The sequence below is a fragment of the Nicotiana tabacum genome, chromosome 2 (assembly GCF_000715075.1).
Source record: "Nicotiana tabacum cultivar K326 chromosome 2, ASM71507v2, whole genome shotgun sequence".
Classification (NCBI taxonomy): domain Eukaryota; kingdom Viridiplantae; phylum Streptophyta; class Magnoliopsida; order Solanales; family Solanaceae; genus Nicotiana; species Nicotiana tabacum.
The window spans coordinates 125,971,530-126,043,618 of record NC_134081.1 but is presented as its reverse complement, the minus strand read 5'-3'; the positions used below and the strand labels follow the sequence as shown (position 1 = coordinate 126,043,618).

The 72,089-nt window shown below is 37.8% G+C and overlaps 1 protein-coding gene across 1 annotated transcript; it reads right to left on the bottom strand.

Moving 5' to 3' along the window:
• Positions 1 to 46,222: 46,222 nt before the first annotated feature.
• LOC107789228 (glycerophosphocholine acyltransferase 1-like) lies at positions 46,223 to 50,864 on the bottom strand. The gene is made up of 8 exons (XM_016611001.2): positions 50,510 to 50,864; positions 50,279 to 50,368; positions 49,485 to 49,542; positions 49,266 to 49,366; positions 48,646 to 48,741; positions 48,465 to 48,558; positions 46,963 to 47,200; positions 46,223 to 46,775 (listed from the first exon to the last, which is right to left on the bottom strand). Exons 1-8 carry the CDS (start codon positions 50,591 to 50,593, stop codon positions 46,409 to 46,411), a joined length of 1,128 nt encoding a protein of 375 aa, XP_016466487.2. The 5' UTR covers positions 50,594 to 50,864; the 3' UTR covers positions 46,223 to 46,408.
• Between the last annotated feature and the right edge of the window lie 21,225 nt (positions 50,865 to 72,089).

The following is a 72,089-nucleotide window of genomic DNA, read 5'->3' as shown; positions in this document are numbered from 1 at the left end:
ATCACTAGTTGGTTGTTGTTGCTATCACTGCCACTTGTTTTCTATTATTTTTGTATGCTATATTGCACAGGTTATTTGACTAGTGAGTGTCTTGACTGTACCTCGTCACTACTCCACCGAGGTTAGTCTTGATACTTACTGGGTACCGACTATGGTGTACTCATACTACACTTCTGCATATTTTTGTGCGGAGCCAAGTATTGGAGATATTGGATTCGGGCAGAGATTAGAGTGTGATAGCAAGGATTCAAGGTAGAGCTGCTTGGTCGTCGCAGTCCTTTGGAATTTTTCCATTTTATTGTACTGTCAACTCTTATTCAAATAGTATTTTATATTCGATCTTGGAGATCATTGCATATATTCAGTTAGAGTTCGTGACTCAGTATTACCAGTCTTAGGAGGTTGTTATTATTATTTCCGCTGTTGGTTTCGACACTTGTATTAAATTATATGTTTTAAAATAAGGCTCAAAATATAATTGTAATTGGATTACCTAGTCTTAGAGACTAGGTGTCACGACCCAAAATCTAACCATGGTCGTGATGGCGCCTATCATATTACAAGGTAATCATATTCCCCAAAATATTACTACTAAATTGATTATAAGAATTTAATAAAGCATTTCGACATTTGAATTTCTCATAAATTAAATCAGCTTTAAATATAATTTTAGAAATACGGAAACGAGCCCCAAACATCGGGGTGTCACTAAGTCATGAGCATCTAAATTTATGAGCTAAGAAATGCAACTGTCTAACTGTCAATACAATCCAAAAGAAGAAATGATAAAAGGAGTAACAAGGTCCTGCGGACGCTAGCAGCTACCTTGCAATCTCCACAGATAGCCGACCTGAACTCAACGATCGTTGCACTCTAACTCACCTGAATCTGCACATAAAGTGCAGTGTGTAGCATGAGTACAACCACCTCAGCAAGTAACAGAAATAACTAAGAACTGAGCAATAGTGACGAGCTAAGTAAAACAGTCCAATTATTTATTTTCACAATTTAAAAATAAACAAAAATAAATAGGTAAATTCCATAGCTCAGTAAATGCCAAAGAATTTTAACTGATGAATGCAACAACAACACAAATAAATACCACCTCACAGCAATGTCACTCCATCACTCATCACTCGCACTCAATATTCAAAACACTCAACACTCTGCGCTCACTGGGGGTGTGTACAGACTCCGGAGGGGCTCCCAAAGCCCAAGCGCTAAACACGGACAACTCACGTGCCATCATATCAATACCTGGATCTGCACGATCAACTCACATGCTACGTGGACAACTCATGCGCTATGGTATCAATACCTAGACCCGCACGGTCAACTCACATGCTACGCGGACAACTCATGCGCTATGGTATTAATATCCTCACAACCAGGCCCTCGAACTCACTCAATCATGTACCTCACTAGCCTCACCATCATCAACAATAAGGGAACACATCCCACATCAAGTATCACCGCATATTAGCAATTAATAGAGACTGAGGTAAACACGTACAATAATTTCTATGACTGAGTACAAATAATGTGAGCATGAATAAAGCATAAGCATGATCTCTAACATGAAGGCAAACAAGTTCAACAACAAATAAACACATAACCACAGATAATAGCCATTAGGCCTCACAACCTCACGGGACGGACCAAGTCTCAATCCCTCGCGGTGCACACCCACACGCTCGTCACCTAGCGTGAGTATCACTTCCAAACAATCGCGTGATGTCAAATCTACGGGTTTATACCCTCAAAGCCAGAGTTAAAACTGTTACTTACCTTAATAGCATAGAAATCCTACTCCGGGATGCCCTCGTCTATGGACTCGGTCTCCAAATGCTCTGAATCTACTCACAATCATTACAATACCATCAATATACGCTAATGAAATGAATTCTATAAGAAACATTATCAAATTAGACCAAAACCCGAAATTGGCTCAAACCCAGCCCCCGGGCCCACGTCTCGAAATCTGACAAAATTTACAAAATTAGAAAGCTCATTCACTCACGAGTCTAACCATACCAAATTCATCAAATTCCGACATCGTTTGGTCTCTCAAATCTTTATTTTAAACCAAGAGGGTTTTCAAATTTTCCCAACTCAATTCACCAATTAATAATAAAAAAACCATGGATTCTGGTAATTTAACCAATACTGAGTTAAGAACACCTACCCCGTTGTTTCCTCTGAAAATCACCCAAAATCGCCTCAAATCCGAGTTCCAAATCGTCAAAAACTGAAAATGGGACGAAGTCCCATTTTCAGAACTTAAACTCACTGCCCAGGCTTTTCTTCTTCACGAACGCGGTCAGTTCCTCGCGTTCGCGTAGCACAAAATGCCTCTGCCTCAATGCCTTCTACGCGAACGCGTTCAACCCATCGCGAACGTGATACTTTTTTCCACCTCACTATGCGAACGTGACACCCCCTACGTGAACGCGTAGACCAATTGCCTGGGGTCCTCAGCTGCTTCCTCTCTTCTTCGCGAACGCGTAACACCTCTCGCGTTCGCGATGCACACCCAGTCCACCCTTCACGAATGCGTGCTTCTCTTCACGAACGCAAAGGGAAAATATTGCCAGCCTCTCAGTTCCTCTTCGCGAACACGAGGCTCCACTCGCGAACGCGATGAAAGAAACCAGATGGTGCATCAGAAAAATTCCAGCAGAGTTCCAAGTCCAAAATCTAACCCGTTAACCATCCGAAACTCACCCGAGCCCCTCGGGACCTCGACCAAATATACCAACAAGTCCTAAAACATCATACAGACTTAGTCGAATCCTCATATCACCTCAAACAACGCTAAAACCATGAATTACACCCCAATTCAAGAATGAACTTTGGAATTTCTAATTTCTACAAACGACTCCGGAACCTATCAAATCACGTCCGATTGACCTCAAATTTTGCACACAAGTCATAAATGACATAACAGAGGTATTTCAATTTTCAGAATCAGATTCCAACCCCGATATCAAAAATTCAACCCCCCGGTCAAACTTCTCAAAAATTAAACTTTTGGCATTTCAAGCCTAATTCCTCTACGGACTTCCAAATAATATTTCGGACATTCTCCTAAGTCCAAAATTACCATACAAAGCTATTGGAATCATCAAAATTCAAATCCGAGGTCGTCTACACATAGATCCATATCCTGTCCACTTTCTAACGTAAGTTTTTAAATTATGATACTAAGTCTCTCATTTCACTCTGAGTTCCTTCCGGACCCAAACCAACTAACTCGATAAGTCATAAATCAATTGCAAGATATAAATTGTGTAGTAAATGGGAGAACGGGGTTATAATATTCAAAACGACTGGCCGGGTCATTATATTCTCCCCCTCTTAAACAAACGTTCGTCCTCGAACGAGTCTAACAGAAGAACATACCTGAAATCACAGCATCTGAAGCAATAGCATCTGGCCTGGCTGGGAGGGTATAGAAATGGGTTTGACCACCCCCTGATCTGCCTCCCCCTCTCGGGCGACCCATAGCTGACTGGGCTCCACCCCTAGCTGGCTGAACTCCACCCCTAGCTGGCTGGGCGGGTGGTGAGGTAACTTGTGCTGTAGTTGGAGGCTGAGTACTCTGATGCAGAGTCCCACCAAATAGCCTAGGGCAATCTCTCATAATGTGACCAAAATCTCCGCACTCGAAACAACCCCTCCTCTGACGAAACTGCTGCTCCTGATACCCAAAAGAACTACCAGAGGATACCTGAGTGGGCGGGGCATGATGAGAACTCTGCATTAGTAGTGCACTGAATGATGACTGCCCCTGCTGATGACTGTGAGAACCATGGCCAGATGATGCACCACGGTGAAATGGTTGAGTTGTCTCCTGACCTCGAACTATCTCAATCTGTCGAGCAATGTCGACAACCTCATCAAAGGTAACCCCAGATACTCTTTCCCTGGTAATAAGCAATCGAAGCTGAAAATCGAGGCCATCTATAAACCTCCCGATCCTCTCTCGGTCTGTGGGAACCAACCAGACCGCATGACGAGCTAACTCGGAGAACCGCATCTCATACTGTGTAACAGACATCTCAACCCTGGCGAAGCTACTCAAACTGTCTGCGCAGCTCCTCTCAGCGGGACTCAGGTACAAACTTCTCCAGAAAGTGAATAGAGAATGTTGCCAAGTAAGGGGTGCTGCGCCAACAGGCCTACGCCTCTCGTAAGTCTCCCACCATCTGAGTGCAGCCCCAGAAAACAGAAAGGTAGTGAATGAGACCCCACAAGTCTCCAGAATACCAACAGTACGGAGTATCCTCTGACACCTGTCCAAGAAGTCCTGAGCGTCCTCTCTCTCTATGCCACTGAAAGGTGGCGGCTGGAGTCTCCCAAACCTCTCCAACCTATGCTGATCATCCTCAGGCATAGCAGGAACCACATAATCCAGTACAGCTACAGCCGGCTGGGCTAGTAGTGCCTCCGATGTCTGAAGTCCCTGAATAACCTGCTCGAGTGTGCGAGTGACGGGAGTCTGAGTGCCTCCCCCAGCCTGAGAAGTGGTTGCGGCTGTTGAAATAGAGACCGCCTGAGCAAGGCCGGTACACGCTGTCAAAGTCTGAGCTAGGGCCTCCTGAAGGCCTGGAATCACAATAGGCACAGGTGGTGCCTGAGCTGGTGCATCAACAACTGGAATCTGGTCCTCTTTTAGGACAACCGGTGGATCTGCAGGTACTGCCCCAGCTGCTGTACGGGCTGAATCTCTTCCCCTACCACGGCCTATACCGCGGCCTCGGCCTCTTGCGGCCCAAACTGGTGGCTGACCCTTTTGACCAGTAGCACGAGTCATCACCATCTGTGAGAGAATGAAATACAGTTGTTTAGTTACTAGAATACACAGAACGCATGATAGGAGTCCAAGAATGTGAAATTTTCCTAAAGGTTCTGCAGCCTCTCGAAGATAAGTACAGACGTCTCCGTACCGATCCGCAAGACTCTACTAAACCCGCTCATGACTCGTGAGACCTATGTAACCTAGGCTCTGATACCAACTTGTCACGACCCAAAATCTAACCATGGTCGTGATGACGCCTATCGTATTACAAGGCAAGCCTATTTCCCAAAATATTACTACTAAATCGATTATAAGAATTTAATAAAGCATTTCGACATTTGAATTTCTCATAAACAAAATCAGCTTTAAATATAATTTTAGAAATACGGAAACGAGCCCCAAACATCGGGGTGTCACTAAGTCATGAGCGTCTAAATCTATGAGCTAAGAAATGTAACTGTCTAACTGTCAATACAATCCAAAAGAAGAAATGATAAAAGGAGTAACAAGGTCTTGCGGACGCTAGCAGCTACCTTGCAATCTCCACAGATAGCCGGCCTGAACTCAACGATCGCCGCGCTCCAACTCACCTGAATCTGCACATAAAGTGCAGGGTGTAGCATGAGTACAACCACCTCAACAAGTAACAGAAATAACTAAGGAACTGAGCAATAGTGACGAGCTAAGTAAAACAGTCCAATTATTTATTTTCACAATTTAAAAATAAACAGGTAAATTCCATAACTCAGTAAATGCCACAAAGAAGTTTAACTGATGAATGCAACAACAACACAAATAAATACAACCTCACAGCAGTGTCACTCCATCACTCATCACTCGCACTCAGCACTCAATACTCAAAACACTCAACACTCTGCGCTCACTGGGGTGTGTACAGACTCCGGAGGGGCTTCCAAAGCCCAAGCGCTAAACACGGACAACTCACGTGCCATCATATCAATACTTGGATCCGCACGGTCAACTCACGTGCTACGCGGACAACTCACGCGCTATGGTATTAATATCTGGACCCGCACGGTCAACTCACGTGCTATGCGGACAACTCACGCGCTATGGTATTAATATCCTCACAACCAGGCCCTCGGCCTCACTCAATCATGTACCTCACTAGCCTCACCATCATCAACAATAAGGGAACACAGCCCACATCAAGTATCACCGCATATTAGCAATTAATAGAGACTGAGGTAAACACGTACAATAATTTCTATGACTGAGTACAAATAATGTGAGCATGAATAAAGCCTAAGCATGTTCTCTAACATGAAGGCAAACAAGTTCACAACAAATAAACACATAATCACAGATAATAGCCATTAGGCCTCACGGGACGGATCAAGTCTCAATCCCTCGTAGTGTACACCCACACGCTTGTCACCTAGCATGGGTATCACTTCCAAACAATCACGTGATGTCAAATCTCCGGGTTTATACCCACAAAGCCAGAGTTAAAACTGTTACTTACCTTAACAGCGTAGAAATCCTACTCCGGGATGCCCTCGTCTCTGGACTCGGTCTCCAAATGCTCCGAATCTACTCACAATCAGTACAATACCATCAATATATGCTAATGAAATTAATTCCACAAGAAAAACTATCAAGTTAGACCAAAACCCGAAATTGGCTCAAACCCGGGCCCACGTCTCGAAATACGAAACAATTTACATAACTAGAAAGCTCATTCACTCACGAGTCTAATCATACCAAATTCATCAAAATCCGACATCGTTTGGTCTCTCAAATCGTCAATTTAAACCAAGAGGGTTTTCAATTTTTCCCTATTCAATTCACCGATTAAATGATAAAAACAACCATTGATTCGGGTAATTTAACCAATATTGAGTTAAGAACACTTGCCCCATTGTTTCCTCTGAAAATCACCCAAAATCGCCTCAAATCCGAGCTCCAAATCATCAAAAACTGAAAATGGGACGAAGTCCCATTTTCAGAACTTAAACTCACTGCCCTGGCTTTTCTTCTTCGCGAACGCGGTCAGTGCCTCGCGTTCGCGAAGCACAAAATATCTCCCGTCCAAATTCCTCCTCCGCGAACGCGACATCGCCCTCGCGTTCGTGAAGCACAAAATGCCTCTACCTCGATGCCTTCTACGCGAACGCGTTCAACCCATCGCGAACGCGATGCTTTGTTCCCCCTCACTACGTGAACACGACACCCCCCCCCCTACGCGAATGCGTAGACCAATTGCCTGGGGTCCTCAGTTGCTTCCTTTATTCTTCGCGAACGCGTAACATCTCTCATGTTCGCGATGCACACCCAGTCCACCCTTCGTGAACGCGTGCTTCACTTCGCGAACGCGAAGAGCAAATATTGCCAGCCTCTCAGTACCTCTTCGCGAACACGATGAAGGAAACCAGATGGTGCATAGGAAAAATTCCAGCAGAGTTCCAAGTCCAAAATCCAACCCGTTAACCATCCGAAACTCACCCGAGCCCCTCGGGACCTCGACCAAATATACCAACAAGTCCTAAAACATCATACGTACTTAGTCGAATCCTCAAATCACCTCAAACAACGCTAAAACCATGAATTACACCCCAATTCAAGCCTAATGAACTTTGAAATTTCTACAAACGACTCCAGAACCTATCAAATCACGTCCGATTGACCTCAAAATTTGCACACAAGTCATAAATGACATAACAGAGGTATTCCAATTTTCAGAATCGGATTCTGACTCCGATATCAAAAAGTCAACCCCCCGGTCAAACTTCTCAAAAATTAAACTTTTGGCATTTCAAGCCTAATTCCTCTACGGACTTCCAAATAATATTCCGGACAAGCTCCTAAGCCCAAAAGCACCATACGAAGCTATTAGAATCATCAAAATTCAAATCCGAGGTCGTTTACACATAGATCCATATCCTGTCCACTTTCTAACGCAAAATTTTAAATTATGAGACTAAGTGTCTCATTTCACTCCGAGTTCCTTCCGGACCCGAACCAACCAGCCCGATAAGTCATAAATCAATTGCAAGACATAAATTGTGCAGTAAATGGGGGAACGGGGTTATAATATTCAAAACGACTGGCCGGGTCGTTACACTAGGTGCCATCACGACGCTTGTGGTAGGATTTTTGGGTGGTGACAAACAACCTCAATAAACCACAATTTCCTTTAAATATGAAAAATATAATAATTTGAATTTAATAAAAAATCTCAAAATTTCTGATACAAATATACTCCCAAAACCCGGTGTCACTGAGTACATGATCATCTGTACATTACAAGTCTGGAAAACACGGTATATAATAATCTGAGACCAAATACAATAAACAAAAGGATAGTGAAGGAGAGACAAGGTCTGTGAAACATGACAGCTACCTCTGAATCTAGGAAAAATCGACTGTGTGAAAGAATCAACACTCTCTGTGTGCGGGATCACCTGGATCTGCACACGAAGAGCAGGGTGTAGTATGAGTACAACCAACTCAGTAAGTAATAATAATAAATAAAGAACTGAAAGTCACGACGAGCTTCTCAGCTAAGTCCAAATACAGTACCTTCCAACATAAAAAGGTAGACATGTTTTCAAGTTTAACATTTAAAACTCCACAGTAATTTTATAATAACTTCGAATGAAACAGAAGAGGATGTCTTTTAGAAATTTTCCAAAACAGTGATATATGACAGTTGAAATGCAGCAATAATGAAATCAATGCATCCTCTCGGAGTAACAGTCACTCAGTCCTCCCATTCACTCCAACCTTACAGTCACTCTTTCCTCACATTCACTCATTCCTCACAGTCACTCATTCCTCCCAATCACTCAACACTCGGCTCTCGGCACTCGTACTCGCACTCAGTAGGTACCCGCACTCACTGGGGGTGTGTACAGACTCCGAAGGGGCTCCTTCAGCCCAAGCTCTATAACAAGCCAATCATGGCATAAATCAATGAAACATGTTATGGCGTGCAGACCGATCCCATAATTATCCTCACAATTAGGCCCTCGGCCTCACTCAGTCATCAACCTCTCCAGTCTCTCGGGCTCTCAGAAATCATGATAAGCAGCCCAACAACAATGATATGATGCATCAATAATGAATAAGAGAGACTGAGGTAAACATATGCAAATAGAACTGTGTCTGAGTGTAAAACATCAATTTAGCAAATAATTCAACATGTACACGACCTCTATGGGTCCCAACGATGTCAACACATAGTTTAAACATGATTTATAGATCAATTTCTCTAAATACGTGGAAAACTGTATGGATATCAATAGATTATTCAACTACACAGTTCCATGGAATTGACCAAGTCATAATTCCTACGGTGCATGCCGACACGCCCGTCACCTAGCATGTGCATCACCTCAAAACCAATCACATATCACATAATCCGGGGTTTCATACCCTCAGTTCCAAGATTAAAAGAGTTACCTCAAGTCCAAGCTTCAAATAATAGTACGACGCTCCAATTCATTTAGAACTCACAAACGTCGCTAACATGCCAATATCTACATTGGACATCCCAAGACATCAAAACTTTTTCAAATATATACGCCGATACCCATTTAAGGTTAACAAGTTGACTGTAAGTCTTCAACAAGCCCAATTCACCTATACATATCCCTTTTATCCTTAATAGATTTCATCCTTTGCCTTTAAGCCCAATCTAGGTTATATGATTTAATATTTAATCATTATTAAGCTATTGAAGCACTAGACTCACCAACCATCCTAACAAGATTCAAAAATTCACTATTCATCTTCTTCTCCATTCAAGAACCATAACTCACAATACCCATTTCAAGGACTAGAATAATTCTTCAACCAATTGGTACTTTCTACTTCACAATACATTCCAAATACTTAATCCATAGTTGTATTTAAGTGTATGGTGGAGAATTTACCTCTTGTAGCTCAAACCATAACTTGAACCCTTTTGAATGATTCTTGAAGATTAGAGAAATCTCTATGAATTTCAATCCATGTAGATGTTAATACTACCATTAACTAGTGTTAATCCATTATAAAAAATATCATAAAACTCACCTTTGATGTGTATTTGGGTTGAGGATGCTCCACCTTCTCTCTAGAACCCAAAACTTAGCCAAAAATGTTTTTTTTTTCTCTCTCCTCTAACCTCCCCTATTTTATAGAAAATGAGTTGCGTAGGCTGGCTGCGTAGTATTGGCTACGCAGCTTAAACCCTCCCCTTCACTTCCATGCTGATTTTCTCCACGCAGCCTGCGTAGGCTACACAAGAAGGCTACGCAGGCTTGTTGGGTTTCCTTCTTCCCTCTTTTCTCCACCATTCCAAGCCATGCCTTTATTCATGCAACTTAGTGACCTTCAACCCTCATAATATTCATGTCCAAGTATTTTAATGATCTCGATACCCTCGTGTAGGTTCGCAAGCACTTCAAGGTTGTCTCAACCCAAAATCCATTAAAGGTCTTGATGGCGCCGGACCCAGATGTCAGGCAAGCCAAAAATAAATACTTAATTTGTTTCTCATTTTAATATTTTTGAAATCATATTTCCTTCAATTAAATAGTAAAAGATGGAATTTACAGTGTAAATAATAATATCTTTAACAATTTCAATACACGACAACCCTAAATCACCCCAAAACCTGGTGTCACAAGTGCATGAGCATCAACTAGGAATGTAAAATAAAATGCAGCATCTGTCCGAAATACAAATTGGACAGAAAAATATAAATACTCTGAAGGAGACTCAGCTGGCCGCGGATCGTAGTATAGAGTGCAGCTCACCTAAGTCTCCACTATAACCGCGTCTCTGTGCCCACAAGGCCACTAGACATATATGTACCTACACAAAAATGTGCAGCAAGTATAGTATGAGTACGTAAATCAATGCGTACCTAATAGGTAGCCCGCCTAACCTCGAAGAAGTAGTGACGAGGGGTCGGCTCTGACACTTACTATGGACTATAAATAAAATACTAATGATATAATTTAGCATGAATTACGTAGAACGGCTGTAGCTCAATATCATGAAATAAGAAAACAATTATTTTGTTAATAAGAAATTTCTAAATTTAATTTTCATCGTTTATAATTTAGTATCTCAGGCCAATGAAGCAATATCAATTTTCATATATTCCAAAGCAAACAATTCAATCATGCGCAAATCATGCCGAGGTCGTACGACCCGATCCAACATAAATATTTAAATTTTGTACTGCCGAGGGTCGAATGACACGAACCATAGATGCATCTATCTGCTACCGAGGCATTCGGCCCGCTCCACAAAAGAGAAAAAAATACATTAAACAACCAATTCAAGATTTATTAAGGGGCAAATATTCCAAGAATTAGAAATTCCCATTTAACGGTCAAGTAAATGAGGTTTAACCTTTTTACAATTCCTTTATCGAGTTTCTAAATGTTTTAAACAATTAAATTAACAAGTAGGGCGCATCATCGCAAGTACAATATGATATGGGTCCTAGACTACCCGGACATAAGCATAATAGTAGCTACGCACGGACTCTCGTCACCTCGTGCGTACGTAGCCCCCACAAATAGAAGCACATAATAATTTGATTCACCTATGGGGTAAATTCCCTCTTACAATGTTAGAAAGAAGACTTGCCTCGCTCCGAAATTCTATAATCGGCTCCAAAGCCTTTCCAACAACTCAAACTGATGCCCGTCGCTCCAAAACTAGTCAATAAATATGCAAATCCATAAATATATACTCTAACACTCGGGTCCACGTCCCCGGATTCCGAACATTTTCGAAGATAACCATTACCAATAACCTCATGAACCCAAATATATGATTTATTTCCAATTCCATGCCCAAATTCGTGGTCAAAATCCAAAATTACCAATTCTAGGTTTTCTATCAAAAATCCCACAATTTCTACCAATTTCCATGCTTGAATACATATAAAACCACATATTTAACTCATAATTAGAAGAAATCACTTACCACTTGATGATGATGGAACCCCCTCTCAAAATGCTCTCAAAAATCGCCCAAGTCCAAGTGGGAAATGAGCTAAGTCTCGAAATAAAAAGCCCTTGGCTCCAGTCGCAGATGTCGCATTTTTGACAGGGGGTTCGCAAATGCGACCTTCGCAAATGCGAAGAAAGCATCGCAAATGCGACCCCTGACAAAGCCGGCCTACATCGCAAATACGATACAGAGTTCGCAAATGCGAACTCTTCAGGCTTCGCAAAAGCGACAATATTGTCGCAAATACGATCCATTCCCTCAGCAGCCCAGGTTCGCAAATGTGAACACTGCCTTGCATATGCGATGGTCGCATTTGCGACCAAAACATCGCAATTGCGATCATACCAGAACCAGCAATCCAACTTCTTAACAAAACACTCCGAAGCCACTCCGAAACTCACCCGAGCCCCCGGGGCTCCAAAACCAAACACCCACACAAGTCTAAAAACATAACACGAACTTTTTCGAGGCCTCCAATCACATCAAACAATGTCGAATTCATGAATCACACCCCATTCCAAGCTTAATGAACCTTAGAACTTCAAACTTCTACATTCGATGCCGAAACCTATCAAATCACGTCCGATTGACCTCAAATTTTGCACAAAAGTCACATTCGAAATTACGGACCTATTCCAACTTCTAGAATCGGAATCCGACCCTGATATCAAAAAGTCCACATCGGTCAAACATCTCAAAAACCTTCAAATTTCTAATTTTTGCCAAATGACAACAAAATGACCTACGGACCTCCAAATCCACTTCCGAACGCGCTCCCAATACCAGAATCACGATACGGAGCTATTCCTAGACTCGGAATCCCAAACGGACATCGAAAACATTAAAATGCACTTCAACCCAAATTTATGAAATTCTTCCAAAATACCAACTTTCCATATTTAGCACCGAAATACTCCCGGGTCATCCAAAATCCGATCCGGACATACGTCCAAGTCCGAAATCATCATACCAACCTATTGGAACTTTCAAATCCCGATTCTGAAGTCATTTACTCAAAAGTCAAACCTTGGTCAATTCTTCCAACTTAAAGCTTTCGAAATTGGAATGTTTCTTTCCAAACCAACTCTGAACTTCTCGAAATTTGATTCCGACCACGCGTACAAGTCATAATACCTGAAGTGAAGCTGCTCATGGCCTCAAACCACCGAACGACACGCTAGAGCTCAAAATGACTGGTCGGGTCGTTACATTCTCTCCCACTTAAACATACGTTCGTCCTCGAACGTGCTAAGAACTGCTCTGGAGTTGTCCGAAATCATTGTTTAACACCTCGTGCACCTACCCGTGCTACCACAACTCAGTTGAGCACATTAGCTAGAGCAAATCTGAAGATTCTCCCTTTTATTTAGTCAAATTAGCCTTAGAGCCAAATTCCAACATCTAAAATTCTCTACGAGGTTTGTTCCCAACATACGAACACCGTATCAATCACTACACGATGTACTAATACATGATTGTATACTCTTACTGAATTCTTACCATGCACCGCATAACTCATTTGCCCAAGGCAATCTTTCCAAAGCACAACAGCTAAAATTTCCACTGACCCGAAGCCCGTAGTGTACCTCATGACCAATTAAACCTTGCTTTAACTCTCGCAATACTGCCATGACAGAGAAGATGTGCAGAACTCATACCCACTTACCGGATCACAATTTATAGAGTCTCTCCTCCCGACAAGAACCATTACCTCATTCTAGACCGAATAACAATATTTACTCTTCAATACGCTTCATATAAATCTGATCGCACTGATCCCAAGTCCAATAATCTAGTCTCACCTAGTACAAGCTGCTTAGGAAATAAGCCACCTCAGACACTGCCAAAAGTCTCATATGATGCCACAATGTGCCCATAAGCTACAAACTCGAATGTGATACAAAAGGAAATGAACTCTGGAAAGAACTACTTAGCCCACGTAACTAATTTAAACAATCAAAAAGATGTTATGAACCTTCCTCGGGAAATGAGAAACAAAACACACAATAATAGATATGAGAAATTGTACTCAATATCACACTGTTGCGGCGTGCAACCCGATCCACACATGATATCGTTGCGGCGTGCAACCCGATCCAACCATGATACCCGTGGCGGCCTGCCACCCGATCCAAACAACATATCCATGGCGGCGTGCCACCCAATCCAACAATATACCCGTGGCGGCTTGCACCCAATCCACACATAAAATCTAAAGAAAACACACATCGAGTCGTAACGCTCATACTCACGAAATGCCCGAATATCAACCATAGGCGCGCCAAGTGCCTGAATATCAACAATAAGCACGCCAAGTGCATAATAGAAATCCTGGGGAGACGGGTGCCATACATGATCTGCATCTCGAGAGCCATCTTGCTCAGATAACACCACAAACTATACGGGATCTTAATTGCGAATAATCAAACCGCCTCATAACCCACATGGCACAATAGAGACTACACGGAAGGGGCGACAACAGAAATATCATCCAAGGCCCGAAGACCCCTCCAAAAACAACGCTATGCTGAAATGAGCACATCCAGATTGATATAGAGCCCATATTCACATGTAGATCTATCCACGAACCTCAAGTCGATTATGATGGTACCGCACTGGGCTAAATAGCCCCTCAAGGACCCACAATGACCTATTCACAACAAATAAGAATAGCTTTCAAATCCAAACGAACTCACACGGCCCACAACCCAAGGAATAGAATGCCCCTCAGGCACAAACTCCCGCACTTGCGATATTACTATGACCTCAATATTCGGTCTTAATATTTAACAATCAAGTGACTGACATGTCACACTTATACAAATCTCCTCGTGGGGCATGCTCCCACGACCATTCGGCACTAGGTAACAAGTCTGCACATCCATACCACCGGTCATACTAAGGATGTAAAGCAAATTGGAAATCCGCAAATCAAAACACAAAGCCCCTTACACAGGACACCGATCTCAGGTGACGCTAAAGACAATACCAGCTGACTCTAAACATCTGAATTCTTCCCTGCTCTTCCGAGCTCTTGACATCCTTGTCGACATCAACAACAACCTTGGTCCTCAACCTCCAATTCCCATGACGCTCACTGCACCTAACATACCAATACGCGAGAGTATAAGAATTTCATAATAACTCCCGAACCACCAATAGGGTACATACTTCACCATATAGAAACCTTTCACTTAACTCATTTCAGGACAACCATTGCAACACGAGAATGAATTCCCATAACCACAGAAAATACAATCCTCAAGTAGTGGTCTAAACCACCATAACTCTTCCGGGATCCATCTACACCTAACATGCCATCATAATCGAATACCTCCAAATAAATTCAATTACGGCGGCCGTCAAGCCTCGCACGTACCGCCACAAATCACATGTATAACTCAACACACTGAAGGAACTGATCATTTCCACAATCATGCCAGTTCAACCATTGCTAACCGAATCAACTTCTTCTAATTTACCTTGGACATGCCTTAGGAATAATAATGGTTCCATTCAAAACATAACGAACCCAAATTTGCACTCATCCTGAGTGACCTTATTTCATGAGACCACATTGCCTCAAAACCCACGAACCATCTCATACCCTCCTTATGCGTATATTCACATCTTCAACTGGTACACCCATTCTGATAATTCCTCTATGAATCCGAAGTTACTTTCCCCCATTCCTCAAATGCTTCACCGCAGACCGAAGATAATATAGAACACTCCCGGCCCCTTTCATAATCCATTGCAAAAGCCTGATACTTAGCCCTACTACGCACTCGAAATCCCGAGGCATCGCACTTTACTTTTGAATCCACTAGGACCGTCGTTGAGAGTCACCCACTCTAGCTTGGTCCCAAATATAACCAACTCCAAGGCTCTGCTAGTACGTGTATACCCTCTCAAGAAGCAACCGACTGAAATCATTTCCTTGTACATCACATCCACACGAAGCATAGACTTTGAGTCTTCTCAAAACCTGAACATGAATCGATAAGGCCAAAGATAACACACATTCCTCAATAACCCACCAATACACTGATAACCAGAAACCGCACAAGTTAATAACTACGCAATCCAATCATAGATGGTAGGGCTCTCCCACTTAGCTTGAAGCTACAATTACATAACCTTGGAACCCACCAAGATTCCTTATCCCCTATTGACATGATCATGCACAATCAACCCTCCAAAATTCCTCGAAATCTTTATGTTAAACATTTCATGAACATTATGAATCACTAGCCACATTCACATATTCGACCTCTTACTGGATAGATAGTAAAATTCTTCGTAGAAACTTCATCAACACGACATAACCGCTAACCTGCTCATAGGAGATATCCCACCTGTGGAAATTCCATGCCGACATCCTCCAACAACGCTGCCCCGAGTACAATTACAACGAAGCCAATAAACCATCCTGAGCCCGTGCTCATTCACCAGTTGTACAAGTCTGTTCACTCTTCATGGACATCAACTAAAGGTGCTACAATACATTTCAAATCCAAAGTCATGTTGTATCCTGCTTCATATTTAAGCAACTCCCTCCTGTCACACCCAATCTTCCTCATTATAGCAGCCAATATTCCAAATTAAGCTCGTAGACCTAGTCACTGTCCACCATGAATCCCAAATCACTCTAACTTCCCCCAAGGCGTGTGGCTCTCCTACCATAGAACATGTATGCTACTCTTCCACTCTCCCACTTTGGTCAAACCCTCTCTTTTAAGTAACTACTCGACTTATGTTTCCTTACACTTGGCCTTCTAGAAGTTTAACTACCGCACGACACCTCCCACATGTCCTTCCTCATCCTTCGCTGCCTAGTTGTTGCCTTAACTCAAAATCTGTCTTTGTAGCACCTGAACCAGTAGATCGCTACCAACTTTAAACCTTTCCAAAGATCATCCTTCTTGAGCCATCAATACTAGGAACACCGCTTTGATCCTGAACCACTGCACACCGCGATCTCTGACAGCCGCTTCCCCGGCATGATTTCACAATTCCCTGCCCCAAAGGCGAATTGAAGAAGACCATAACACCGGCGAACTCAACACATTCCATCAAGGATGGCGTCACCACATCACAGATGAAAATTCCATCGCACTCGAAAATACCAAGTCTCGTTACCCTATCGACCCAAACCTGAGCTTTCATAGTCCTATTGTCTTTCCTCCACCGGAAATAATATACTGAATCTCTGAATCATGCACTGAGTAAAACCTCCTTTCAAATCATTCACTGCCTCGATGCATTGTCAAGCATCATACCACTACACAAACACTATGCGATAGCAACGCACGAATCGTCATAACAATCAATGCCAAATCTCAAAACTTTAGGTATTATTGATAATGAGCTGAAATGATAGAATGGCCTTCCGCAAGGCGACGATAATAGCCCAATCAAATACGCAGAGAGAAACATCCTGCACCACATATGTAGTACCATTAAAATGCCTCGATTCCAAATTTATAACAAGCACTTCACGTCGCATAAGATTGAATAGGAAGGAAATGAAGGCATAAGCCTCAAAGGGATCAAGTCGCACGATGATGAATCAAGAAGGGAAATGCTCCTATCAGCCTGGTAGCCTCTCGAAGATAAGTACAGACGTCTCCATACCGATCCTCAAGACTCTACTAGACTCGCTCATGACTCGTAAGACCTAAGTGAACCTAGTGCTCTGATACCATGTTGTCACGACCCAAAATCCATTAAAGGTCGTGATGGCGCCGGACCCCGCTGTCAGGCAAGCCAAAAATAAATACTTAATTTGGTTCTCATTTTAATATTTTTGAAATCATATTTCCTTCAATTAAATAGTAAAAGATGGAATTTACAATGTAAATAATAATATCTTTAACAATTTCAATACATGACAACCCCTAATCACCCTAAAACCCGGTGTTACAAGTGCATGAGCATCAACTAGGAATGTAAAATAAAATACAGTATCTGTTCGGAATACAAATTGGACAGGAAAATATAAATACTCTGAAGGAGACTCTATTGGCTGTGGATCGTAATATAGAGTGCAGCTCACCTAAGTCACCGCTATGCCCACAAGGCCACTAGACATATATTTACCTGCACAAAAAAGTGCAGCAAGTGTAGTATGAGTACGTAAATCAACGTGTACCCAGTAATTATCCCGCCTAACCTCGAAGAAGTAGTGACGAGGGGTCAGCTCCGACACTTACTATGGGCTATAAATAAAATACCAATGATATAATTTAGCATGAATTACGTAGAACGGCTGTAGCTCAATATCATGAAATAAGAAAATAATTCTTTTGTTAATAAGAAATTTCTAAATTTATTTTTCATTGTTTATCATTTAGTATCTCAGGCCAATGAAGCAATATCACTTTTCATAGATTCCAAAGCAAACAATTCAATCATGGGAAAATCATGTCGGGGTCGTACGACCCGATCCAACATAAATATTTAAGATGTGCACTGCCGAGGGTCGAACGACGCGAGCCATAGATGCATTTATCTGCTACCAAATGTGACCCCTGACAGAGGTGGCCTTCATCGCAAATGCGATACAGAGTTCACAAATGCGAACTCTTCAGGCTTCACAAAAGCGACCATATTGTCGCAAATGCGATCCATTCCCTCAACAAACTAGGTTCGCAAATGCGAACACTGCCTCACAAATGCGATGGTCGCATCTGCGACCAAAACATAGCAATTGCGATCATACCAGAACCAGCAATCCAACTTCTTAACAAAACACTCTGAAGCCAATCTGAAACTCACCCGAGCCCCCGGGGCTCCAAACCAAACACCCACACAAGTCTAAAAACATAACACGAACTTGTTCGAGGTCTCAAATCACATCAAACAATGTCGAATTCATGAATCGCACCCCATTCCAAGCTTAATAAACCGGTAACGACCCGGCTGGTCGTTTTGAGAGTAATATCCCCAATCCCCTATTAACTGCTTTCCCCAAATCTTTTTCTTCTATTGTGACTTGTCGGGATGATTGGTTTTTAGTTTCGTAGTGTTTTGGGATACTTAGTCCCTAAATGAGAGCTTAAGCCTTGGATTTGGACCGTAGTCAAAACTGTGTGAAGATGACTCCGGAATGGAATTCCGTTAGCTCCGTTAGGTGATTTTGGGTTTAGGAGCATGTCTTGATTATGTTTTGGAGGTTCGTAGCTCATTTAGGCTTGAAATTTTTGATATCGGGGTCATTTTCTGATTATGGAAGTTGGAGTAGGTCCGTAATGTTGATTATGACTTGTGCGCAAAATTTGAGGTCAATCGGACGTGATTTGATAGGTTCCGGCATCGATTGTAGAATTTTGAAGTTTCAAGTTCTTTAAGTTTGAATTGGAGGGTGATTTGTGATTTTAGCATTGTTTGATGTGATTTGAGAGCTCGACTAAGTTCGTAGTGTTTTAGGATTGGTTGGTATGTTTGGTCGAGGTCCCGGGGGACTCGGGTGTGTTATGGATGCTCAACGAGTCATCTTTGGACTTAGAGAAGTGGCAGATTTCTGGTGTTTTATTGCAGAAAAATCCTTCATCACGTTCGCGAGAGGTGCCTCGCGATCGCGTAGAACATCTGGGAAAGGCAGCGAAGTTGTTCTTCACGTTCACGATGTTGTTCCCGCGTTCGCGAAGGTGTGGGACCTTAAGCCTACGCGTTCACGATATGGTCCTCACGTTCGCATAGAGGAACGGGGCAGAGGAAGCTTCGGGCATTAAGCCTACGCGTTCGCGAAGAGGTTCCTGCATTCGCGAAAGGTCCGTCACTGGAAGGTACACGTTCGCGAGAGTCCCCTCGCATTCGCGAAGGAGGAATTTTGGGCCAGTGAAAGATTGTTCATCGCGTTCGCGATCATGATGTCGCGTTCGCGAAGAAGAATACACCTGGGCAGAATTTAAGGTTCAACAACGAGGGTTGAGTTCATAACACAAAAATTTGATTAAGAGCTCGGTAGAAGGCGAAATTTGTAGAGATTTTCTGAGGAAGTTTTTGGATAATGATTCCTAACACCTTTATGGGTATATTCCACTAATCTATGGTTGATTTCATCGTTTAATTTCGGATTTGGGGTGAGAAATTGAGAAAGATTCTTAGGCCAAATTTTGGGGTTTTGATCGAGATTTTGGTATCGGATTTAAGCAATTTTGGCACGAGTAAACTCGTGAGTGAATGGGTGTTCGTATTTTGTGACTTTTACCCGATTCTGATACGTGGGCCCGGTGTGACTTTTTGGGCGTTTTTCCTAATTTCACGCTTTAGCTTCGAATTAATTAGCTAAATTAGTTACTCGTAGTTATATTTACATTATGCAATTTATTTGAATAGATTCGGGCCATTTGGAGTCGGATACTCGTGGCAAGAACGTGTTATCGAGGTGATTTGAGCGGTTCGAGGTAAGTGGCTTGCCTAACCGTGTTGGGGACTTCCCCTTTAGGATATCTTGATATTATTTGGTGTGTGGGCGCCGTGTACATGAGGTGACGAGTACGTACACGGGCTATTATTGCAAAAATCCTGTTTAACCTTTTTAAATCATAAATTGTTCCTCTTATTAAGTTGTACTAATATGTTTAATTGTGTAGTTTAGAATAGAAAAGCATGTTTACATGTTTTAACTGCCTAATTGAAATTCTGTGCGACATGTTTAGCTAAGTCCTTATTTGCCTTATCTGTGTCCAGTATAAACTTTATAACTCGATGTCATACCTGTCATTTCATCTTGCGTTGCATATTTACTTTGGGACTACGGACGTATTCCGGGAGATCCCCGTGTACTGTGTATTTACTTTGGGACTATGGACGTATTCAGGGAGATCCTCCTGTACTGCATATTTACTTTGGGACTACGGACGTGTTCCGGGAGATCCCTCAGCACTGCATATTTACTTTGGGACTACGGACGTATTCTGAGAGATCCCCATGTACTGCATATTTACTTTGGGACTACGGACGTATTTTGGGAGATTTCCATGTACTGCATATTCATTTGAAACTACGGGACGATATCCCGAAAGATTTCCCACTGTGTTTACCTTGTTTTGAGCCGAGGGCTCCCTTAACTGTTAAATTTTTGAGAATTTCTTTAACTATGTTACCATAAATTTCACTTATATCTTTTACTGTTTAATTTATTATATTTACTCCGGTAGGACCTTGACCTGACCTCGTCACTACTCGACCGAGGTTAGGCTTGGCACTTACTGGGTACCATTGTGGTGTACTCATGCCCTTCCTGCACATGTTTTCGTGAGCAGATCCAGGTACGAGCTATCAGCCTTGGGGTTAGTGCATGTTGCTGACTCTAGGAGACTTAAAGGTACTTCTGTTTGCGTCCGCAGATCTTCGGAGTCCCTTCTACTCCCTCGCCTAAAGACTTTCTTTATTATCTTCAAACTTTTGTATAGAGCTACATAGATTATAGCACCTTGTGACTTAGTGATATTCCGGGTCTTGGGAAAAATTATTTTGTATATGCCGAGTGGTACTACTCTTAGCTATTTTTAATATGTTGTTTATCTTTAAAATGTTGTGTTATCTTTATATTTTTCGCAATATTAGGCTTACCTAGTCGTAAAGACTAGGTGCCATCACGACACCTTACGGAGGGTTAATTTGGGTCCTGACAAGTTGGTATCAGAGCACTAGGTTCATAGGAGTCGCGAGTCACAAGCCGGTTTATTAGAGTCTCGCGGATCGGTGCGGAGACGTCCGTACTTATCTTCGGGAAGCTATGTAACTGTTAAGAACAATCACATTTCTTTGATTTCCTTGTCGTGCGAGTTATTGACACCAAACAAAAAAAATTCTAAGATTCTATTCTATTCTTTCTCACAGATGGTGAGGACGCGCAATGGAAGGACCAACGATCAAGCCCCCGAGCTCCCTGCCAGAGCCGCCAGATGCCGGGGTCGGGGTAGAGGACGACCACGCGGTGCAGCCCGAGCACCTGTGAGAGCTGCGTCAGAGGAGCCCCCAGCAGCCTAGCTGGAGGGCCAACACCGGAGATCCCTATTGCTACTCCAGCCCTCCAGGAGACTTTAGCTCAGTTCTTGAGCATGTTTAGAACTCTTTCTCAGGCTGGACTATTTCCGATAGCTCCCGCTACATCTCAGGCCGGGGGAGGGGCATAGAATCCTGCAGCCCGCACCCCTGAGCAGAGGGTCCAGGTTGATCAGGCCCCAAAGTATATTCCTATGCCCCTAGTGGCTCCAGTTCAGCATGAGATCAGGGTAGCTGCTTCTGAGGTAGAGCAGCTCAGACTTGAGAGGTACAAGAAATACCACCCACCTACTTTCAACGGATTAGCTTCAAATGATGCTCTGGGTTTTCTTGAGGAATGTCATCGTATTCTCCGCACTATGGGCATTGTGGAGATGAGTGAGGTTTCTTTCACCGCTTTCCAACTGAGGGGAGCAGCATATCAGTGGTGGCATGCCTATGAGCTGAGTAGTCCGGATGAGGCAGGCTCACTCACTTGGACTCAGTTTTCAGAGATGTTCTTGCATGAGTATGTTCCTCAGAGCCTCAGGGATGCTTGGCACGCAGAGTTCAAGCAGTTGTGTCAGGGTTCTATGACTGTGTCAGAGTATGCAATCCATTTCAGTGGGTTAGTTCGCCATGCGCCAGCTCTGATTACTATAGTCAGAGAGAGGGTTCATCGCTTCATTGAGGGACTCCACCCCAGTATTCGGACCAGTATGGCCAGGGAGTTGGAGATGGACATCACTTATCAGCAGGCAGTGAGCATTGCCAGGAGGGTGGAGGGCATGTTTGCCCGGGACAGAGAGGAGAGAGAGGCCAAGAGGTCTCGAGAGACTGGTCATTATTCAGAAGCTCGTGCACTAGCAGCACACTATGGTAGGGGTTTTGTGAGTCACCCTGTTCATTCAGCTCTTCCAGCAGCCAGCGGTGTTCCACCTCCTCCTAGACCTCAGGAGCCCTATTATGCAGCGCCAGTATCCAGTATGCCTCCTACTCGAGGTGCTATTGCCAGCCAGTCCAGCAGGCTAGGTCCGAGTCAGTCTCAGCCAACGCGTCCTTCGAGAGGTTGTTTTGAGTGTGGTGACACTCGTCACCTGGTTAGAGATTGCCCTAGAGCCAGGAGGGGTGCACCTCCATAGAATTATCAGCCTCTACGTGCTCCACCGAGTCCTCCGGCCATTCTTCCAGCACCAGCTGCCACCCCACCTCCTCAGCCAGCTCGAGGTGGAGGTCGGGGAGGTCGAGGTCGCCCTAGAGGGGGAGGCCATGCCAGGTACTTTGCCCTTCCAGCCCGTTCAGAGACCGTTGCTTCAGATTCAGTCATCACAGGTATCGTCCCTGTCTGTCATAGGGATGCATCAGCATTATTTGACCCAGGCTCTACGTATTCATGTGTCATCTTATTTTGCTCCACATTTGAGGATATCTCGGGATTCTTTGAGTTCCCCTGTTTATGTATCTACTCCTGTGGGAGATTCCCTCATTGTGGACCGCGTATATCGGTCGTGTTTGATTGCTCTTAGTGGTTTTGAGACCAGAGCCGATTTGTTATTATTCAGTATGGTAGATTTTGATGTTATCTTGGGCATGGACTGGTTGTTGCCTCATTATGCTATTCTTGATTGTCACGCTAAGACCGTGACGCTAGCTATGCCAGGTTTGCCAAGATTAGAGTGGAGAGGTACCTTAGAGTATACTCCCCGCAGGGTCATTTCATTTCTTAAGGCTCAGCGAATGGTTGAGAAGGGGTATGGTGCGTATTTGGCCTATGTGAGAGACGTCAGTATTGATACCCCTACAGTCGAGTCAGTTCCAGTAGTGAGGGACTTCCCATATGTGTGTTCCAGCTGATTTTTCGGGTATGCCGCCCGACAGAGATATTGATTTTGGCATTGATTTGTTGCCGGGTACTCAGCCCATCTCTATTCCTCCATATCGTATGGCTCCTCCTGAATTAAGGGAGTTGAAGGAGAAGTTGTAGGAGTTGCTTGATAAGGGCTTCATTCGGCCCAGTGTGTCACCTTGGGGTGCTCCGGTCTTATTTGTGAAGAAGAAGGATGGTTCTATGCGTATGTGTATTGATTATCGGCAGCAGAACAAGGTTACAGTGAAGAACAGGTATCCTTTGCCTCGCATTGATGATTTATTTGATCAGTTACAGGGTGCCAGGGTGTTTTCCAAGATTGACTTGCGTTCTGGCTATCATCAGTTGAAGATTCGGGAGCCGGATACCCCGAGGACTGCTTTGAGGACTAGATATGGTCACTATGAGTTTCTTGTCATGTCATTTAGGCTGACCAATGCCCCAGTAGCCTTTATGTATTTGATGCACAGTGTATTCTGCTCTTATCTTGATTCTTTCGTCATTGTGTTTATTGACGACATCCTGGTATATTCCCGGTCTTGGGAAGATCATAAGCAGCACCTGAGGACCGTGCTTCAGACATTGAGGGAGAAGAGGTTGTATGCAAAATTTTCTAAGTGTGAATTCTGGCTTGATTCAGTGGCATTCTTGGGCCACATATTGTCTTGTGATGGGATCAAGGTAGATCCGAAGAAGGTGGAGGCAGTGGAGAGTTGGCCTAGACCGTCATCAGCTACGGAGATCCGCAATTTCCTTGGTTTGGCAGGGTATTACCATCGCTTTGTGGAGGGATTTTCATCCATTACAGCACCTATGACCAGGCTGACCCAGAAGGGTGCTCCGTTCAGGTGGACCAAGGAGTGTGAGCAAAGCTTTCAAAAGCTCAAGACAGCTTTGACTACAACCCCAGTATTAGTATTGCCCACAGGTTTAGGGTCTTACATTGTCTATTGTGATGCCTCGAGGATTGGCTTTGGAGCGGTACTGATGTAGGACAGTAGGGTGATTGCCTACGCGTCTAGACAGTTGAAGGTGCATGAGAAGAATTATCCAGTTCATGATCTCGAGTTAGCAGCTATTGTTCACGCCCTGAAGATCTGTCGTCATTATTTGTACGGTGTTTCCTGTGAGATTTACACTGACCATCGGAGTTTGCAGTACTTGTCCAGGCAGAAGGACCTTAATTTGCATCAGCGGAGGTTGTTGGAGGTACTTAAAGACTATGATATCACTATATTATATCACCCAGGGAAGGCCAACGTAGTGGCCGACGCCTTGAGTCGCCGGGCAGAGAGTTTGGGGAGCTTGGCATATCTTTCGGCAGCTGAGAGGCCCTTAGCCATGAATTTTCAGGCCTTAGCCAACCAGTTCGTGAGATTGGATATAGCTTGTGTGGTTGCTCGGTCTTCTCTTTATGACCGTATCAGGGAGCGCCAATATGATGATCCTTATCTTCTAGTTCTTCGGGACAGGGTTCGGCGAGGTGATGCCAGAGATGTGACTATTGGTGATGACGGTGTGATGAGGATGCAAGGTCGCATCTGTGTCCCCAATGTAGATGGACTTCGGGAGTTGATTCTCGAGGAGGCCCACAGTTCGCGGTACTCCATTCATCCCGGTGCCGCGAAGATGTATTAGGATTTGAGACAGCACTACTGGTGGAGGAGGATGAAGAATGATATAGTTGGGTTTGTGGCCAAGTGTCTCAACTGTCAGCAGGTCAAATATGAGCACCAGAGGCCGGATGGATTACCTCAGAGGTTAGAGATCCCAGATTGGAAGTGGAAGCAGATCACCATGGACTTTGTAGTTGGACTTCCACGGACTTTGAAAAGGTTCGATGCTATTTGGGTGATCGTGGATCGGCTGACCAAGTCAGCTCATTTTATTCCAGTGTTGACCACTTATTCTTCTGAGAGGTTGGCTGAGATTTATATCAGAGAGATTGTCTGCCTTCATGGTATTCCAGTATCCGTCATTTCAGACAGAGGTACACAATTCACATCACGGTGTTTGAGAGCCGTATAGCAGGAGTTGGGTACTAGGGTGGAGTTGAGCACAGCCTTTCACCCTCAGATGGACATGCAGTCAGAGCGCACAATTCAGATTCTTGAGGATATGCGTTGTGCCTGTGTGATGGAGTTTGGAGGGTCATGGGACCGATACTTGCCACTTGCAGAGTTCGCTTACAACAACAGTTACCAGTCCAGCATTCAGATGGCACCGTATGAGGCCTTGTATGGTAGGCAATGTCGGTCCCCGGTGGGATGGTTTAAGCCGGGCGAGGCCCAATTATTGGGTACAGATTTGGTCCAGGATGCCCTGGATAAGGTGAAGGTGATTCAGGAAAGACTTCGCACAGCCCAGTCCAGGCAGAAGAGTTATGTAGACCGTAAGGTTCGTGAATTGGCATTTATGGTTAGTGAGCGGGTCTTGCTTCGGATATCATCTATGAAGGGTGTCATGAGGTTCGGGAAGAAGGGCAAGCTGAGCCCGAGGATCATTGGTCCTTTTGAGATATTGCGGCGAGTTGGGGAGGTTGCTTATGAGCTTGCCTTGCCTCCTAGCCTAGCAGGAGTTCACCCGGTATTCCACGTGTCTATTCTCCGGAAGTATCGCGGTGATCCGACTCATGTATTGGATTTCAGCTCAGTCCAGTTGGACAAAGATCTATCTTATGTTGAGGAGCCAGTAGCCATTTTGGACAGGCAGGTCAGAAAGCTCAGGTCAAAGAATATTGCTTCAGTAAAGGTCCAGTGGAGGGGTCAGCCGGTCGAGGAGGCGACTTGGGAGACCGAGCAGGATATGCGCAGCCAGTACCCTCATCTTTTCACAGTTTCAGGTATGTCTTTATACTCGTTCGAGGAAGAACGATTGTTTTAAGAGGGGGTGGATGTAACGACCCAGCCGGTCGTTTTGAGAGTAATAGCCCCGATCCCCTATTAACTGCTTTCCCCAAATATTTTTCTGCTATTGTAACTTGCCGGGATGATTGGTTTTGAGTTTCAGAGTGTTTTGGGACACTTAGTCCCTAAATAAGAGGTTAAGCCTTAGGATATGGACCTTAGTCGGAACTATGTGAAGACAACTCCAGAATGGAATTTCGTTAGCTCCGTTAGGTGATTTTGGGTTTAGGAGGGTGTCCGGATAGTGTTTTGGAGGTTCGTAGCTCATTTAGGCTTGAAATGGCGAAATTCAAATTTTTTGGAGTTTTGGGCCGGTAGTGGAATTTTTGATATCGGGGTCATTTTCTGATTCCGAAAGTTGGATAGGTCCGTAATGTTGATTATGACTTGTGCGCAAAATTTGAGGTCAATCGTACGTGATTTGATAGGTTCCGGCATCGGTTGTAGAATTTTGAAGTTTCAAGTTCTTTAAGTTTGAATTGGAGGGTGATTCGTGATTTTAGCATTGTTTGATGTGATTTGAGAGCTCGACTAAGTTCGTATGGTGTTTTAGGATTGGTTGGTATGTTTGTTCGAGGTCCCGGATGCCTCGGGTGTGTTTCGGATGCTCAACGAGCCATCTTTGGACTTAGAGAAGAGGCAGATTTCTAGTGTTTTATTGCAGAAAAATCCTTCCTCGTGATCACGAGAGGTGCCTCGCAATCGCGTAGAGCATCTGGGAAAGACAACGAAGTTGTTCTTTGCATTCGCGATGTTTTTCCCGCGTTCGCGAAGGTGTGGGACCTTAAGCCTACACGTTCGTGATATGGTCCTCGCGTTCGCGTAGGGGAACGGGGCAGAGGAAGCTTCCGGCATTAAGCCTACGCGTTCGCGAAGAGGTTCCCGTGTTCGCGAAGGGTCCGTCAGTGGAAGGTACGCATTCACGAGAGTCCCCTAGCATTTGCGAAGGAGGAATTTTGGGCCAGTGGAAGATTGTTCATCGCGTTCGCGATCGTGATGTCGCGTTCGCGAAGAAGAACGCACCTGAGTAGAATTTAAGGTTCAAAAACGAGGGTTGAGTTCATAACACAAAAATTTGATTGAGAGCTCGGTAGAAGGCGAAATTTGGAGAGATTTTCGGAGGAAGTTTTTGGGTAATGATTCCTAACTCCATTATGGTTATATTCCACTAATCTATGGTTGATTTCATCGTTTAATTTCGGATTTGGGGTGAGAAATTGAGAAAGATTCTTAGGCCAAATTTTGGGGTTTTGATCGAGATTTTGGTATATGATTTGAGAAATTTTGGCACGAGGTAACTCGTGAGTGAATGGGTATTCATATTTTGCGACTTTTATCCGATTCCGAGACGTGGGCCCGGGGTGACTTTTTGGGCGTTTTTCCTAATTTCACTCTTTATCTTCGAATTAATTAGCTAAATTAGTTACTCGTAGTTATATTTACATTATGCAATTTATTTGAATAGATTCTGACCATTTGGAGTTGGATACTTGTGGCAAGAACGTGTTATCGAGGTGATTTGAGTGGTTCGAGGTAAGTGGCTTGCCTAACCTTGTGTTGGGGACTTCCCCCTTAGGATATCTTGATATTATTTGGTGTGTGGGCGCCGTGTACGTGAGGTGACGAGTACATACACGGGCTATTATTGCAAAAATCCCGTTTAACCTTTTTAAATCATAAATTGCTTCTCTTATTAAGTTGTACTAATATGTTTAATTGTGTAGTTTAGACTAGAAAAGCATGTTTACGTGTTTTAACGGCCTAATTGACATTCTGTGCGTCATGTTTAGCTAAGTCCTTATTTTCCTTATTTGTGTCCAGTATAAACTATATAACTCGATGTCATACCTGTCATTTCATCTTGCGTTGCATATTTACTTTGGGACTACGAACGTATTCCGGGAGATCCCCCTGTACTGTATATTTATTTTGGACTACGGACGTATTCCGGGAGATCCCCCTGTACTGCATATTTACTTTGGGATGACGGACGTATTCCGGGAGATCCCCCAGCACTGCATATTTACTTTGGGACTACGAACGTATTCCGGGAGATCCCCATGTACTGCATATTTACTTTGGGACTACGGACATATTCCGGGAGATCCCCATGTACTGCATATTAATTTGAAACTACGGGACGGTATCCCGAGAGATTTCCCTCTGTGTTTACCTTGTTTTGAGCCGAGGGCTCCCTTAACTACTAAATTTTCGAGAATTTCTTTAACTATGTTACCGTAAATTTCACTTATATCTTTTATTGTTTATTTTGTTATATTTACTCCGATAGGACCTTGACCTGACCTCGTCACTACTCGACCGAGGTTAGGCTTGGTACTTACTAGGTACCATTGTGGTGTACTCATGCCCTTCCTGCACATGTTTTCGTGTGCAGATCCAAGTACGAGCTATCAGCCTTGGGGTTAGTGCGTGCTGCTGACTCTAGGAGACTTCAAGGTACTTCTGCTTGCGTCCGCAGATCTTCGGAGTCCCCTTCTACTCCCTCACCTAGAGACTTTCTTTATTATCTTCAGACTTTTGTATAGCGCTACATAGATTATAGCAGCTTGTGACTTAGTGATATTTCGGGTCTTGGGAAAAATTATTTTGTATATGCCGAGTGGTACTACTCTTGGCTCTTTATAATATGTTGTTTATCTTTAAAATATTGTGTTATCTTTATATTTTTCGCAATATTAGACTTACCTAGTCGTAAAGACTAGGTGCCATCACGACACCTTACGGAGGGTTAATTTGGGTCGTGACAGAACCTTAGAACTTCAAACTTCTACATTTGATGCCAAAACCTATCAAATCACGTCCGATTGACCTCAAATTGTGCACACAAGTCACATTCGACATTACGGACCTATTCCAACTTTCGAAATCTGAATCCGAACCTGATATCAAAAAGTTCACTTCCGGTCAAACATCTGAAAAACCTTCAAATTTCTAATTTTTTCCAAATGACAACAAAATGATCTATGGACCTCCAAATCCACTACGGACGCGCTCCCAATATCAAAATCGCGATACGGAGCTATTTCCAGACTCAGAATCCCAAACGGACATCGAAAATATTAAAATGCACTTCAACCCAAATTTATGAAATTCTTCAAAAATACCAACTTTCCATAATAAGCACCAAAATGCTCCCGGGTCACTCAAAATCCGATCCGGATATACGTCCAAGTACGAAATCATCATACGAACCTATTGGAACTTTCAAATCCCAATTCCGAGGTCGTTTACTCAAAAATCTAACCTTGGTCAATTCTTCCAACTTAAAGCTTTCGAAATGAGAATTTTTCTTTCCAAACCAACTCCGAACTTCCCGAAATTCGATTCCGACCACGCATACAAGTCATAATACGTGAAGTGAAACTGCTCATGGCCTCAAACCACCGAACGATGCTCTAGATCTCAAAACGACCGGTTGGGTCGTTACAGAGATCTCGCAAAATATTCTCTTAAGCTCGAGTTCGGCTTAATATTGTTAGAAAGCTTTCTGGGGCTTTACAATCTCCCCCACATAGAAAAATTCATCCTCGAATGTCAAGCCGAAGTTGTAATCAAGTTCAAATATTCAATCATAACCCTTCTAGTCCTTTGTACCAATTAATCTACCTCGGCACCACAAAACCTCAATTTCCTCAGCAAAACTTCTTCGGGGTAGTTACACATAAGTCAACATCTGGTCAACCTTTTCAACTTAAATTCTAAACCTTGGAACTAAGTATTCCAAATCATTCCCAAACCTCACCGGACCCGAAATAATTACCCCCGGCAAGTCACATAACAAATGTAAGGAATAATTTTAGCAGTAAATGGGAAAACATGATTGTAATACTCAAAACAACCGGCCGGTTCGTTACAATACTGGCTTACAATGCTTCATAAGTAACATTTCCAGCATAATATACAGGATCCAAATAAAATAAGAACTCCAACTAATTATAATAGAATAGTATCAAAAAGAATTATGAAATCCAACTTATTATACATAAAAACACACTATAAAAAATATAAACTCCAATCCATTAATCTATATTTCAATCAATAAATCGCTTCAAATCCATAAAAAAAAACTGGATTATACACTTCCAGGATAAAATACTGAATAATATCCTTTCAGATGATAGACCTCCAGATAATATAGAGGAAGCAAAATTTTAAAGTCATCAATTCCAGGAAATTGTTCTGGATACAACTTCTCCATCGTTTTACACTTCTCCAATGGATAATAGCGCTTAAAAAAAATTGATTGTACACATCCAGGATAAAATACTGGAAAATATACTTTCAGATGATAGACGTCCAGCATATATACAGGAAACAAAATTTTAATATCTTTAATTCCAGCAAATTGTTCTGGATACAACTTCTTTGTTGTTTTACACTTCTCCATTATAATATACTGGCTTATAGCGCTTAAGTATCATTTCCAGCATAATATACAGGATCCCAATAAAATAAGAACTCTGGCTATTTATAATAGAATATCATCAACAAAAAATATGAAATCCAATTTATTATACATAAAAACATACTATAAAAAATATAAACTCCAATCCATTAATCTTTATTTCAATCTATAAATTGCTTCAAATCCATAAAACAAACAGGATTATACACATCCAGGATAAAATACTGAATAATATCCTTTCAGATGATAGACCTCCAGCATAATATACAGGAAGCAAAATTGTAAAGTCTTTAGTTCCAGCAAATTATTCTGGATACAACTTCTTCATTGTTTTACACTTCTCCAATGGATAATAGCGCTTAAAAAAAACTAGATTGTACATATCCAAGATAAAATACTGGATAATTTACTTTCAGATGATAGGCCTCCAGCATATTATACAGGAAGCAAAATTTTAAAGTCTTTAATTCCAGCAAATTATTCTGTTTACAACTTCTCCGTTGTTTTGCACTTCTCCGTTATAATATACCGGCTTATAGCGCTTCATAAGTAGCAGTTCCAGCATAATATATATGAACCAAACAAAATAAGAACTCCAGCTAATTTTACTAAAATAGCATCAACAAATATAATGAAATCCAACCTATTATTCATAAAAATACACCATAAATAATATAAACTCCAATCCATTAATCTTTATTTCAATCAATAAATCTCTTCAAATCCATCAAAAAAAACTGGATTATACACCTCCAGGATAAAATACTGGATAATATACTTTCAGATGATAGACCTGCAACATAATATATAGAAGCAAAATGTTAAAGTCTTTACTTCCAGCAAATTGTTCTGGATACAATTTCTCCATTGTTTTGCACTTCTCCATTATATTATACTGGCTTATAGCGCTTCATAAGTAGCAGTTCAAGCATAATATACAGGAACCAAACAAAATAAGAACTCCAGCTAATTATACTAGAATAGCATCAACAAATATTATGAAATCCAACTTATTATACATAAAAGCACACCATAAACAATATCAACTCCAATCCACTAATCTTTATTTCAATCAATAAATCGCTTCAAATCTATAAAAAAAAAAAACTGGACTATACACCTCCAGGATAAAATACTGGATAATATACTTTCAGATGATAGACCTGCAGCATAATATATAGGAAGCAAAATTTTAAAGTCTTTAATTCCAGCAAATTGTTTTGCATACGACTTCTCAATTGTTTTGCACTTCTCCATTATAATATATTGGATTATAGCACTTCATAAGTAGCATTTCCAGCATAATATACATGATCCAAGTAAAATAAGAACTCCAGATAATTATAATAGAATAGCATCAACAAAAATTATGAAATTCAACTTATTATACATAAAAACACACTATAAAAAATATAAACTCCAATCCATTAACCTTTATTTCAATCAATAAATCGCTTCAAATCCATAAAACAAATAGGATTATACACATCCAAGATAAAATACAAAATAATATCCTTTTAGATGATAGACCTGCAGCATAATATACAAGAAGCAAAATTTTAAAGTCTTTAATTCCAGCAAATTATTCTGGATACAACTTCTTCATTGTTTTACACTTCTCCAATGGATAATAGCGCTTCAAAAAAAACTAGATTGTACACATCCAGGATAAAATACTGGATAATATACTTTCAGATGATAGGCCTCCAGCATATTATACGGGAAGCAAAATTTTAAGGTCTATAATTCCAGCTAATTGTTTTGTATACAACTTCTCCGTTGTTTTACACTTCTCCATTATAATATACTGGCTTATAGCGCTTCATAAGTAGCAGTTCCAGCATAATATACATGAACCAAACAAAATAAGAACTCCAACTAATTTTACTAGAATAGCATCAACAAATATAATGAAATCCAACTTATTATACATAAAAACACACCATAAACAATATAAACTCCAATCCATTAATCTTTTTTTCAATCAATAAATCTCTTCAAATCCATAAAAAAAAACTGGATTATACACCTCCAGGATAAAATACTGGATAATATACTTTCAGATGATAGACCTGCAACATAATATATAGGAAGCAAAATTTTAAAGTCTTTAATTCCAGCAAATTGTTCTGGATATAACTTCTCCATTATTTTACACTTCTCCAATGGATAATAGTGCTTCAAAAAAAAAACTGGATTGTACACATCCAGGATAAAATATTGGATAATATCCTTTCAGATGATAGACCTCCAGCATAATATATAGGAAGCAAAATTTTAAAGTCTTTAATTCCAGTAAATTGTTCTGGATACAACTTCTCCGTTATTTTACACTTCTCCATTATAATATACTGGCTTATAGCACTTCATAAGTAGCATTTCCAGCATAATATACAGGAATCAAGCAAAATAATGACTCCAGCTAATTATACTAGAATATCATCAATAAAAATTACGAAATCTAACTTATTATACATAAAAACTATAACGACCCAACCGGTCGTTTTGAGCATTTGCACTTCGCTCAGTAGTTTACGGGCATGAGTAGCTCCGTATGATGCATTATGACTTATGTGAATCGTCAATTTTGATTTTCAGGTTATTCGAAATCGAATTGGAAGAATGGATTTTATTGTTGAAGCTTTAAATTGGGGGAGTTGATCAAGTTTGACTTTTTATGAATTTGAACTCGGAACGGAGTTTTGATGGTTCCGCTAGCTCCGTTGGGTGATTTTGTACTTAAGATCATGTCTGGATTGTGATTCGGAAGTCCATAGTGGAATTTGGCTCGAAATGGCGAAAGTTGAAATTTTAGAAAGTTTGACCGGGTGTGGACTTTTTGATATCGGGGTCGGATTCCGATTCCGGAAGTTGGAGCAGGTACGTAATGTCAAATGTGACTTGTGTGGAAAATTTGAGGTCAATCGGACATGATTTGATAGGTTTCGGCATCGGTTATGGAAGTTGAAGTTTCAAAGTTCAATGATTTCGAATTGAGGTGTGATTCATCGTTTCGATATTGTTATGTGTGTTTTGAGGCCTCAAGTAGGTCCGTGTTATATTATGGGACTAGTTAGTTGTAACGACCCGACTTGTCATTTTAAGAATTTATGCCCCGTTCAGTGACTTAAGGTCTCGAGCAGCCTCGCAATATGTATTATGACCTGCGTGTGTGATCGAGTTTGATTTACGGATGATTCGGAGATATTTGGGATACTTAGTCCCTGAGGTGGAAGCTTAAGTCTTAGGATTTTTACCGTAGTTGGAACTGTGTGAAGATGACTCCGGAATAGAGTTCTGTTAGTTCTGTTAGTTCCGTTGGGTGATTTTGGACTTAGGAGCGTGTCCGGACTGTGAATCTGAGGCCTGTAGCCAATTTAGGCTTGAAATGGCAAAAGTCGAATTTTTGGGAAGTTTGGCCGGGGGGTTGACTTTTTGATATTGGGGTCAGAATGCGATTCCGAGAGTGGGAACAGCTCCATTATGTTATTTGGGACTTGCCTGCAAAATTTGACGTCATTCCGGGTTAGTTTGATATGTTTCGGCACGAGTTTTAGAAGTTGGAAGTTTTGGAAGTTCATAATTCGATTCGATGTGCGATTCGTAATTTCGTCGTTGTTTGATGTGGTTTGAAACCTCGACTAAGTTCGTATGATGTTTTGGGACTTGATGGTATGTTTGGTTGAAGTCCCGAGGGGCTCGGGTGTGTTTCGGGGTGGTTTCGGACCAAATTGGAGCTGTTTGGACTGTTGTTGCTGATGTCTAGTTTCCTTTTTCACGAACGCGACGGGAGTCCCGCGTTTGCGAAGAGGAATTTGAGGGACTGACGGTTTGGTCTTCGCGAATGCGAAGCTGTGGACGCGAACGCGAAGAAGGAGCAGGGCAAGCCTTCGCGAACGCGACCCAGGCAACGCGAACGCGAAGAAGAAAGAAAGATTGGGGCCTGGGGTCGTTTGGCCTTCGCGAACGCGAAGCGTGGAACGCGAACGCGGAGGAGTTGGTCAGCTGGTCATCGCGAACGCGACAAGGAGTTCGCAAACGCCAAGAAGAAATGATGGGGCAGAAACAGTTGGCCTTCGCGAACGCGACGAGGAGGTCGTGAACGCGATGAAGGATTTGAGGCAGTTGGGTTTTGGCCTTCGCGAACGCAAAGCAATGGTCCCGAACGCAAAGAAGGCCTATTTGGGCAGAATTAAAAGTCCCAAAAATGGGGGTTTGAGTTCATAACTCAAAAACCAAATTTGGAGCTCGGTAGAAGGCGATGTTTGGAGAGATTCTTGCGTGGGTGTTTGGGTTAAGTGATTCTTATCCAGTTTTGATTAATTTCCATGATTATGTCTTTGAATCCATTATTTAATTCGGATTTAGTGGAGGAAAAATCAAGATTTTTGTAAAATCTTCCAAAAACGAAAATTTAAGATTTGGAAGTCGAGTTGTTATTGGAATTCGATAAAATTAGTATGGTTGAACTAGTATCGGAATGCGTGTTCGAATTTCATGAAAATTATGTCGGGTTCCGAGAGGCGGGTCCCGCGTCTACTTTTGTTGACCTTTTGGAATAAAATTTTAAGTCGACATATTATTATCCGGAATTATTTTTGATGAATTTTAATGAAGTTATACAATTAATTTGGATAGATTTGAATGGCCCGGAGGTCAATTCAAGCAAGAAGGCAATTTTAGAATATTGGCATAACTTCAAAGAAGTAAGTGTCTTGCTTAACCTCGAGTGGGGAAAATTTCCCTTAGGCATTGAGTCTTATGCAACTTGGGTAATTGAAAACCATGTACGCGAGGTGACGAGTACGTACTTGGTTTATATGTGCAAATTTTATTGAGTTAAAGTTTTGAGCATATTGTGTAGTAAATTGGATAATTGTTGGCATATATTTAATCATCTACTTGTCGTGCCTAAATTCTTATTGTTGACTCTGTTGTTATATGACAATGTGATGTGATTATTATTTGATTATTTATGAAATTTCGTGAATTTGCTAGTTTGATAATTATTGGAATTTAATTTCATTTTGGATTTTCCCCTCTGCAAATAATTAATTAAATGAACTTAAGAAGAGGTGTTTATATAATTATTGAAAATTTGATCTTTTATGAAGACTTTGCTTTATGTTGAGTAAATTCTATCTCTATTGATTGTTTTTGGGTGTTGTACATATTGTGTGGAGCATTTGGCTATTTGCTATGAAATTAATTGACTTGATTGTAGCTTTGGAACTTGATTATGGTTAGTGGCAAATTGTGATATAAATTGTTGTATTGGGTTGTGGATTAAACACTCTCCTTGACGTTATTTATGCTTCTTACCTTGCTTGTTAATGATATACATGTGCTTGGTGAGGAAGAGTGTAAAGCATGAAGGGTGATGCCGTGCTATTTGAATTATATTATCATGTGAGGGAGAGTGTAAAGCACGAAGGGTGATGCCGTGCCATTGAGAATGTAAAGCACGAAGGGTGATGCCGTGCCGTTTCATTTATATTATCAGTTGAGGATGAGAGTAAAAGCACGAAGGGTGATGCCGTGCCGTTTCATTTATATTATCAGGTGAGGATGAGAGCAAAATCACGAAGGGTGATGCCATGCAATTATTTTTATATTATCATATACTCATGGCACGAAGGGTGTTTCCGTGCAGAAGAGGATGAGAGACATACATTATATTGTGATATTGTTTGTTGTGTATGCGTTCATGCCTTTACCTTGAGATGTTATTGTGCACCTATATTTTCTATGTGACTTGTAGTCGTTGTTGCTTCCTGTGTGCCTCTACTTTATTCTTTTTATTGTTATTGGCACTTCTCCCACTCTAGTTGGTACTGTTATATGTATGCACGGTGAGAAAGATATAAATGCATGAAGGGTGTTGCCGTGCCAATTGATTTGATCTACATATATATATTGGGTGAGAATGAGACAATATATTGGGTGATATGTTGAATATATTTTTCATGCCAGGAAATGAAATGTGGGCACGAGGTGCCGTGAATTGTGATATGAAATGAGGGCACGAGGTGCCGGACAAATATGATAATTTAATTATGGGCACGAGGTGCCGTGAAAATATAAAAATGGGCTGAGACCCGTATTTACGAAAAATATGAAAGTGGGCTAAGACCCGTATTTTGATGATTTTGAAATAAGGTGTCACATGGTGACTTTTTACTTGAAAGAATTATATTCAAAATATTTATTTGGAAGGATTTTTACTTAGAAAGCATTATATAAAAGAATTATATTTTTAAAGATATTTATTTGAGTAAATTGTATTTGAAAAGATTTATTGAAAGAATTATATTTGAAAAATAATTATTTGAGAAAATTATATTTGAAAGAGAGTTACCTGGAAGAACTATGTGAAAGACATTTATTTGAAGGGCTTGATTTAATTTGGTGTAATTGTGTTTATTAATTGTTGAGTGATATTTATGGTATTCTTGTTGTCTGTTATGCTTATCACTGGTTGTTTTATCCTGCCTTTATTATTATTTATTTTCTATTATTTTGTATATTATATTGCACAGGTTATTAGACTAGTGAGTGTCTTGACTGTACCTCGTCTCTACTCCATTGAGGTTAGTCTTGATACTTACTGGGCACCGCTGTGGTGTGCTCACTCTACACTTCTGCACATTTTTGTGCAGAGCCAGGTATTGAAGATAACGAACTTGAACAGAGTTAAAGCGGGATCGTAAGAATTCAAGGCAGAGCTGCTTGGTCGTCGCAGTCCCTTGGAGTCTTTTCATTTCATTGTACTGTTAACATGTAATCAAACAGTATTATATGTTCGGTCCTCGTGATCATTCTATGTATTCAGTTGCTCGTCATGTATGATAACCAGTACTCTATAAATACACAGTCTTCCCAAAATCCGAAACATCATAAGTCACAAGCTACAGAAGGAAACTAGTATCTTTATACACCAGAGTCTAACAAAAGAAGTACGGAAGGTAAATGACATAGGATAAAATAGAGGGGGACTCCGAGGTCTGCGGACATGGAAGATGTACCGTGAAGTCTCCGTACAGTAGCAAGCACTATCAGCTAATAGCTGAGCTGATAAGAAGTACCTGAATCTGCACACAAAACATGTGCAAAAGAGTAGCATGAGTACACCACAACGGTACCCAGTAAGTGTCGGGTCTAACCCCGGCAGAGTAGTGACAAGGTCAGATCCGGGACTTACTGGGATATAATAACAAGACAGATGATATAATAAAATGAAGTAAAATTGAGAATTTAACAGCAAGAATTCATAGAGAAATCACAACACAAGAACAATGTGATAACAACAGGGGCGCTCCCGAGATACCGTCTCGTAGTCCCAAAAGTAAATGTGCAGGGAGATCTCCCGAGGAACCGCCTCATAGTCTCAAAAGTAAATGTACAGGGAGAACTCCCGAGGTACCGCCTCGTAGTCTCAAAAAATAAATGTGCAAGGAGAACTCCCGAGGAACCGCCTCATAGTCTCAAAAGTAAATATGCAGGGAGAACTCCCGAGGAACTGCCTCGTAGTCTCAAAAGTAAATATGCAGGGAGAACTCCCGAGGAACCGCCTCGTAGTCTCAAAAGTAAACACACAGCTCAAACCGGTAATACAGCAGTTAACAACAAGATTTCTATAGTTATACTGATAAAGAACAAGGAAAGGCAGAAAAATCAACTAGGCATGCTCCACAGAGTTCAAATAAGCAATTAAAGCACGTAGACATGCGATATTAGACTAAACATGATAGCTACACATATTGGAATAGCTCAATTAAGAATAAAAAATAGGCTAATACTCATCTAAACGGTATAACTCAATTTAAAGGAAAACCAGAATACTAGTTAGTAAAATAAATGGGGTTTTACAACAAATATCCTGTGTACGTACTCGTCACCTCACGTACACGGCGCTCACATATCATAACATTACCAAATCCTAAGAGGATTTCCCCCAAATAAGGTTAGGCAAGCCACTTACCTCGAACCAAGCTCAATCAATCCGTAAGAATGCCCTTTCCTCGATTATCCGACTCCGAATGGCCCAAATCTAGCCAAACACAATTGCATATCATAAATACAACTATAATAGGCTCATCTAATTAATGAAATCAATACTTTAACAAAAATTCCGAAATTCACCCTAAAAGTCGACTTGGGCCCACATCTCGGAATCGGGTAAAAGTCACAAAATATTAACACTCATTCACTCACGAGTCTAACCATATCAAATTTACTAAAATCCGATACCAAATGGTCCTTCAAATCCTCAAATCAAACTCTTACAATCCCTAGTCTCAACTCCCAAATTCCACCTTAAATACACACTAACTAGGTGGAAAAATAAATGGGAAAGCAAGATTATTGATCAAAAATAAGCACAAGAGACTTACCTCAAGAAATCCCTCAAAAATGCTCTCAAGAAATCGTCAAACCCGAGCTCAGAATGTTAAAAATGAGCAAAAATCGCGAACCCTTGCATTTAAGTGTTCTGTCCAGAAATCTCGTACTTGCGGCCCATAGTCGCACCTGCGATGCCGCACCTACAGAATTTCCATCGCAAGTGCGGAAATGACTTAAAGGGACTGGGTCCGCATCTGTGAGCAATGAGCCGCACCTGTGTGCCCGCTCCTCCGGAATTCTTCCGCTTCTGTGATCCCTCACGCCCTGACCCCTTCCACTTCTGCGCTCCATCTTCCGCATCTGCGGATGCGCAGATGCGGTTCTACCTCTGCACCTATGACCTCTGGCCTCTTCCTTCCTAACTGCACCTCCGTCCATTGGCTCGCTTCTGCGGGCTCGCAGCTGCGGTCAATGTTGCGCAAGTGCGATTACACCAGGTGCAGTAGCTTCAACTATTCTTCCAAAACCAAATTTGATCTGTTAACCATCCGAAATCAACCCGAGGCCCTCGGGACCTCAACCAAACATACCCACTAGTCCTAAATCACCATACGGACTTAGTCGAGCCCTCAAATTACATCAAACAATACTAAAAATATGAATCACCCTCCAATTCAAACTTAATGAACTTGAAACTTCAAATTTCTACAACCGGTGTCGAAACCTGTTAAACCATGTCCGATTGACCCCAAATTTTGTACACAAGTCATATTCAACATTACGGACCTACTCCAACTTTCGAAATTGGATTTCGACCCCAATATCAAATAGTCCACTACTGGTCAAAATTTTCAAAAATTCGACTTTCGCCATTTCAAGCCTAAATGAGCTACAGACCTCCAAAACATAATCCGGACACGCCCCTAAGTCCAAAATTACCCAACGGAGCTAACGGAACTGACGGAACTCCATTCCAGATTCATCTTCATACAGTTCCGACTACGGTCAAAATCCTAAGACTTAAGCTTCCGTTTTAGGGACTAAGTGTCCCAAGACACTCCGAAACCAAAAACAAGACCTCCCGGCAAGTCACATAAGCAGAAAAAGGTACGGGGAAAATAGTAAACAGGGGATCGGGGCTATTACTTTCAAAACGAACGGCCGGGTCATTACAAAGATGTACCTGCGTCCCGGTTATAGCTGCCCCTTGTTCATGGTGGCCTTAGATTTATAAAACTCTATTTATGTACTTTTCAAACAGACGATGTATTTATTTCATTTCCGCTTTGTAAACTCTATTCTTTGAAACTCATGATTTATACTACCAGTTCTTGAGGAATGTATCAGATTCAGATATTTCTTTACTTAATTGCTTTATAAATTGTTATTGGAATTGGTTAGTGGTTAACTGGCTTACCTAACTGGTTGGGTTAGGTTCCATCACGACTAGTTGGATTTTGGGTCGTGACAGAAAATAAAATTTTAAAGTCTTAAATTCCAGCAAATTGTTCTGGATACAACTTCTCCATTGCTTTACACTTTTGCATTATAATATACTGGCTTATATCGCTTCATAAGTAGCATATTCAGCATAATATACATGATCCAAATAAAATAAGAACTTCAGCTAATTATAATAGAATAGCATCAACAAAAATTATGAAATCCAACTTATTATACATAAAAACGCGCTATAAAAAATATAAACTCCAATCCATTAATCTTTATTTCAATCAATAAATCACTTCAAATCCATAAAAAACTGGATCATACACATCCAGGATAAAATACTGAATAATATCCTCCAACATAATATACAGGAAGCAAAATTTTAAAGTCTTTAATTCCAGCAAATTGTTCTGGATAAAACTTCTCCGTTGTTTTACATTTCTCCATTATAATATACTGGCTTATATAGCTTCATAAGTAGCAGTTCCAGTATAATATATAGGAACCAAACAAAATAAGAACTCCAGCTAATACACTAGAATAGCATCAACAAAAATTATGAAATCCAACTTATTATACATAAAAACACATCATAAAAAATAGAAACTCCAATCCATTAATCTTTATTTCAATCAACAAATCACTTCAAATCCATAAAAAACTGGATTATACACTTCCAGAATAAAATACTAAATAATATCCTTTTAAATGATAGACCTCCAGCATAATATACAAGAAGCAAAATTTTAAAGTCTTTAATTCTAGCAAATTTTTCTGGATACAACTTCTCCATTTTCCCGAATTACCTAAAATTTTGTGGGCCTATCCGAAACAACCTTACCGAATTCATGTAGATGGCGTGGACTATAGCACACGAAAATTTGAAAATCATTTTGAATTCCTATTTTATGGCCCTAAAACGCCAAAAATGGGAAACGGTCATGGCAAACCCATGACTATTATTCATTAGGTCGATTCTGATAGGCTCGAAAACTTTTAGACGATTCAAAACCGGTAGCTCGAATTCATGCAGATGACGTGGACTATAGCACACGAAGATTTGAAAATCGTCGTGAATTCCTGTATTATGGCCCTAAAATGCTAAAAATGAGGAACGTTCATGGCGAACCCATAACTATTGTCATTAGGTTATTTCTGATGGGCCAGCAAAATTTTAGGCGATTTAGAGTCGGTCGCTCGAATTCATGTAGAATCGTCCTCAATTCATTTTTTATGACTTTAAAATTCCAACAAACGAGGAACGGCCATGGCGAACCCATGATTAATTTTCATTAGGTCGTTTCTGATGGGTCCAAAATATTTTAGGCCATTCGGAGTCGGTCGCCCGAATTCATGCAGATGGCGTGGACTATAGCACAGAGAAAAATGGAAATCGTCTTGAATTTCTATTTTATTGCCCTAAAATACCAAAAATCAAGGAACGATCATGGAGAACCCATGACTTTTGTTCATTGGATCGTTTTTATGGGCTTGCAAAATTTTATGCGATTCGGGGTCGGTTGCTCGAATTCATGTTGATGGCGTGGACTATAGTATACAAAAATTTGAAAATCATTTTGAATTCCTATTTTATGGCCCTAAAATACCAAAAATGAGGAATGGGCATGGAAAACCCATAATTATTCTTCATTAGGTCATTTCTGATGGGCCCGTAAAATTTTAGACGATTTAGAGCCGGTCGCCCGAATTCATGCAGATTGCGTGGACTATAGCACATAAAAAAATGCCAAAAACGAGGAACGGTCATGGCGAACCCATGATTATTTTTCATTAGGTCGTTTCTGATGGGCTCGCAAAATTTTAGGCGATTCGGGGTCGGTCTTCCGAATTCATGCAGGTGAATAGACTGTAGCATACGAAAAATTACAAATCTTCCTGAATTCCTATTTTATGGCCCTAAAATACCTAAAAATGATGAACGATCATGGCAAAATGATGAATATTGTTCATTAGGTTATTTCTGTTGGGTCTACAAAATTTTAGGCCATTCGGGCCGGTCGCCCGAATTCATGTAGATGGCGTGGATAGCACACAGAAATTTGGAATTTGTCGTGAATTCATGTTTAATGGACCTAAAATGCCAAAAAATAAGGAACGATCATGGCGAACCCATGACTATTGTTCATTAGATCGTTTCTGATGGGCCCGCAAATTATTTTAGGTAATTCGCAGTCAGTCGCCTAATAAGTGGGGATTTTGACTGCTTATTAACACCTTTTAGTTTTTGTTTTAGTCCGAAAGTATTGAATTGTGTTCCCGGAACTAATGAAAATTATGCAAAATTATAGGAATGCTGAAAATTTGGTCTCTCGAGATGAAATCCGACTAAAAAAGGAGTGTCCTGAAGCATAATACAATAAAGGGCGCAGAAGCACAAATGTGCGATCCGTAGAAGGAATTTTACGGCTGCAAAAGAAATTGCGGACCGCAGAATTCCATCTGCGGCCGCAAAACAAGAAGAAAAATTTACCAGACCTTTCATCAATGTGCGACGCAGAACTGGGCTAAGAGTCAAAGATTAGAGAGTATGCAAAAAGATCAAATCCAGGAGCCTTTGAGAATTGCGGACTGCACAATAATTGTGCGGCCGCAGAAGATTGCTTCGCGGCCGCAGTCCAAAAATGTGCGGCCGCAGAACTCCAGTTCCTGCCAGCCGAAGTAATCTGCAGACCGCACATGAAATTGTGCGGCCGCAGAACCTCCCGAGGAGCATTTTTGTCTGAGATTTTTAGCCCCGTATAAATAGACGTTTTTCACAAAATTAGGTCAAGTTTGAACATCTGAAGTTACTGTAGCTGCTTTTCTTTACTACTTTAGGAAGTTTTACATTATTTTGGTATATTTACATTAAATTTTATCATTTTAATCTTCCATTATGAGTTTAATTGGCTTTTCTTCTTTATTTTATTCAAACCCCATTATGGGTAGCTATACTTTTACTAGGATTGTGACCCAACCCTAGTGTGTAAACCTTGTGGGTATCTAATTTATTGCTTCTTTATGATTGAGTGTTGATTATTTAGCTTAGTTCATGCTTCAATTTTAAAATTAATTGTTGCAAACATTGACTCATGCCTATTTGACTTAGTCTCTACTTGAGAAAGAGGGGCCTAGTCTAGGATAACTTAGCTAACAAGGAATTGGGTCAATTGAGAGATTGATTAACCCAATTAAAGGGTTCAACTTAGAGATAGTAATAACCCGACTTGAGCTCTTACCAACTGTTTTGGTTGATACCCATTTGGAACTTGAGAAAGCCAAATTGGGCAAAATCACTCTCTGGCCGAGAGGTATTGAGTGGGTAATGTAGAGTTGAGAGCTATAATACACCCCAATCAACAAAAAAAGCACTAACGTCTTTATTCCATTAGGCAAACACCTAGGTTATGGTCACAGCCCTAGGCCTTTAAACTATTTGAAAAAACACTAAAAACACTGATTTGCTTCTAGTTTCTTTTCTTAGCTTATAATTGCTAGAGTAAAATTAGAATTAGAAATCAAAACCTGTTGTGGAAGTGCAATTTAGCTATTCCTTTCGCTTTCGTCAAGTGTATACTCCTAACACCCCTAGTAACTCACTGTGGAAATCGACCCCGACTCTTGTTGTGTACTATTCTTCCAACGACCGTTTTCACTTACTATTGAATGCGGATTGGACATGGATCATCGCCCGAATTAATGCAGCTAGCGTGGACTATAGCAAGCAAAAAATTACAAATCGTCCTGAATTCCTATTTTATGGCCCCAAAACGCCAAAAAAAAAAACGAGAAATGGTCATGGTGAACCCATGATTATTGTTCATTAGATCGTTTCTGATTGGCCATAAATTTTAGGTGATTCGGGGCCAGTCGCCCAAACTCATGCAGATGGCGTGGACTATAGCACACGAAAATTTGGAAATCATCTTCAATTCCTGTTTTATGGCCCTAAAACGCCAAAAAATGAGGAACGGTCATGGAGAACCCATGACTATTAGGTCGTTTCTGATGGGCCCACAAAATTTTAAGCGATTTGGGGCCGGTCGCCCGAATTCATGCAGATGGCGTGAACTATAGCACACGAAAATTTAAAAATCGTCTTGAATTCCTTTTTTATGGCCCTAAAACGCCAAAAAACGAGAAACTGTCATGGCGAATCCATGACTATTGCTCATTAGGTCATTTCTGATGGGTCCGTAAAATTTTAGGCGATTCAGAGTCAGTCCGCCCGAATTCATGCAAATGGAGCACACGAAAAATTGCAAATCATCCTAAATTACGTGTTTTATGGCCCTAAAACGCCAAAAAACAAGGAACGATCATGGCAAACCCATGAGTATTGTTCATTAGGTCATTTTTTATGGGTCCGCAATAGTTTAGGCGATTCGAGGCCGGTTGCCCGAATTCATGCAGATGACGTGAACTATAGCACACGAAAATATCGTCCTGAATTCTTGTTTTATGGCCCTAAAACGCCAAAAACGAGGAACGGTCACGGCAAACCCATGACTATTGTTCATTAGGTCGTTTCTGATGGCCCCGAAAAATTTTAGGTGATTCGGGGCCCATACCCTGAATTCATGCATGGCGTGGATTATAGCATACAAAAATTTGGACATCATCCTGATTTTTTGTTTTATGGCCCTAAAACGCCAAAAAAACGATAAAAGATCATGACAAACTTATGACTATTGTTCATTAGATCGTTTATGATGGGCCCGCAAAATTTTAGGCGATCGGGAGCCAATCGAAACATAAAAACAAGACTTCCAAAATACCTAGTTTCTTAACAATACATTTGGGCAGATCAATAAAATTAACGAACTCTATGTGGCTCCAGTTGAACTCAATTATTTTATAGTTTTCTTTCAATAAAGAAAGGAAGTATTTCTAAAAAGAAAAGTTGGTATGGATATATTCAAGTCTTCGGAAAAGAAGCAACTAGTCTTAGTTTAATACGAAGCATCAAATAAAGTACAGTTTGTCATAGTTAATATTTTCCCTCATGAAGAAGAATTTTATGAGATTTGAACTCAATTACTTTCGGTTTCTACAATAAATAAATAAAAAGGAAGTGTTATATAAGTAAATCTTGATATGGAGTGGCAGAAAGAAGAACCTTAACTCACCTTTGCCCACGCGAAATGAGAAAACCAAAAGGAAAAGCCTTTAAGCTCAGGAGGGAAAGGCCACCTAGGTACACAAACTGTGATACCGTCTAAGGGCAGCCCGTGCACAAGGCGTCCCGTATTCACGCAAGGTCGGAAGAAGGATCGCACCCCAAGTGGTGTAATATAGGCAACATACCTTGATGCAAGCATCAAAGGCTAAATTCATTGCTCGAACCCGTGCTCCAAAGCTCCCCTTCAGATTGCGAGATCGTCTGTCTCGTGTAATCATTCAATTGAAAAATCACAAAAAGTTCACAACTAAGCTAATCTTTCCTTCACCAAGTATACCAAAGAACAAACAACTATTCAGATTTAATTCACAACGGAATGAAGATAGTTCATTTTTTCCTTTCACCAAATCTACAACTTGGAGTTCACAGAACTTAAACCTTTCATTCATTTGTATGTAAAGCAGGCAGAAATGTTAACAACTAAGTGTGATGATGGGGCACTCCAAATTAGATAGTTCCATTATTCAGACTGGACTGTTTCGGAAGCATTATTAGTATCCGCTGCGCTCTCTTGCAAAGAAGTCTGATCGTTCTGGTCGGGGACAGTTGGCATCTTTGATTTTTTCTTTTCCTCCTTGAGAATCACTTGCCTGGGCATCACATCTAACATAAAGTTTCCACCATTCCATATAGATGCTGAAACCTTGAGTACTTGGAATACAACATGCAACTTATATGACAAAAATATGGGCACGGTGAGTGCTGTAGTTGCTAGTGTAAATATGGCCTGGAGCAGAATATACATAAACAAGCGATTCTGATCCCCAAGCAAACCACTGACGCGCCACCATATGTTGTTTGCTTTCTTTGCCTTTTTTGAGAGCTCCCTACCAATTGACGAACATAATAGAATCAACACCAACCACAATACAACAGCCAGGAATAAACTAAACACAATGACCCACGATGACGTTCATAGACTAGCACAAAAAGGGACAGATGGAGAAAGAAAGGTGCATACACCCAAAGAAGACTTCATCATAGGCTGCAAAACTTAGACACTGAAATGGCTACCTGTAAGATGTCATAACTTCAGGGTCTCGCAGAAATCTCTGTCGGCGTAGGACATCTACTATGAGATAATAGAGAACCTGCCAGAGAAAATATGCAGCTAATGGGACCCAAAATAGCCAAGTCCAAAGGTAGGATTGGTTTTCTTTGTAAGGCCATGATGCTCGTGCTGGAGTCCCTTCAGGATGCATAGCTCCAAAAAACTCAGGATCCCACCAGCGAATTGTGAAGAAAACCAACCCTGCAAATCAGAATAGTTGGAGGTAATTAATTTAAGCAAGCCAAGAGTTCTTTAAAAATAAATTGGGGAGAAGACACGTACACATTCTAATTCAATGGACAAAGTAAGAATGATGTCAATATGTAATACAATGTCACATAAACATCTTATGATATCTGAACCGAAAGCTTACTACTTCCGGTAAATCACACAATGCAGCACTAAAAAGAGATTAATTATTGAGTGTTTTACATGATTTGCTGCAGCAGAAGTAGACAACTAGATAATTACGACTAAGAATCTCTGACAGACTTTGAAGTATTAGCTTTACTTGTAAGTGATTCACAGAGTGCAGCACTAAAAGGCAATTAATTACTGAGTGTTTGACACGTTTTGCTGCAGCAGAAGTAGAACAACCCGACAATTATAATTAATTAAATCTGACAGACTTAGAAGTATTAGCTTTCAGAGGGATTAAACATCCTCAAAGCATGGCATCAGGCATCCAAAGAAAACTAGAAGTGCCTTTGTAACAATTGACCTAGTGTTGACCTATACTGTACAATGCAAATTAACAAAAACTTAAGGGAAAGATAAATTGATAAAACCAAATATCATTAGCAAAAGGCATGATCATAACAACAATTATCACAAATGAAAAACATGACGCAAACAGAACAAACTCTTCAAGAGGGGAATATTAGTAAATATCATTTTCCCACATCACCTTTTTTCCATTTCATTTTCCTTTTAAGAAAAATCCTTTGCACAACTAAATTTATTGTCTCTTCTGTTGAGCCGAGAGTCTCCCGGAAACAGCCTCTCTACCCTTTTCGGGGTAGGGGTAAGGTCTGCGTACACTCTACTCTCCCCAGACCCCACTAGTGGGATTTAACTGGGTATGATGTTGTTTTTCCTTTGCACAACTAAATTATGGAAGCAGTTATACCTCGAGGCAAATACTTTGGTAATGAAACAAAAAATAGTCAACACTAAGCTATGTAATCAAATAGAAAATGGACAACCCAATACGAAATCTACTTCTAGAAGTTATAAAGTAACACTGAACTCAAAATCCAGATCCTTAGAATGAGACCATGACTAAAATATGGAGACATGGCAGGGCCTCAATGTATATATAAGCATGCATAATCAAAACAAGACATTCTCTTATTTTTAGAATGGAAGTTGTTTTTGTCCATACCCCACTTCACTGGTTTCTATGGTTGAGCGCAAATAACTTGCTATTGCCAGCACTAGGAAAACAGAAGAATGTCCTACTTACCAGGTAAAAGATGGATGAAGACACTGACAATTTTATCAACTGAACTAAAAACTAAGCTACAGCGCCAAACAATCAATGCCCATGCTAAAGGCCCCTGCAGTTATATGTAAGAGGATAAAAATTTAAGAGTAGATAAATCTTAAAGTTAGTATTAAGGACCTTTCAAATATAAGATGTTTACCTCTGCGAACGAGAAACAAACCATGAATAGCTTCTCATTTGTAGGGAAAAACAGAAGCGTAACTACAAAAATTGTGTTTGCATAATAGCAAAAGTCCTGCACAACAAGAAGCCCGAATTCTAATCATTTGTCTAACAACCAGGAATTACTAGACACAGGAAGGAACAGAAACATTATTCCTATGTTTTAAAGATTGAATTCCTTGTCCGAGAGGGTCGCTTGAGTAGAAACGGAAATAGTAGGACTTGAAATTAAGGATTAATATCATAAAACGTTTCACAGATGTTATTTTGACAAACTGATAATGCCGGAACACCAAATGAATATGCCGGTCCATCAGATAATTGTTGTCTGCCTTTCTCCTATAATCATTATGTTTAATCCAGTTTCATTTAAGATCTTGAGTTTACACGCTCTAGTAAAATTAGAATAAATAAATAAATAAATAAATAAATAGAGTTAAAGAGCATGCAATTACAACAGCCAACAACTCAGAATTCCATACTGCAAACTATAACTACGTGAAATCCTTTGCATAGCCCTTCTCCTACCAGTTATGAAACTGCCATTTGAAATATTAAGTTAAAGAACACAAATTGTACAGGTGAAGCTGGGCTTACCAAAAGATAGTAATGCCATTTCTTGTATCTGTAGTAGATCCATCTCAGAGGAACGAAAATGACATAGAACAAACAGTAAACATATCGAATATCCTGTGGCCCTAATCATTGAATCAGCCATTCCATAGTCAAAAAGAAAGCTAACACAAGATACTAAATTAAAATTCAAGAGGAAGCAATTATATAAAGCGAATAGCTAAGACTAGACATTTCACTCACTTGCACCCAGTATAAAGCAAAATGCCCCAAATCCAAGAACACCCATCAGATGTGTCACCTGCAAACACCATGACTCCAATTAATACAACTTTAAAGAAAACATGTGTAATACTGCAGACAAAAATTTAGTCTCCAAGGCTTTGATCTAGTGGTAAGAGCATAGCTTGTGACGTGTGGATTAGGGGCATGTCACGGGTTCGAAACCTGCTATTAAGGGCGGAGCTACTCTTGTCCAAGAGAAGTCATCTGACACCCCTTCACAGAATAATTACTCTAGGTCAAATTTTTATTTTTTATGTAAATATACTATATGTTGAATCCCCTTGGATTCTTCATGTGTTTACTTATATATTTTGAACCCTTAGTAAACAACCTAGCACTGCCACTGTCTATTGCAGACAGAAGCAATTGAGAAGCAAGGGCGGAGCTAGAGTGTCTGTGACAGGTTCGGCCGATCCCAGTAGCTTTGAATTTATTTAAAATTTTATTAAATATATCTAAATTATTAATTTAAAACCCATTAACTTAAAAGAATTAGAATCCCAAAACCATATGTTATGGATTAGAACCCAGTAACTTAGGAATTAAAATCCATAAGTTTCAAATTCAGGAGGGTAGAAGTCGGGGCCATTATCTACAGAGGGCCCTCGGGATTTCTCGCTTATCAAACATTATTGTAGACAAAGATTTGGTTTATGGTGTTAACTCAAAACAGAGAAAAATTCACATAAAACAGCAGAAAAGGCAGTATGTATGCGTGTAATTGTAAATTGCGTGTGTATATGAACTTTAACCTTGTTAATAAATCGTTCATGTTCCTCAGCTCGTTTGGCGATCTTATCAGCTTGTTTTGACAAGATCTGTTTCGTTTTCTCCTTTGTTTTCTACAAACAAAAAGAACAAACACAGATAATTTCTGTACCAACCCATTCAATAATTCCTTCAAACATGTAAACTGCAATAAAACCCACCACGAAAAAACACAAATTCACGCACAAAAACACAAAAATCTATAAAATACGTACCTGAGATCGATCTTTGAAACGTTGTTTGACCTTTCCAAATGAATGTCCATTGCTATCATCCATTGATTCTTCGTTGCTTGACATTTTTGTTCAAAATCTAAAAGGTGATGAAGGGTGCTTTGATGTGGTGCGCGCGGTTCAATATAAACACGGATTCGCTCTGCGTTATCTCTGTCTCGATTTCAGGAATGCTTTTATTGAATCAGAGAATTAAATAAACTTTGAGGATTGATCATTTCTGTTGTTAATCAATCTGGGATTGCCTTCTTTATCAAAAACTGCTTATTTTATTGAATGCTTTGCCCCTTTGTTTTGTTGATGATTTACTTTTTTCAGAGCACACAATCCCATGTACACACGTAAGGCATGATATCTTCATGTATTTCTTTTCTTTACTTTTTTTTTTAAAAAAAAAATTAAATAGGGAAAATGTCCAAATTCTGAAATTCATCCTTATAATATTTGAAATTATTCAATTTTGTTATCATTTATACTTTTAGTTCGTTTATATTCTTGCCCATTAGCAAATTATCTTGTATTTGACATTATTGGAGCTCTAATATCGAACAAGTGGATTCTTAATATCCAAATTCTTTAAGAAAAAAGAATAGAAATTTATAAGTTTTAACTATGATTTAAATTTATCTTATGCTTGAAGCTTATGTCCATAAGGAGTCGAGGATAAAAACAAGATTATCTTTTGATGGCGAGAGCAATATTAAATAAAATAATTCAACTAATGATAAAGTTGCCTAATTTCAAAATATAAAAAAACAAAAACAAATTTAGCAGTTTTAAATAAGTATGTTTACATTGAATCTCAAAGTTGCAAACTCAAAAACAAACGGCAAATATCATTTCATTAAATCTCTCGCCTGAGGACTAACGTTTGGTTGTTAAAAAGATTACACGAGCTTACATGTAAGGCGTAAAAATCTCCTAATGGTGTGGGATTATTCGGAAAAAATCGTACGAGTTCGGTTCAAAGCGAACAATATCACATCATATTAAGAGTATTTATGGACCGTTTAGTTCAACAATGGGTGTCAAAGTCCAGGTTCAGTGAAACGATTATGGCGATGGCAAATTGATGGTGCAGGCTCGATTCGCTTACCCTTACGAGTTTGGAGACACGCTCATAGAAAGAAACTAGTTTGTAGGCTTTGATTGCCATAAATACTCTAACGATATGGGTGAAACACATTGAATCTATGAAATTGATTTGTGAATCGTGGAAATGGCCATGTGGAACGTTGTTCGAGGAAAAGATTGTTGGGTATACGAAAAAAGAGCCCGTTTGAATTGGCTTAAAAAGTGGCTTTGTATGAGAAATACTCCCTCCATTTACTTTTACTTGGCAGGTATACTAAAAATAGATTTTTATTTTTACTTGTCACTTTATGCATATCAAGAGAAGACAAAAAAAAAAATCTGTGTTTTACCGACAGTATTTATTACTCATTTCAATTCATTTTCTCAAATCCAATAAAATATGCATCAATTAATATGGGTATCATGGTAAATTATGCACTTCATTTATTATTTCTCGAGGGGCGTGAAAAGTCAAAATGTACCAAGTAAAAGTGAACAGAGGGAGTAACTTTTAAGCCAAAAAGTAATAAGCTAGGGTTGCCCAACCTATTGCTTTTGGCTTGTTTTAAGTAATTTTTTAACTTATTTTAAGCACTTTTTGACTTTGTCAAATACTAAAAAGAACTTAAAAGCTTATTTGATCAGCTTAAAAGCCAATCCAAACACCTTCAAAGTCCTCATTGATAGCTGAAAAGATTGGGAGCTTACATATAAGATATAGAAATCTCTTAATTGTAAGAGACCTTTTGAAAAAAATCGCACAAACTTAATTTAAAGCGAACAATATCACACTTGTTAAGGTTATCGAATTGTTTTAGCCCAGCATGTTACTTGTTCAATATCTTAAGTGGTTAATAATTATCGAAACGGACTTAATATTCGAATATAAAACATTTGATGATGTATGATATTTCGTGTATAATTAAACTGTCCTCCTTTTTCTCCATTAAATTTCGTGTATTATTAAATTGTCCATTCGAGGATAAGTCATCGAGCTAGCATGTCTCGAACTAAAAATGTCACACGTCAATTATGGACAGGTAGTCGTGGCCCCATTAGCCAGCAAAATGACAATATAGAAATTGGTAGATGACTCATTGACCTGTTTTTTTTTTTTTTTTTTTTTTATATATCATGCTCCTTTATAATTTTGAATTTAAGCAAATGATCATTTTAGGTATCTTATGTATAAAAGACAGATCTCTTACGTGTAAAAGTTAATCTATCATGTGTAAAAAAAAAAAGGATAAGGTCATAAAACTAAAAATAAATTTGTAAAGAACCACAAAACAAATCGACCCCATTTGGAAATGACAATCGAGATGCATTATCTATAAATGGTTAAAAACTAAGCAATTATGCAAGCTAACTATTCATGCTCTAAATTTCTGCTGATAATCGGACTGCAAATATTTGAGGAGTTTTTGACATGAAAGGTGCATAACATGTGAGCATAAATGTAGTGCGTGGTTTCCCTATTGGCCAACCAAATAACTTTGGAGTGAAAAAAGGAGAAAAAAAATTAAAATTCTTATACAAATAAGAAAAAGTCCAAAGTCATACATTATTTTTGGCTTTAGATTCAAAATAATACGTATTCTTTCACATGAACCACTAATAGTCAGTCTTTTTTCTTTAATAAAGTGATGCATTTTTAGTCATAATCATAGACGTTGTTAGTTTTTTAACGAATAAATGATAGCCTAAAGCCAAAAATAATGTATGATTTTGGCCTAAAGCAGGTTGAATTTACTGTTTGTTTTTTCTGGTTGAAATACATAGTATATACTCTCTCCGATCCACTTTAAGTGAGCTTTTGGCTGTTTTCACACATATTAATGAATCCATCTTTTAGCATTAATTAACAATATAATTGACCATATTATTCTTAATTTGTTCATTGAAAATACAAGAAATACTCCTATGCTCTTTACTGCAAGTGCAAGTTTGAAAAAAAGAAGGTAATTATTTATTGATATTTGAAAAAATCAAATATTATGGACCCAGAGGTGGACCCAGAATTTGAGGACGACGGGGGCACCACTGTGTGCTAATCAGTAGCGATAAAATTCGGCATGCAACTCTTTGAAAACTTAATGATTATATTGACTTATCTTCCAAGTATAAACAAAAAGAAGTTCTAAAGAAAAAAAAGCACCGAACAAAGAGAGATTTCTTAGCAAAATGGGTGCTATGGGAAGGAAAAGTGTTTGATTAAGCATGTTTCGCACTTTAAATTTTTTAATTTTTTTAAAAATAAAATAAAGGGTCACTGATCATAAGGGCGTTCAAAAATTAAAGAAATCAAGATTAAGCGTATGTTAATAGTAAAAAAAAAACTAAAGAAGAGTCTTAAACTCTTAAATTCCACTGTCGAGTCTGATTCAAAGTGATTGATGAAGAAGGTTGTGGTATAAGAATTTGTATTTTTCTATTTGTGGAGTAATAAATTACAATTTAAAGCTTTTTACTTTAATTTTAAGGGATGAATTTGAAAAAATATTTAATTAAGTTGACTGTTATGTATTATAAAGTTAGAACTAAACCATAATTGAATTAAAAGAAAAAGAATAAAGAAAAAAATAAAATAATTTGTTATTAAGTATAAAGAAAGTACGTTGTATTCGATTAAATAAAAAAGTTGAAGACGAATTCGAACTCGGATCATATAGTAAACTAGGGAATTGAAGCTCCCAACATAACCACTTCCTCCGTCTGCCTTTTTTGTGTCCGGGAACATAACTAAAATATTTAAGGGGTCCTATATATATGTACAGATATATATAACATATATATATATACAAAGTTTTTGCCGAGACTAACGGGGTCCCGTGACCCCTCTACATACAACGTAGGTCCGCCTCTGTGTGGACCACAGAAAATCAATTAAAATGGATCGAAGGGAGTACTAATTATACATGATTGTATACATATTTTACATGGACTATATATATGTTATATATTCGTCCATTATTTTTATTTAAGCGGTTGAATGAATAATTATTTGATTAATAAATAAATAAAAAGAACCTTGGCTATCTTCTAGAATTTGAAGTTTCCACTTTCCAAGGACAACAATAGCTTCTGATTTTTGTTTCTCCAAACCCCAATGAGACATTAAAAGCTCACAATCTGCTACAGTAGTAGTATTCAATTCTCAATTAAAACGAAATGGCTTTTCATCCATAATAAATAATCCTAGTAATAAAAGCCTTTAATGGGAAGCGACTTGCATCCATAAAAGGAAAATTTTCAGAAATGTACCAAGTCCTATTATCTCTATAACGTTTTGTTACACAAGTCTATTTTGCTAAACACACATAGGAAGTTCAATTTTTTTGAGACATTGGACTTGAGCAATATTGCAAAGTTTTAATTCATTTAAGTTGAAATTTAAATAATCGAGCACCTTAATTCGATTTAAAAATCACTATTATATGTTAGTTTGTTGGATTATGTTGAAAGATTAAACTGAAAACTCCATGGATAATCATTGAAGCTTGCTTAAGCTTGAATTCCAAAATTTTGGGTTTTCAAAATTGAAATTTATTTCGAGTGAGTGTTGTTTGAATAGATTAGGTACATCATAAGGAGTTTGAATCTCAGTTTTTGGATCATTTGGTGGAGTTTTGAGGTAGTTTGAATTGAAATTTAGAAGTAAAAGATGAACATGGAAAAAGATGATATGTGTATCACACTGTGTATCATTTGTGTATCGCATATGTATCATATGCATATCAAATATGTATCACATGTATATCCATGTATATCTATGTGTAAGATATATGCACGATACGCGTTTGATACACGTGTCGCATAAGTATTTTTTTAACTCGATTGTAATTACGAATTTTGATATCAAACCAGTTCAAATCACCATCAATCGTACTCGAGTTTTGTATATTACCTCATCTACATGTTTTCAACAAATTTCAACTATACCCATTGAAAATTCTTTTTTGCCTAATTTTTTAATATTGTATATCATTGGTAATGAATTTTGACTCCAAATTAGTCTAACTCACCTTCAAACTTCGTCAAAATTTGTATATTGCCTTATCCATATATTTTCAACAAATCGCAACAATACCCATTGAAAAAAAATTGCCTATATTTTTTTGAATGTTGTATAACGTTGATAATTTTTTTGCCTATTTTGATAATATGACTAAAATAACTAGCTGTTGGTAAATAGTGTCTTTTTTGGGTACACTCCCGTAAAATTCCCATTTCGATTTTTAAAAAAAAATTTAAGTTATCATCAATTTTGAAATAATTCTCATGCTATGGTAGAAATTTATCCACACTCGACCTTAAACAAAAATAATTTAGTGACTTTTGTAATATTTAATATGAGAAAAGGTATAAGTTGCCCCTTAAACTTATCCGGCAAAGTCATTTACACACTTTAACTTTACGGACGACCCATCCCCCATTGTTCTTGTTTGAAGCGAATTTATTTACCCTCTAATATGTCACAACCATATCCGATCAAAACTGAATTTTACACGTGCTGACACGTGTCGTTACCATATTTTTTTCCTTTTTAATTTTTTTTTCACTAGTCACTAGAATAAACCCTTCCCTTCAGTCCGCCCCATTTTTTCCTCTTTTCTTCATTCCGGCGTTTGTTCCCCCCTTAAGTAGACTACTCGAAATAATATAAAAAATAATGAAAGAATTTGGAAATTAGCTACATCTAATTAGGAACCCGTAAATTATTTGTCAAGCCTATTGGATATTATAAGAAAAGTTCATGTGCTGATGATTAGAATGGAAAATGCCATGTTATTGTTCTTTATAGCTTCTCATGTTCTATGTCATGATTAATCTTTTGGGTATGGAGGGAAATGAGGGAGACTAGTATCGAAAGGGCCAACAATAGAAATGAGAATGTAGGCTGTTGGTGGAGTTTGGAATTTTCGTTGACGGAGAGGTTTATGTGAGGTGATGGAGATGATGAAAATAGGAGTGAAAGAGGTCGGGTGGTGATAATAATTTTCCAGCCAAACACCGGCCAAATCTTAGTCAGACAATTATGGTGGTTTCACCATTGAAGACCACAGTAGACCTTAAGATTAAGGAGAACAGAAAAAGAAGAAAAGGATAAAAGAAAAGAGAGAGTAAAGAATAAGAAAAAATAAAATATAAATTTTTAAGAATCAATAATTAAGTATAATTAGCTAATAACACCCAATTGAAATATGACACGTGTACAAATTAGTTAGTTTTTCGCAATTTCTTGCTTTCAAGCGCTTATGGGAATGTGAAGACACATTCTTTGCCAAGTCACCTTTTAGGCGGTAAAATAAATTTGCTTCAAACAAAAACAATGGGGTGATGGGTCGCCCATAAAATTAAAGCGTGTAAATGACTTTGCCGGACAAGTTTAAGGGGCAACTTATGCCTTTTCTCTATTTAATATATATGATACTTAGACAAAGTTGACTGTTTTTTGTTGTTTAAAAAAAAAAAAACAATTAGTGATAATACATGAAATTAACCAACGTTTTACATCTTATATGTTTGTTGACCTCAAAATTTCCACAATCGACACTACATATGTATATAATCTTTTTGAAATAATTTAATTCACATGATATATTATTTTCACTAAAATATTTTCTATATCCAAATAACATAAAGAAATCTAATTTTCATAAATGTACTTTTCTTTTTAAAATTTGTTTTCTCTACCAAAGTCATGTCTTAGATCCAAACAGAGCTTAAGTAAATCGAAAATTGATTTGAAACCATTGGCGCTGAAATTTGAATATATTGGCTGGGCCACGTTGGAAAAAGCAAAACAAATCTGTCCACGTTTGATAAGCATAGGCTCTCCCTTGTTGAAAAAAGGTTCATCATTGTCTAATCATAGGTGGGAAAGGAGCAAAGAAAATTAAATGTTACAAAAGGTTAAATATTTAATTTAAGAAAATTAGGAAATACAGTATTTTACTTTATCAATGCTTTTTACGATGGAATTCGTCAATGTTATACTAGGGGTGTCAAATGCATATTTGAAAACCGACTAAACCGACCGAATCGTACCGTATCGAACCAACTTTTAGGTTTCTATTAATAAAACCGTACGTTTTTATATAAATCTACACCAATAATTAGGGTAGATTTTTTATTTTATGAAAATAAATCGAAAAAATACGAAGCGTATCGAATAAATTACATGTGAAAAATATATATGTTAAGATTAAAAATAAATTAAATTTTACACTATTGTAGAGTAGTTGATGGATCTACACTCTCGCCATCTTTCATGTTTTCTTAATTATCACAATTTAAATAGTAAAATTGTCTAAATTTTTTTGCTAAGTCCTATAAAAATATGTATGTTATGACATTCTACTTTTACTAGTAATTTTGGTGTGATTATATCATACATTAATGATAAGTTAGGTACAAAAAAAAAAAAGCAATTAAAAAATGGAAGGTAAGCCGAACGAGCATTTTCTCCAACTTCCAATGCTTAAAATTGAAGAACAGTCAAATTCGATATTTTGCATTAATTCGCTTTCTCCCTCATATGTTCAAAATATTTCTTTCTTTATCTTTTGCCTTTTCTTTCCAAACCAAAGTTTTTTTCTTTATCTTTTGCCTGTTTTACTATCTTTTTTAAAAGGAAGTAAATTTTTTGATGAAGAATATACCATGAATATGGTGATAAATTCAAGTTGATCTTCCTCACATATGTATAGCAAGAGAATTAATTATTTTCCAAATAAAACTTGACACACTAAGAGCTATTACTTATTACTTTTTCTAATTAAGTTGAATATAGTTTTCGTTTTTTACTTAAACAATTAACACATTTAATTAATTTGGTAGCATACAAAGTTAAGGATGACAAACAAATAAGAAACAATGTGATGTTATTAATTACATTGACTTTTTTGGCCAGAAATAAGCTTAGCAAATCAGGATGAAGTTCAGCGCAATTAATTTTCTCCTTTTTTCGTTAAAACTTGACTTCATTGATAAAATCAAAATGTAAAAATATGATCATGTTATGAATATGTCAAAGTGGATGTCCATTGAATACTCTTAGACATTCCTATTCCATGAACTATTTGAGTTCATGTACTTAATTAATTCATCACTTAATATTTGTAACCTTTAAGTGTATTCTTGTAACTTTTCATGTATCTTATATCCTATAAATAGAGTATTTTTTATCCTATGAAGTACACAGAAGAAACATACTTGAATAAGATAACTTCTACATTCTCCTCATATACATCTTGTCTCCGTTAGTATATTATTCTATTTTGCTCTCATTTCTTAATACGTTATCAGCACGAGGTTCTAACCAACTGAGGCTATCTGCTTCATCCGAATTTTATCTTCTTTCTAAAAGAGGTAGTCAATTTCTTTTCCGATTCAGGTATACATTCCTATGTTTATAATGTTTCTATTAGAATCTTTCTTTAACCTGCAATTTAATTACTATGTGCATAACTTGTTTTGAATATGATTATAATAATTGCATTGGTATGAAAATAATAAGTTTCGGTTAAATTGATATTTTATTATATAAACTACGAAAAATTTTAATCCTACACATAAATAAATAAGTATTAAAATTGAATTACAATAATTAGACTAATTAAGCCCGCATCCAAATATTCTAACAGAATATGCATTTAGAAGGAATTCTTGCAAAAATTTCAAAAGGTATAAATGTGTCTCCAATAAATTTATCACCTAAGTGTACAAACTAATTAATGACTTTAAAATTAACGACTGAACTATTAGATGAATCGTATTGAATGTTGAAACTTGTCAGAATTGATATCATCTAGTTTTATGCCTACTTAGCTTATTGAAATGTATTTTAAGTAGAACAAAATTATACTAGTACATATTAATTCAACTTATTTATTCTATGAAAATATACTTACATGTCTAAAATTTTTGTGGGTAATATTAAACACTAATTTATCATCACACTACACATAATTGTTTGTTTGATAATTTTACATATAGAATATTAATACACGATTATGTACTGCACTGAATTGATAATAATTATTGTCATTCTAATTCACTTATTTCTATGATAGTTTTCACTATGTCGAATTTGTCAAAACTTGAATTTATGGCACTTGACATCTCTGGGAATAACTATTTGCCATGGGTACTTGATGCTTAAATTCACCTTGACGCTAAAGGTCTTGGTGACTCTATTAAAGAAGAAAATAAAACATCAAGTCAGGATAAGGCGAAAGCCATGATTTTTCTTTGCCATCATCTCGATGAAGGATTAAAAAGTAAATATTTAACCTTGAAACATCCATTTCAATTATGGACTAGTTTGAAGGAATGATATGACCACTTAAAGGCCACGGTATTGCCAAGAGCTCGTCGTGAGTGGATGCACTTATGACTACAAGATTATAAGACCATAAGTGAATATAATTCTGATGTATATAGAATAATTTCCCAACTAAAATTATGTGGGGAACCTATGAATGATGAGGACTTGCTGGAAAAGACTCTTTCCACTTTTCATGCATCAAATATGGTGTTACAGCAGCAATACCGTGAAAAGGGCTTTAAGAAATATTCTGAGTTAATTTCATGCCTTTTGGTGGCTGAACAACATAATGTCCTTTTAATGAAAAATCATGAAGCCCGTCCCACTGGATCAGCTCCATTTCCAGAAGCGAATATGGGAACGATAGATCCAAAGTCTGAAAAAAGACAAAATAATAATCGTGGCCGTATAAATATACGTGGGCGTGGCAAGGGGCGAAATAATAATCGCCATGGTGGTGGTCGTTATAAACAAGAGAACAATAAGAGTTCTCAGAATAATCCTTCAAAAGGCACAAGTAATGTTTGCCACTGATGTGGTATGAAAAATCATTGGGCACGAATTTGTCATACACCTGAACATTTTGTCAAACTTTATCAAGCATCTATAAAAAGGAAACAAAATAAAGTTAAGACTCACTTGACTTTTCAAAATGATGTTGAGGCGGGCCCTATGAATAATCATGATAAAGTTGAAGCAAACCTTGCATATAAAGATGATATTTTTGAAGGCTTTGCAGATATTACTTATTTAGAAGCTGGAGACTTCTTTGAGCATCATAACTAAAGACTTATTATTGAGAAAAATTATAAGAATAAATGTATTTCTTTTGATGAAGTTCATATTTTGAATAAAACTTTTTATGTTGTCAGTATTTAATTTCATAAATGTAGTTTCTTTTATTCTTAAATTTTTCAATATTACTTATGATTTTTTTTTTTTGAAGAAATGAAAACTTCCCAGTCTTCAGTTGGCCGTATGAATAATAAAGAAGAAATATGTCTTCTGGATAGTGCTACGACGCACACCATATTAAAAGATAAGAGATATTTTTCTTATTTAATTATTAAAAAAGCCAATATCATAACAATATCTAGTAGTATAAAATTAATTGAGGGCTCTGGAAGAGTGACTGTATTATTAACAGGAGTAACTATATTGGCTGTTAATGATGCATTATATTGTAGTAGGTCTCAGAGAAACTTGTTGAGTTTCAAAGATATTCGCCAAAATGGCTATCATATTGAGACCACCAATGAAGGAAATGTTGAATACCTTTATATTACTACAATAAAAGCGGAAAAGAAGTATGTGCTTGAAAAGCTTCCCGCATTTTCCTCTGGATTATACTACACTAATATTAGTGTAGTTGAATCACGTGTCATAGTAAACAAGGAGTTTACTAATGATTTTATTATTTGGCATGACCGGTTGGGCCATCCCGGTTATAATATGATGCGCAAAATAATTGAGAATTCACATGGTCATTCATTGAAGAACCAGAAGATTCTTCAAACTAAAGAATTCTCTTGTGCTGCATGTTCTCAAGGAAAACTGATTATTAGACCATCAATAATTAAAGTTGGAGTTGAATCTCCTGCATTTTTGGAACGTATACATGGTGATATATGTGGGCTCATACACCCTCCATGTGGACCATTCAGATATTATATAATTTTGATAGACGCATCTATAAGATGGTCACATGTGTGTTTGTTATCAACCCGCAATTTGGCCTTTGCGAGGTTACTAGCTCAATTAATAAGATTGCGAGCACAGTTTCAAGATTATGCAATTAAGACACTTCGTCTTGATAATGCTGGTGAATTTATGTCCCAGGCCTTTAATGATTATTGCATATCAACTGGGATAACAATTGAGCATCCAGTTGCTCATGTTCATACTAAAAATGGTCTAGCGAAATCATTGATCAAACGCCTTCAATTAATAGCTAGACCAATGCTTATGAGAATAAAACTTCCCATTTCGGCATGGGGCCATGCTATTTTGCATGCAGCAGCTCTTGTGCGGATCAGACCCACAAGTTATCATAAAGTCTCCCCAATACAATTAGCTTTTGGTCAGGAGCCAAATATTTTCCATCTTAGAATATTTGGATGTACAGTATATGTTCTAATTGCTCCACCACAACGCACAAAGATGGGACCCCAAAAGAATATTGGGGATATATGTGGGGTATGAATCTCCTTCTATTATAAAATATTTGAAACCTATAACTGAAAATTTATTTACGGGAAGATATACTGATTGTCATTTTGATGAATCAGTATACCCAATATTAGGGGGAGAAAATAAGCAGCTGCAAAAGGAGATAGATTGGAATGCATTATCACTATTTCATTTAGATCCTCGAACAAATCAATGTGAACACGAGGTTCAAAAGATAATTTATTTGCAAAATATTGCAAATCAACTACCTCATGCATTCATTAACCTACCAAGGGTGATTAAGTCACATATTTCAGCTGCTAATGCTCCTATTCAAATTGATGTCCCAGTTGGACAATCTATAAATGCAAATGAGTCTAAGCCACGCTTGAAACGTGGTAGACCAATTGGTTCCAAAGATAAAAATCCTCGAAAGCGAAGAGAAGCAAATGATATAGGAGATCATAATATGGAGGTAATTGCTCAAAAAGAGCCATGTGACATAACAAATGATAAGACCTCAGAGGAGGTCCAGGTACCTGAAAATAATAAGAATGAAGAGATCTCAATAAGTTATGTCTCTACGGCAAAAAGGTAGAACCGAAATAATATTATTGACGACAACATTTTTGCTTATAATGTTGCTGTTGAAATAATGCAACAAAATGAGGATCTTGAACCAAGATCTGTCGATGAATGTAGACAGAGAAATGATTGGCAAAAATGGAAAGACGCTATCTAGGCAGAATTAGCGTCACTTAAAAAACGTGAAGTATTCGGACGTATAGTCCGAACACCTGAAGGAATAAAGCCAGTGGGATACAAATGTGTTTTTGTGCGAAAACGAAATGATAAAAATGAAGTCGTTAGATATAAAGCACGACTTGTGGCACAAGGATTTTTGCAAAGACCTGGCATTGATTATATGGAGACATATTCTCCTGTGGTGGATGCAATCACTTTCAGGTATCTTATAAATTTGGCAGTCCATGAAAAACTTGATATGCGTCTAATGGATGTTGTCACAGCCTATTTGTATGGCACATTAGACCACGAAATTTATGTGAAAATCCCTGAAGAGCTTAAAGTTCCTGAAACTAATAAAAGTTTTCGGGAAACTTATTTAATAAAGCTTCAAAAATCCTTATATGGATTGAAACAATCAGGGCGAATGTGGTATAATCGCTTGAGTGAGTATTTGCTGAAAGAAGGGTATACGAATGATCCAATTTGTCCTTGTGTATTTATAAGAAGGTCTGGATCTGAATTTGTTATAATCGCTATGTATGTTGATGATCTAAATATCATTGGAACTCCTAGGGAAATTCCAAAAGCAGTAGACTGTTTGAAGAAAGATCTTGGAAAGACAAAATTTTGTCTCGGTCTACAAATTGAACATATGAAAGATGGAATTTTTGTCCATCAATCAACTTATACAGAAAAGATCCTAAAGCGTTTTTATATGTATAAAGCACATCCATTGAGTTCCCCGATGGTTGTGAGATCACTTGATATAAATAAAGATCCATTTCGATCTCATGAAAATGATGGAGAGCTTCTTGGTGATGAAACACCATATCTTAGTGCAATTGGGGCACTAATGTATCTTGCAAATAATACTCGACCAGATATAACTTTTGCAGTAAGTTTATTAGCAAGATTTAGTTCCTTTCCAACAACAAGATACTTGAATGGTGTTAAGCATATTTTTAGATACCTCCGAGGGACTATTGATATTGGATTATTTTATTCTTATGAATCCGATTCACAGTTGATTGGTTATGCAGATGCAGGTTATTTGTCTGACCCACATAAATCCCGATCTCAAACAGGCTATCTATTTACTTATGGGGGTACAGCTATTTCATGGCGTTCAACAAAACAAACTTTAGCTGCTACATCTTCCAATCATGCAGAGATAATAGCTATTCATGAAGCTAGTCGAGAATGTATATGGTTGAGATAAGTGACTCAACATATTCAACAATTGTGTGGTCTTTCTTTAAAAATGAAGATTCCAACGATATTGTATGAAGACAATGCTGCTTGCATAGCTCAACTTGAAGGAGGATATATCAAAGGAGACAGAACAAAGCACATTTCACCAAAATTCTTTCTCACACACGATCTTCAGCAAGATGGTGAGATAGATGTTCAACAAATCCGTTCAAGTGACAATCTAGCAGATTTATTCACTAAGGCATTGCCAACATCAACATTTGAGAAGCCGAGACATAAGATTGGAATGCGCCGTCTCCGAGATATCAAATAAAGTTTTTATCAGGGGGAGTATAATACGCGTTGTACTCTTTTTTCCTTAACCAAGGTTTTGTCCCAATTAGGTTTTCCTGATAAGGTTTTTAATGAGGCAGAACTCAATGCGTATTACAAGATATGTGTACTCTTTTTCCTTCACTAGGCTTTTTCCCACTGGATTTTTCTAGTAAGGTTTTAACGAGGCACATTATCCTTTAGATGGACATCCAAGGGGGAGTATTATGAATATGTTAAAGTGGATGTCCATTGAATACTCTTAGACATCCCTATTCCATGAACCATTTGAGTTCATGCACTTAGTTAATTCATCACTTAATATTTGTAACCTTTAGGTGTATTCTCGTAACTTTTCATGTATCTTATATCCTATAAATAAGGTATTCTTTATCCTACGAAGTATACAGAAGAAACATACTTGAATAAGATAACTTCTACATTCTCCTCATATACATCTTGTCTCCTTTAGTATATTGTTCTATTTTGCTCTTATTTTTTAATAGATCAATGCTATCTGCAATAATAATAAATGAGTTTATTTTAATTTTAAATGATTAAGCGATAAACGACTAATTTTTCTTTTCGTTTCTAACTTTTAAAAAGCGACAGGATTTAAAGCAACACCTGATAAAAATACATGGGGTATTACGTGAATAGACAAAATAGAGTGTACAGAGTCTAACACAATAAAAGTTGAGGAGTGCGTCTGATAATTTCTCAACTTTTGCGCATAATTTATTGTTTGAACTTTTAATTAAACATGACGACACCAAAGAGAGAGAGAGAAGCAATCATAAGCAGAAATCATCGCCTAATATATCGCTAATTCAACTTTGTAAGGAAATTCAAAATCTCTCTATCTTTTTTTTCCTAATTTTTCTTCATCAACTTCATTTTTTATGGTAAATTAAATATTGCACTTTTTTTTAATATTCAAAACTTTGCAGACGGATGCTCTATTATAAGATGCAAAGGCGATCGAACCTATGAATTAATTAATTTTCCTCTTTTAAGTTTTAACCTCTCTTTTGCCTGAAGAAAATTTTCTTTTTTCTAAGGTAAATGCTTTAGCAGGCAAATCTCTATTAAGGTGGAGCCATTTTGAAATTTGAAATTTGAATTGATTACTTTTACAATTCTGTTATTTGGTTTCTCAATTTATGTGATTTTGATTTTTTGTATAATTGTAAGATTGTGTTATTTTTTTTGTAGCCACCAAAGAGAGAGAGAGAAGAGCAATCATAAGCAAAAATCATCGCCTAATATATCGCTAATTCAACTATGTAAGGAAATTCAAAATCTCTATATCTTTTTTTTTCTAATTTTTCTTCATCAACTTCATTTTTTTATGGTAAATTAAATATTGCACTTTTTTTAATGTTCAAAACTTTGCAGACGGATGCTCTATTATAAGATGCAAAGGCGATCGAACCTATGAATTAATTAATTTTCCTCTTTTAAGTTTTAACCTCTCTTTTGCCTGAAGAAAATTTTCTTTTTTCTAAGGTAAATGCTTTAGCAGGCAAATCTCTATTAAGGTGGAGCCATTTTGAAATTTGAAATTTGAATTGATTACTTTTACAATTCTGTTATTTGGTTTCTCAATTTATGTGATTTTGGTTTTTTGTATAATTGTAAGATTGTGTTATTTTTTTTGTAGCCACCAAAGAGAGAGAGAGAGAGAGAAGCAATCATAAGCAGAAATCATCGCCTAATATATCGCTAATTCAACTTTGTAAGGAAATTCAAAATCTCACTATCTTTTTTTTTCCTAATTTTTCTTCATTAACTTCATTTTTTATGGTAAATTAAATATTGCACCTTTTTTTAATGTTCAAAACTTTGCACACGGATGCTCTATTATAAGATGCAAAGGCGATCGAACCTATGAATTAATTAATTTTCCTCTTTTAAGTTTTAACCTCTCTTTTGCCTGAAGAAAATTTTCTTTTTTCTAAGGTAAATGCTTTAGCAGGCAAATCTCTATTAAGGTGGAGCCATTTTGAAATTTGAAATTTGAATTGATTACTTTTACAATTCTGTTATTTGGTTTCTCAATTTATGTGATTTTGGTTTTTTGTATAATTGTAAGATTGTGTTATTTTTTTTGTAGCCACCAAAGAGAGAGAGAGAAGAGCAATCATAAGCAAAAATCATCGCCTAATATATCGCTAATTCAACTATGTAAGGAAATTCAAAATCTCTCTATCTTTTTTTTTCTAATTTTTCTTCATCAACTTTATTTTTTTATGGTAAATTAAATATTGCACCTTTTTTTTAATATTCAAAACTTTGCAGACGGATGCTCTATTATAAGATGCAAAGGCAATCGAACCTATGAATTAATTAATTTTCCTCTTTTAAGTTTTAACCTCTCTTTTGCCTGAAGAAAATTTTCTTTTTTCTAAGGTAAATGCTTTAGCAGGCAAATCTCTATTAAGGTGGAGCCATTTTGAAATTTGAAATTTGAATTGATTACTTTTACAATTCTGTTATTTGGTTTCTCAATTTATGTGATTTTGGTTTTTTGTATAATTGTAAGATTGTGTTATTTTTTTTGTAGCCACCAAAGAGAGAGAGAGAGAGAAGAAATCATAAGCAGAAATCATCGCCTAATATATTGCTAAGTCAACTTTGTAAGAAAATTCAAAATCTCTCTATCTTTTTTTTCCTAATTTTTCTTCATCAACTTCATTTTTTTATGGTAAATTAAATATTGCACCTTTTTTTAAAGTTCAAAACTTTGCAGACGGATGCTCTATTATAAGATGCAAAGGCGATCGAACCTATAAATTAATTAATTTTCCTCTTTTAAGTTTTAACCTCTCTTTTGCCTGAAGAAAATTTTCTTTTTTCTAAGGTAAATGCTTTAGCAGGCAAATCTCTATTAAGGTGGAGCCATTTTGAAATTTGAAATTTGAATTGATTACTTTTACAATTCTGTTATTTGGTTTCTCAATTTATGTGATTTTGATTTTTTGTATAATTGTAAGATTGTGTTATTTTTTTTGTAGCCACCAAAGAGAGAGAGAGAGAGAGAGAGAGAGAGAGAGAGAGAGAGAGAAGCAATCATAAGCAGAAATCATCGCCTAATATATCGCTAATTCAACTTTGTAAGGAAATTCAAAATCTCTCTATCTTTTTTTTTTCCTAATTTTTCTTCATCAACTTCATTTTTTATGGTAAATTAAATATTGCACCTTTTTTTAATGTTCAAAACTTTGCAGACGGATGCTCTATTATAAGATGCAAAGGCGATCGAACCTATGAATTAATTAATTTTCCTCTTTTAAGTTTTAACCTCTCTTTTGCCTGGAGAAAATTTTCTTTTTTCTAAGGTAAATGTTTTAGCAGGCAAATCTCTATTAAGGTGGAGCCATTTTGAAATTTGAAATTTGAATTGATTACTTTTACAATTCTGTTATTTGGTTTCTCAATTTATGTGATTTTGGTTTTTTGTATAATTGTAAGATTGTGTTATTTTTTTTGTAGCCACCAAAGAGAGAGAGAGAGAGAGAAGAAATCATAAGCAGAAATCATCGCCTAATATATCGCTAATTCAACATTGTAAGGAAATTCAAAATCTCTCTATCTTTTTTTTCCTAATTTTTCTTCATCAACTTCATTTTTTTTTTTGGTAAATTAAATATTGCACCTTTTTTTAATATTCAAAACTTTGCAGACGGATGCTCTATTATAAGATGCAAAGGCGATCGAACCTATGAATTAATTAATTTTCCTCTTTTAAGTTTTAACCTCTCTTTTGCCTGAAGAAAATTTTCTTTTTTCTAAGGTAAATGCTTTAGCAGGCAAATCTCTATTAAGGTGGAGCCATTTTGAAATTTAAAATTTGAATTGATTTCTTTTACAATTCTGTTATTTGGTTTCTCAATTTATGTGATTTTGGTTTTTTGTATAATTGTAAGATTGTGTTATTTTTTTTGTAGCTTCCATTGGCAAGAATGATGTGGAAAGTGGATTCTAAGAAGAAAATTGGTGCAAATTCTGGAAATGAGAAATTGTTGAATGATATTGAAGCTATAAATAAAGCTCTATATTTGGATAAAACCCATTTATCGAATTGTTTTAGCCCAGCATGTTACTTGTTCAATATCTTAAGTGGTTAATAATTATCGAAACGGACTTAATATTCGAATATAAAACATTTGATGATGTATGATATTTCGTGTATAATTAAACTGTCCTCCTTTTTCTCCATTAAATTTCGTGTATTATTAAATTGTCCATTCGAGGATAAGTCATCGAGCTAGCATGTCTCGAACTAAAAATGTCACACGTCAATTATGGACAGGTAGTCGTGGCCCCATTAGCCAGCAAAATGACAATATAGAAATTGGTAGATGACTCATTGACCTGTTTTTTTTTTTTTTTTTTTTTTATATATCATGCTCCTTTATAATTTTGAATTTAAGCAAATGATCATTTTAGGTATCTTATGTATAAAAGACAAATCTCTTACGTGTAAAAGTAAATCTATCATGTGTAAAAAAAAAGATAAGGTCATAAAACTAAAAATAAATTTGTAAAGAACCACAAAACAAATCGACCCCATTTGGAAATGACAATCGAGATGCATTATCTATAAATGGTTAAAAACTAAGCAATTATGCAAGCTAACTATTCATGCTCTAAATTTCTGCTGATAATCGGACTGCAAATATTCCCTGAGGAGTTTTTGACATGAAAGGTGCATAACGGGTGAGCATAAATGTAGTGCGTGGTTTCCCTATTGGCCAACCAAATAACTTTGGAGTGAAAAAAGGAGAAAAAAAATTAAATTTCTTATACAAATAAGAAAAAGTCCAAAGTCATACATTATTTTTGGCTTTAGATTCAAAATAATACGTATTCTTTCACATGGACCACTAATAGTCAGTCTTCTTTCTTTAACAAAGTGATCCATTTTTAGTCATAACCATAGACGTTGTTAGTTTTTTAACGGATAAATTATAGCCTAAAGCCAAAAATAATGTATGATTTTGGCCTAAAGCCGGTTGAATTTACTGTTTGTTTTTTCTGGTTGAAATACATAGTATATACTCTCTCCGATCCACTTTAAGTGAGCTTTTGGCTGTTTTCACACATATTAATGAATCCATCTTTTAGCATTAATTAACAATATAATTGACCATATTATTCTTAATTTGTTCATTGAAAATACAAGAAATATTCCTACGCTCTTTACTGCAAGTGCAACTTTGAAAAAAAGAAGGTAATTATTTATTGATATTTGAAAAAATCAAATATTGTGGACTCAGAGGCGGACCCAGGATTTGAGGACGACGGGGGCACCACTGTGTGCTAATCACTAGCGATAAAATTCGGCATGCAACTCTTTGAAAACTTAATGATTATATTGACTTATCTTCCAAGTATAAACAAAAAGAAGTTCTAAAGAAAAGAAAGCACCGAACAAAGAGAGATTTCTTAGCAAAATGGGTGCTATGGGAAGGAAAAGTGTTTGATTAAGCATGTTTCGCACTTTAAATTTTTTAATTTTTTTAAAAATAAAATAAAGGGTCACTGATCATAAGGGCGTTCAAAAATTAAAGAAATCAAGATTAAGCGTATGTTAATAGTAAAAAAAAAAAACTAAAGAAGAGTCTTAAACTCTTAAATTCCACTGTCGAGTCGGATTCAAAGTGATTGATGAAGAAGGTTGTGGTATAAGAATTTGTATTTTTCTATTTGTGGAGTGATAAATTACAATTTAAAGCTTTTTACTTTAATTTTAAGGGATGAATTTGAAAAAATATTTAATTAAGTTGACTGTTATGTATTATAAAGTTAGAACTAAACCATAATTGAATTAAAAGAAAAAGAATAAAGAAAAAAATAAAATAATTTGTTATTAAGTATAAAGAAAGTACGTTGTATTCGATTAAATAAAAAAGTTGAACACGAATTCGAACTCGGATCATCTAGTAAACTAGGGAATTGAAGCTCCCAACATAACCACTTCCTCCGTCTGCCTTTTTTGTGTCCGGGAACATAACTAAAATATTTAAGGGGTCCTATATATATGTACAGATATATATAACATATATATATATATACAAAGTTTTTGCCGAGACTAACGGGGTCCCGTGACCCCTCTACATACAACGTAGGTCCGCCTCTGTGTGGACCACAGAAAATCAATTAAAATGGATCGGAGGGAGTACTAATTATACATGATTGTATACATATTTTACATGGACTATATATATGTTATATATTCGTCCATTATTTTTATTTAAGCGGTTGAATGAATAATTATTTGATTAATAAATAAATAAAAAGAACCTTGGCTATCTTCTAGAATTTGAAGTTTCCACTTTCCAAGGACAACAATAGCTTCTGATTTTTGTTTCTCCAAACCCCAATGAGACATTAAAAGCTCACAATCTGCTACAGTAGTAGTATTCAATTCTCAATTAAAACGAAATGGCTTTTCATCCATAATAAATAATCCTAGTAATAAAAGCCTTTAATGGGAAGCGACTTGCATCCATAAAAGGAAAATTTTCAGAAATGTACCAAGTCCTATTATCTCTATAACGTTTTGTTACACAAGTCTATTTTGCTAAACACACAAAGGAAGTTCAATTTTTTTGAGACATTGGACTTGAGCAATATTGCAAAGTTTTAATTCATTTAAGTTGAAATTTAAATAACCGAGCACCTTAATTCGATTTAAAAATTACTATTATATGTTAGTTTGTTGGATTATGTTGAAAGATTAAACTGAAAACTCCATGGATAATCATTGAAGCTTGCTTAAGCTTGAATTCAAAAATTTTGGGTTTTCAAAATTGAAATTTATTTCGAGTGAGTGTTGTTTGAATAGATTAGGTACATCATAAGGAGTTTGAATCTCAGTTTTTGGATCATTTGGTGGAGTTTTGAGGTAGTTTGAATTGAAATTTAGAAGTAAAAGATGAACATGGAAAAAGATGATATGTGTATCACACTGTGTATCATTTGTGTATCGCATATGTATCATATGCATATCAAATATGTATCACATGTATATCCATGTATATCTATGTGTAAGATATAATGCACGATACGCGTTTGATACACGTGTCGCATAAGTATTTTTTTAACTCGATTTTAATTACGAATTTTGATATCAAACCAGTTCAAATCACCATCAATCGTACTCGAGTTTTGTATATTACCTCATCTACATGTTTTCAACAAATTTCAACTACACCCATTGAAAATTCTTTTTTGCCTAATTTTTTAATATTGTATATCATTGGTAATGAATTTTGACTCCAAACTAGTCTAACTCACCTTCAAACTTCGTCAAAATTTGTATATTGCCTTATCCATATGTTTTCAACAAATCGCAACAATACCCATTGAAAAACAATTGCCTATATTTTTTTGAATGTTGTATAACGTTGATAATTTTTTTGCCTATTTTGATAATATGACTAAAATAACTAGCTGTTGGTAAATAGTGTCTTTTTTGGGTACACTCCCGTAAGATTCCCATTTCGATTTTTTAAAAAAAATTTAAGTTATCATCAATTTTGAAATAATTCTCATGCTATGGTAGAAATTTATCCACACTCGACCTTAAACAAAAATAATTTAGTGACTTTTGTAATATTTAATATGAGAAAAGGTATAAGTTGCCCCTTAAACTTATCCGGCAAAGTCATTTACACACTTTAACTTTACGGACGACCCATCCCCCAT

What these genes read in the sequence shown, in the direction of transcription:
- LOC107789228 (XM_016611001.2), bottom strand. Translation starts at nt 50,593, where the DNA reads ATGTCAAGCAACGAAGAATCAATGGATGATAGCAATGGACATTCATTT. An exon ending in CTTCATCCATCTTTTACCTG is followed by an intron (nt 47,201 to 48,464) that starts GTAAGTAGGACA and finishes TCTGATTTGCAG; the next exon opens with GGTTGGTTTTCTTCACAATT. An exon ending in GAAGTTATGACATCTTACAG is followed by an intron (nt 46,776 to 46,962) that starts GTAGCCATTTCA and finishes GTCAATTGGTAG; the next exon opens with GGAGCTCTCAAAAAAGGCAA.